Below are 72,089 nucleotides of genomic sequence, written 5' to 3'. Positions count from 1 at the left end.
GAACAGTCTGTCCTTGCAAGTCATTTCAATACCTATCCTCACTGCACTTGGGACATGTGACCAACAATTCAAACTCTCCCTGGAAGAGAACACAATCATTGGGGCAAGCATGAATGCAATTATAATCCATGCCTAGCTTTTGCAGCACTTGTCTTGCATCATCACGAGACTGAGGCATTGTGTTTTGGGTAGGCAAAATGTAAGATATCAACGTTCTACAAATTGCAATGAAGCACGTTATTAGAGTACTACATAGCACATTTTAATGGCTTTCAATAAAGAATCATACATATAATAATATACCTGAATAGCTCTGTCACACTCGCATCGCTCCATCCATACTTTGTTTGTATGCTCAATAATTCAAGAAGTGTCTTCAAACGGGATACCCGACTCCCATCATACAATGGAATGGCAGTCTCCGCATCTAAAGGATCTTGGGATTCCGAGTCCGTCAGAAGCAATGATTCGATCATGTCCTCTAACTCAGGCTCCAAAAAAGTAGGAGGATCGTCCATGTCTCCAACATTCTCACCCATAGAAGGGGGTTGAGAGTTATCACCTTCTATGAGACAGTTAGTTATCTCGGACGGCATTTGTATAGAGCGCGGACAAACCAGTTTTACTGGATGCAAGAGATCTGCTGACTTCAATGTATCGACATGGCCCTGACCCTGTAAAGGATGTTAAGGAGCTAACTTCTAAGATAACCCCAAACTGTTATACTTAAATCAATTACATGTCATATAGTAATGAGAGAGAACTTACCGCAATCTCATAATTCAAGACTGCTTGGTGGATTATCTAAACTCAAAACTCTCCATACCGTTGTACATGCTCTACGGACAAATGACGTTTTCGACGAATGGCCAATTTTCATTGCATGCATGGACAGGGGACACGTTGATTGAGCCAAGCCTCACGATCCCCACCATGTTGGTCGTGAGTGCTAGAAATCTTGACTGCGATGTAATGGAATGATCATTTAATAACGATTCTATATTGCATATTGGGACCACTCCACTATATATATTTTAGGTCTTTTTTTAAAATTTTTGTACCTATCTCTTTGAGTTCGGCTCTAAACTTATCTATCTTTGAGGTCGGCTCTAAACTATGCTCACACACATACATTTTTATAACAGTTAATAGATCTTCCACTATGCCTTGAAAGGCACAACTCCTTTTGAAGCCTTTATTGGTCAAACGCTAGTATGAGTTGTTTGAAAGTTTTTGGAAGCATTACTTATGCTCATAGAAAGAAATTAGACTCTAAATCTCAAACGTATTCTCATGAGTAATAGTAACGTCACCAAAGCATTTTACTTTTATGATCCTAGAAAAAGAAGTATTTCTACATCTAGAAATATCATTGTGGATGAATATGTAGTTTAGAAAGATCTTGCAAAAGATACAATCCAAACAAAACAAGCATCTCATTTCTCTTTCTCTACATCTGTATCTCTCTCACTCTCTCTCTAAAATTACATTGCAAAGATTGAAGAGAACCAACACAAGAAAAAAAATAAAAACACTCTCTTCCATTTCTCTCTTTCAACACTTCCTAACCTACATTGCAAATTAAAGCAACACAAAGATTGAAGAAAAACCAACACTTTCTAACCTACATTGCAAAGAATAAAAACCAACACAAGAAAAAATGTGAAAACACTCACTTCCATTTCTCTCTCTTTCAACACTTCCTAACCTATATTGCAAAGCAACACAAAGCAACACAAAGCAACACAAAGATTGAAGAGAAACCAATACTTTCTAACCTACATTGCAAAGCAAAACAAAGATTGTAAAGAAACCAAAACAGGATATACCGTCATGCTCTCTTCTTCTTCCACGACCTCTTCGTGCGGGTGACGCTCCTCTCCTTGCGTGCGGCTCGCAGCTTGATTCCTTGCTCACCTCCCTCTCTTGCTCACCTCCCTTTCTCTTTCTCTCTGCCTTCGCCTTACTTCTCCAGTTCGCGCGCGTGTTTGAAAGAAACATTCGGGTTTCCATGAAATGTTACCAGAGTAAGTCGTCGCTTTTAGCGTCGCTATTTACGTCGCTATTTGCATCGCTAAATAGTGACGCTAATAGCGACGTTTTTAGCAACACAGATAGCGACGCTAATACTGACACATTTTTTTACTTAAAATATTTCTAGGATTAGCAACGTAAATAGCGACGCCGAAAAAAAACGTCACTACTTAGCGTCGCTATATGTGTGTACCCTTGTAGTGAATGTATAACTATTGGAAACATGATTGTCAAGACAAGCGATATTGCAAAAAAGTAAGGGATAAGAACAAAAGAAAAACTTACAAAGTCCTCTAGATAAGTCCTGTGGCCGCTAGTCCCAAGATGATGGACCACCCTTGCCTTTAGTTGTGCCCTCACGGCCTCATGTTGGTGTCTCCAACGTCTTGGAGAATCTGTAGCCTCCTCCCTGAGTCTGCTCCAATCATCTACGTCTAGCCACTTGGGCTTTGATGCGCCACTCTTAAGTGCCTTGCGTGCATTTGATCATCTGTGTGACATGTACATATGCATGCACTCCATCATCTAGCCTATGGAAAACCTATCTATCGTGGATACCAGAAACTCCTCATGCAAGGATGCTACTATGTAGTCCTTCCTCCCCTCAATGGTCTAAGACATTGTGCTAAAAAACTTGTTGACACAACTCTCTCATACAAGCCATCACCCTCCTCCCCTAATCATTCATGATCATGGCTCATGTCATGTCATCTACAAGGTATCCATACCCCTATGGGGTATGTCTAAGATGTGTTCTCTCTTCCATCTACAACTGCATTCCTGGGCATAACCAAAAGACCCCTATACATTTTTTGTACCCACGGAGGTGGTATCTCTCAAAGTACCACCCATAGGGATGCCACCTGTGGACAAATGAGTAAAATCTGGAGTCACTAGAGTAGATGTCACCACATGGGTGAAAAATCCTACGAGTAACGTAACTCCACCAAAATGATGAGATAGAGACATTGCATGGGTGCCTCTACAATAACCACTTGAGAAACCCTCTCTTGAACTTGCACAAGAGTGAGGAGTAGCACTTGTATCTCGAGCCGACCATGGGCTCACCGCATCCACGTCTCTGTAGTATCCTCCAGAACTAGTCTCTCCGTCCGGCTCAAGTCTGGATCGTCGATATTGTCTATTGAAAATCAAATTATCGGAGTGTGTCGATATAGATCTAACAACGAAAAGGCCTGATGGTGTCTCAGACAGCTCTTGGTCCACCATATCTCTTAATCAATCCATCTAATCTAGATACATACATGTAAATATAACATGCAACTCCTCGTTAGTCATTCCTAAACTCATCATTCTCTCCAAAATATCATCAAAGGTCACCTGCACAAACAAAAAATAATGTTAGCATAGTCGATATAAAGATTTAAGCAAAGCAAGGTAATATAACTCTGAAATAAATGATATTACTTAAAATACATATTCTAGAGTACCCTTATAAGTGATTCATAAACTAATTGTATAGGTGGATGTTGCAAGTATGATATAGCCTATGGTTTCATATCAATATCCTGGCAGAACTTTGTATAGACTGGAAGGTCGGTAGATAGGTCACCACAAAAGGATGAGTCCACCTCATTCTCAAAGAATTCTTGGCCTCCTATATTTGCGTCATCGTTACCGGATTCTGCCTCCTCTACACGCTCCCAAGCCATCTTTGACATTCACCCTTTGCAATATTGACCCCTCCATCTACATACTATCCTCATTTATGCTGAGAACATTGCTTTCATCATATACTCTCGCACTTCAAGGAACTGAAGGTACAACATACTACCATGGAGGTTGTTGAGGATTTGGATAGAAAATTACATGTTCCAAATTACATATAAGAGAGATTCAATATTTGTGACATAAACCATGTTGTAATAAATTTTAAAAGAATAGCTCATATGCATATTTACAATGGACTGGCAAGACAAACGTGTCGCGGAGATCCGTCCAACGTTTTTTGAAATCTATTTTGAGAAATCTAGATGGACCTTGTATGGTTGCCTAGGCTCCTTCCAGTACCACTTTGAACCACTGCACATCGAATATGATCATGAAGAAGCTGTTGAGATATCGAGCTCCACTTGTGATATGCCAGGGTGACCGTTGTGTATTTATGTCACCGACTTGTCAGTTGACGTGGTTGGTACACCGCCCATGAATAATAGCTACATGATAGCTATCCTTATCTACTCTAGTTCGTGGCTTAGTTAGTATGCCACCTTAGTTAGTTGAGTTTGGTTTGAGACCCATATATAGGGTTCTTCTATTTCTTTGTACTTGAGTTCTTTTGGCTTACACAACTAAGAAGAAGAAAACTGTTTTCAGCCTCAACCCTTGTGTGTATTCCCCCATTGTACAAGCAAGAAAGCTTCAAGTGAGACTCCTTTCTTCTCTCCCATAATCTTGACATGGTATCAGAGCCTTGTTCGTGGTAAGGAGCTCAAGAAAGCAAGCCAAGCTCGCGATGTTCTGGTAAGAGGAGCAGTGTTGCTTTCATTTTCTGTTTTGGGAGCAGATCTCTGCAGGTAGCACAGCTGGAAAGTGCAGGAGTGCATTGTCTCAGGTTGAGATGCCCTTCGCGGTGAAGCAATACGCCCTTCGCGATGAAGCAAGACGACCTTGTTTTTTTGATTTGAGGCCATTTCGAGGCCTGTTTTGGAGGCGGAAGTTTTCTGCACACACTCAGGAAAAGGCCCAGTTTTATGCTGTGCAGCCACTGTTCTACAAGTCGGTGAAAAGTTATTGTAGAAATTGCATCGTATGCTTGTGCACAGAGACATTGGGAGTTACAGAATCATCCCTGTTGCGTGTTGATGCAAAATCGTCACTAGGAAGTGACTGTGTGGTCAAATACCACTTTCGCCAGTTTTGCAGATTTTCCCTTGTGAGGGTGAAGCTGTGTTTTTCGCAGTGACAGAATTTTTTGCAGTGTTCTGTAATGGCATCTGATTCTCTTTCACATATTGTCACTGAAAAGCTTGAGAAGAACAACTTCCAAGCATGGAAGTTTAGAATGACGAATTTCCTTATGGGAAAATGATATTGGAAATTTGTTGCAGGAAATGAAGAAGAACCAGTTCTTCCTGATGTTCCCAATCAACAGCAAATGCAGGCATTTAAAGCATGGTATGAGAGAGCCAGGAAAGTTATGTACTGGCTGTCTATCAGCATTTCAGACTCTATGATTGTGCATATTCAGGATGCAAGTACGCCAAAGGAGGCATGGGATACTTTGTCAAAAATGTATAGCACAAATACGCAAGCCAGGAAAATGCAGCTTAAGCAAGAGTTGCATAATGTGCAAAGAGAAAGTATGAGCATCAATGACTACCACATGAAGGTGAAGAAGATTGCAGATGCACTTGCTTCCATTGGGTCGCCAGTGGAAGATGATGATTTAGTTTCTGTGACCTTGAATGGTCTAGGAAAGGATTATGCACAGTTCCGAACATCCATTTCCGTCCGTGAAAGATTTCCTGATTTTGAGGAGTTGATTGCTCTTCTAATTTCTGAGGAGCAGAGAAATGGTGGTGCATCTTCTTCAGGAGGAACTTCAAAAGAAGCTGTCTTCTACTCAAATGCTGGAAGAGGTAGAGGCAGAGGTAGAGGAGGCCGATATGGAGGCCGTGGTAGAAATCAGAATATGCAGCAAACTCAAGAAAACTAGTCCTATGGAGGAGGACGTGGTAACTCTAGAGGCAGGGGGAGCCAAAGAGGTCGTGGTGGATGGCAAAGAGACCAAAATGCAAACAGTAATGTTGAATGCTACTACTGTGGTAAAATGGGTCATATGGCTAAAGACTGCTATAAAAAGCAGAATGACATCATGAATGGAAAACTGCAATAAGGAAATTATGCATCTTCTAGTAGACAGGGTGATGACAGAAATGAGCACTTGTTTATGGTGCAGCACATGAATAATTCTGTGACAAGTGCAAAAGAAAGCAATGATGTATGGTATGTTGACTCAGGTGCATCAAACCACATGACAGGTCATGAAGAATGGATGGAGGATGCAAGAAAAATGGAAAAACCAGGATTTGTGGAGACTGATGATGATATTGCACATCCTATTATGCAGATTGGAAAAATTCCTTTGTCTATGCAGGATGGGAAAAAGAAATACCTGTCCGATGTATTTCATGCCCCGAATATCACCAAGAATCTGGTTTCTGTTGGTCAAATGGTTGAGCAGGGCTTGCAGGTCAGATTTAATCCTCATGGATGCTTTGTTGAGGATATGAAAAATAAAGGTTGCTTGATAGCAAAAGGAAAGAAGAAGGGCAGAATGTTTACATTGGATGCAGACATGTCTGAATTGAGTGCAGCAATATTTGCACATGGGATCGGTGTAGTTGCAGATATTGATATCTGGCATAAACGCATTGGTCATGTTAATGTATAGCGACTTAAATCAATGCAGGCCCAAAATATTGTTGCAGGTTTGCCTAAATTCAAAGTTGCAGAAATGCATAAGGTATGTGGAGCTTGTTAGTTTGGAAAACAGGCAAGGAAACCATTTCCTAGACATGTTCAAGAGAGTGAGAAGCCATTGGTATGTGTGGACTACTAAAGCTGCATCTCTTGGAGGCTGTCATTATTTTGTCACTTTTATTGATGACTATAGCAGAAAAGTTTGGGTGTATTTTATGAAAAAGAAAAGTGAAGTTTTTGGGCATTTCAAAACCCTTAAAGCTATGGTTGAAAAAGAAACAGGCAAGTAGATAAAATGCCTAAGGTCAGATGGAGGGGGAGAGTACCTCTCAAATGAGTTTGCAAGGTTCCTGCAGGAGCATGGCATAAAGTAGCAATATTCATGCAGTCATACCCCACAACAAAATGGAATTGTAGAAAGGAAAAACATGCATATTGGAGAGGTATCTCGTGCCATGCTCAATGAAAAAGACATGCCATGGGCTGAAGCAGTTGCTACAGCAGTCTACATAATGAACAGGACTCCCACTGCAGCAATACATGGAATGACTCCAAAGGAGAGGTATACTGGTAGGAAACCAGATATTTCTCATTTGAAAATTTTTGCTTGCATTGCCTATGTACATGTGCCAGATGAGTTGAGATCCAAGTTGGATCCAAAAGCTGAGAAGTGCATCTTTATTGGTTACTCTCTGCAGCAAAAAGGGTATAGATGCTATAACCCTTCTACTCGTAAGTTTACAGTGAGCAGAGATTTTGTTTTTGATGAGATGAGTAGCTGGTATAAACCAATAAATGTGATTGATGATGTAGATGCACAAAATGGTAATGCTGCACAGAATTCACAGCAGCAGTTACAAAATATTAGTGGACCTGGAGCGTCCTCTAGCAGTGGTTCACATTCTTTGCCATGGACAGGCAGATTGAGATCAGGAGAATCTTCTCAAAGTAATGCAGATAGTGGTATGCAGGTATCACGAAAAGAAAAAGAGAAGGTTGATCAGCCCATGTTTGATGTGAATGCAGGTCACTCTTATGTGGATAGTGAATCCAGTGGCTCAGAATAGAGCATTGATGATGAGTTGGGTATTCCTTCTATTGTTACACCTAAAGTAAGGAAGACCAGGGATGTTTTGAGAGCACCTGGGAGTGAACCTACTTTGCGCAGGTCTACGAGAGCTAGGTATCCTGTGGATAGGCTGAAATATGATGGATTTACAGCCATTCACTATGCATATATGGTCAAAGTGATACAGGAACCAGAACCCACTTCTTTTGAGCAAGCCATGAGAAAAGAAAAATGGGAGAAAGCCATGGATGAAGAAATGGATGCCTTGGAAGCAAATTCTACATGGGAATTGGTACCTTTGCCTAAAGGTAAAAATGCAATTGGCTGTAAGTGGGTTTATAAGGTGAAGCACAATGCAGATGGTTTTGTGAACAGATACAAGGCAAGATTAGTAGTCAAGGGGTATGCACAAACATATGGCATTGACTATGAAGAAACATTCAGTCCGGTTGCAAGGATAAGAGCAGTTATTGCTATGGCTGCATCAAAGGGATGGTCTTTGCATCAGATGGATGTAAAGAATGCATTCTTGCATGGTGATTTGCAAGAAGAGGTCTATATGGAGCAGCCACCAGGTTATGTGCATGCTGTTCATCCTGAGTTTGTTTGCAGGTTGAAGAAAGCCTTGTATGACTTGAAGCAAGCACCTAGAGCATGGTCTGACAAGATAGGATAGTATCTTGTCACTATTGGCTTTCAGATTTCCAAGGCAGATTTCTCACTTTATGTGAGAAAAAGAGAGAAAGGTATTATGCTACTTGTCATTTATGTTGATGATTTGATCATGACAGGTGACAGTGATGAAGATATCCTTCATGTGAAAATGCTATTGAAGTAGAAGTTTGAGATGAAGGATTTGGGAGAGCTATGTTATTTCTTGGGCATTGAGGTGATTAGATCACCAAGTGGGATACAGCTCTTGCAGAGGCAGTATGGATTGGACATGCTGTCCAAATATGGGATGACAGCCTGTAAGCTTATTTCAGTTCCTTTGGAGCAGAATGTGAAGCTGAGTACAGATGCAAGTGAGCTTCTAGAAGACCCTACTATGTACAGACGCATAGTAGGAAGTTTGATTTATATGACTATTACCAGGCCAGATTTGAGCTATGCTGTTGGATTGGTAAGTTAGTTTATGCAGGCTCCAAGAAAACCACATTTGGATGCGGCTAGACGCATACTCAGGTATGTGAAGTCCACATTGCAGTATGGACTATTTTATGAGACTGGGATTCAGAGACAGTTGCATGGATACACTGATACTGATTGGGCTGGTAGTATTTCTGATAGACGATCTACCAGTGGATACATGTTCTCTTTTGGGAGTGCTGCAGACACTTGGAGCAGCAAGAAACAGCCTACAGTTGCCTTGTCGAGCACAGAGGCTGAGTACAGGGCTGCAACAATGGCTGCATGTGAGGTAGCTCGGTTGCATAAGCTACTTTATGATATGCATTAGTCTACAGATGGGCCAGTTGTCATTTATTGTGACAACATGAGTAGTATACACTTGGCAAATAACCCAGTCTATGATGCTAGAACAAAGCACATTGAGGTGCATTATCACTATGTGCGAGAGAGGGTTTTACTAGGTCTTATTGATCTAGTTTATGTCAGCACAGAGGATTAGGTAGCTGACATATTCACGAAGGCATTGGGCGTAGAGAAGCTGCGCAAGTTCAGAGACCTGCTTGGTGTGCAGGAATTGGGATTGAGCTCGAGGGGGAGTGTTGAGATATCGAGCTCCACTCGTGATACGCCAGGGTGACTGTTGTGTATTTATGTCACCAACTTATCAGTTGCAGACGCGGTTGGTACACCGCCCATGAATAATAGCTACATGATAGCTATCCTTATCTACTCTAGTTCGTGGCTCACTTAGTATGCCACCTTAGTTAGTTGAGTTTGGTTTGAGACCCATATATAGGGTTCTTCTATTTCTTTGTACTTGAGTTCTTTTGGCTTACACAACTAAGAAGAAGAAAACTATTTTTAGCCTCCACTCTTGTATGTATTCCCCCATTGTGCAAGGAAGAAAGCTTCAAGTGAGACTCATTTCTTCTCTCCCACAATCTTGACAGAAGCTATGATAATCCACCGTGATAACACTTTGCAAGTTCCCAAAATATTACATCTAATCTATAATGGTGTTTGGATCTGTGGCTCGCTGTTGACTCTCTTGCTCGAACTTTGCCATGTCACCACAATCCGTTGTGAAGCGCATTTAGTCGATGCGCTCGACGCAGAAATGTTGCTTATGCGATCCCACTGTATATTTTGTATTGTACATTGAAACAATTAGATTAGTTGTCATATATAAAATCTAGATACGACAACTTATAAAACATGTGGTCACCTTTGGACTACATCCCCTCGAGAATCCCCACTCCTCAGTAGAGACCTCCATCCCTTCGCAAAATGCCGTGATCAAAGATCCATGTAACCATCGCATAGACATAAACCACAGCATCTCCTCCATGCCCTTAGGATATCAAATCAATCGATAGTGTGTACTGCATCGAAATTCCGATCACGCTTCTTCCTGATCTTTCCTAGCTTGCTTGTACCTAGTGAGCCATGTCTCCATGGATACATAATGCAATATACAAAAATGATTCACTTTCTGCTCCATTATAGCATCCATCTTTTTTTCTACCCCATTTTCAACCGCCACATCTCTGGTCATTCTATCATCGTCCTTGAGCAACCATATCATATTGTTATCTAAATTCACCATTGGTAGCCATTGTGAAATATGCACTAATGCCTTAGACACCAATCAACCTTCATCCATGCTACCTTTTGGTTGAACTTGTTACACAAAGCCTTTTAGGGTTTCCATGAAGTGCTCTAAGAAGAATATCCATCATGTATGGATGGGTCTCGTAATCTCCACTTCATCTATAAGATGGACCATGAGATGGGTTTGTATCATGAGCATGCTGGTGGACATGTACTTCTCAAAGAGGCAGACCATCTCAACTGCTCCCCGCCTTGTCGATTTAAGAGAGGATGACTTGATCTCCTTCTGTGAGATCCATTGCACTAAATTCAACAACCTGTAAATTGCTCCATGTATTTCTGGAGTGAGGCATTCTATAATCATGATTAGTATAGTACAAACTGCCACAAATGAAGAAGCATTGCAAACACCGACTAGACACTAAATAACAAAATTCGCAGGCCACTTACAATCCATTCGTAGTATAAACCTAACATATCTTATATCAATTATGGGATTTTAGCCCTATTAGTTGGTCGTCTTTAGAAAAAGCAGATCTAAGAGAATGCATCATACCCGTTGAAGTGCGGATAGACTTGATTATTTGCTTCACAATGCATTCTTTTTTAGTGGACAAAACCCAAGGAGCACGAGGTAGTTATAAGCAACCATCAACACTCGACTATGGCCAAAGTGCCTCCATCTTGCCTACCTCCTTCAAATCCATTCGTGTTTATGCAATGTCTCTCTTTCTTGTGATGTGGTCCCATAGTAAGCTACCCACATTCTTGAAAATATGCATGGGATCCAACAAGTGATTGATCTGTAAGTGGGTCCAATATAGAAACTTGTAGAAAATCGAGAACCAACGCATTCTGTTTGAATGTGACTCTATGTGGACCGTTTCAACTCATACTAGCTTTAGGCATTCATTCATGCTAGAGGTCATCCAAGAAAATATTTCCTCAATTCATGACCCTCCGAAAAAAAAAAAGGTGTGTCCTTGATATACCATCTTCTTCATGGTTCATGACCTTTGGGAGTCTAACTATGGCCCACACAATGGACATGCATGATAACCTAAGGTAACGAAACCTATCCCAACACCTCTATTTAGTGAACACAATCTTGAATGAGCTATGAGAGATTTGACCAACGAGAATGGAAGCCTACTTACTTGAGCATTCCTCGAATCCTAAAAATTCATGCATTGTCCACATGAGAACGGCTTGTATATTGGCGGACGCTTGCTCATATCTTCCATAGTGACCCCCTCCTCCCACAAAATGTTAAGCTCATTGATAATGGATGGGGATAGATGTCCATATTCTTGACTTTATAGTGGCTAGGAATGAGCAAGCTAAAGATGAGGTTGTTGGCTATATATAGTCTGTCTATATATAGCACCCCAGGTCCCCTCTATATATTCCTATCATGTGTGCTCAGTTGACACACTTTTGGGGTTCCACTTCCGGTGTCTCATATCTCTCTTCTCTCCTCTCTTCCTTTCATCTCTTGTCTTCCTCATAGTTTCCAAAATGGTATCAGAGCCGGGTTCTACAACATCACAAAGGCTGAGGTAATAGTTTTGCGGAGTCCAGTGATGCACGCGTGCTGGATGAGGAGGTAGCCTCGAGCTGCACTGGAGAGGCCTGTGTTGATGATGATGTTTGCATCGAGGTCAATGTTGACGTTGGTGTTGCTGCTGATGCTGATATTGTAGGCGTCCAGTAACACCACTGTTGCTCTAGCCATGTCGCTAGGAAGGCCTGTGCTCCAGCCATGGCGCTGGGAAGGTCTGTGCAGAGTGCGGGCGGATACGAGACACATGATCAGAATCTTCATCTGGCAACTCATTAAGATCAAACATGAATCGTCCCTTGGTTGCCATCTCAGGTGTCGGAGACTGCTGGATCAACCAAGAGTGGTACGAAAGGTATACATGGCGGATGATGGCATCGGCAGAGAAGAAGCATGCATATTGCTCTCTGTTTAGTGGCTGTTCTTGATCTAGCTTCAAATTTTCCACAGGAACCGAGGATTGCCAGAGGCATTTGTGCCTATCAGGAAGGCCAGTAGTCAGATCTTTCCCTAGGGGTGCGCTCACAGGGTGGATCTCCCGGCAATAAAAGAAGAAAATATGTTTTCTGTGTTGAGGGGGATTTCTCTGTTGTCGAGGAAGCCTTTGCCAAGCAGTATTATAATGTGCTTAAGCTCCATCCTCAGCACGTGCACCGGTTTTACATGGATTCAAGCTGCCTCACCTGTTTTGGTGGCTCTGTTTTTGTTCTGGTCACTGGTATAATGTATAGGGACAACAACATTCAGAACTTCATGCAGAGCTTTTTCCTGGCTCCTCAGGAGAGAGGCTATTATGTTCTCAATGACATATTCACATTCTTGGATGCTGATCCTCAATCTGTGCCATCAGAGCACAATGCGGGTAATGGCGTGCACACCATGTTGGAAAGACTGCACATATCGCAAGATGCAGATAATGAAGCCCTAAGTCATGGAGCTACTATCCATGATGAAGCAGTGGTGAGCAATTATATGCATGGTTATTTTGATCATGATATATACAGTGATCTCAAGGAGGCTACTATAGATGACATGGGCCTTCATCAACAAGAAGAGACATTTGCACCTGAGAGACTTTGCCTAGGGAGCAGCATTTTCCCAATGAGGATCTTCAGGTTGGAAGTTTGGAAGATGCCTCAGCTGAAAAAGGATCATATGCCTCTATTTTAAGGTCTGCAAAGGAATCAAACATGAGAATTTCACAAGCTCCAGCCTCAAATCTTGTTCATCAGCAGTAGGTAGAGCAACAAGTTCTATCATACCAGTTGAGTAACTACTCTGCTCAGGTTTCTGGGCGACATTAGCAGGTAGAGCAACAAGTTCTATCATACCAACTGAGTAACTACTCTGCTTAGGTTTCTGGGCGATCCTCAGAGGAACCTGTACTGGCTAACAATGAAGGTGAGATCAAGTCTGTTTACATTAGGAATTTGCCTACAAGCATCACAAAGTCTGAACTTGAAGGTGAGCTGAGAAAATTTAGTTCCATAAGATCAAACGGCATCATATTAAGGCCTCACAAGGAAGGTGGTTCCTATGCTTTTGTAGAATTTGAGAATGTGGACTCAGCACTAAGTGCTATAAAGGTATCACCTAGCATGATAGATATAAATAACGCTCCATATAAAGCTAAGCTTTAGAAATAAAGCAACTAATAAAAGCACTGTTGTGCTCTGCAAGAAGCTTCCTCTCTCTCTTCTCTCCTCTACATCTCAACATCAACATTACTTTTGGATGTTGATATTGCCATGCTTCATGATGATCGTCCTTGTTTGTTATTCCATTGATGAGTGTCTATATTCTAGCTGATGATAAATTGTTTCGTTTATATTCTTTCCAGCTGATGAGGGTCTATATTCCAGCTGATGACACATTATTTGGTTTATATTCTTTCAAGCTAGCATCTATATTTATATTGATGACAAATTGTTTTATTTATATTCTGTTCATGGGGCCCCACATGTTTTATGTTGTCTATAGAGCGGCGTCGCAAACCGTATCTATAGACCTTGTGTTGTTCTAATATCACTGTAAAGTTTTTCTTTAAGTTTTGATGTGACAGATGTACTGCTTACATCCCAAGTTCAGTTGAAGGAATTTCTTGGAGATTTTATCTTTTGCAGTGATGTCGCTTATCCTTATTTTACATGTTGTATATTTAGGAGTGATAAAGCTCTTTTGATGCCTCTGAATAGGCTGTTGTAATTCAGGAGTGATGTAGCTCCTGAGTGATGGAGCTCCTTCTCTGTTGATGTTGTAATTCACGAGTGATGTAGCTCCTTTGATGCCTATGAATGGGCTCTTGTAAGTTCAACTTCTTTGATGCCTATGAATACGCTCTTGTAAGTTCAACTTTGTAATTTTATATTTTGAATATTAATATAACAGTAGGTCTATATAGAGCTGTGGGTTTTTCCCTTGAGCCCCCCAAGGGTTTTTTCATCCATAGTAAGGGACCTTTATTTGAGCGGGGGATGTTAGCTGTATATAGTCTATCCATATATAGCACCCCAGGTCCCCTCTATATATTCCTATCATGTCTGTTCAGTTGACACACTTCTGGGGTTCCACTTCTAGTGTCTCATATCTCTTTTCTCTCCTCTCTTCCTTTCGTCTCTTGTCTTCCTCATAGTTTCCAACAAAGGTGTCCTTTCTTCGTAGAAAGCCATGGCGAGATGTTGTAGTTAACAGGAACTACATGCCACACACTGTAAGAAGCTGAGAAGAGACCGAATGGGTTCACGCCATCCATAGCAAGATCGAGCCAAAGATTCATTGGCTCTCATGCAAAGCCTAGAAAGGTAGAGTCAATGTGGCTCCATGCGCATAAATCCGCTAATATTTTTTGGACTCCATTTGTGGATCTATTTTGCACATGCCACGTTGTCAAGCTTGCCATGCCCAACATATGAAACATGTGACGTATATGGGGGATAAGTGGAAAGTGTGTAAGAACTTTCTAAGGGATGGTTTGCACTTGCAAGTTCTCTCGATACCTGTGAGCACCACACTTTGGACATGTCTCCATAGTCTCAAACTCTTCTCGAAATAGCACGTAATCGTTGATACATGTATGGATGCTATTGTGGTCCATGCCAAGCTTTCGTAAAACATGTCACGCATAATTATGAGACTCAGGCATGGTACTTCCAAGTAGCAATATATGATACTTTAGCAACCTGAAAGAAATCATAAAACACCTTGAAAAATCACAATTGTTTTTTATAATGGTATTGAAAAGAAATCAATGAAGCGTACGTAGAAGGTACTTGAACAACTCGTCACACTTGGATCGCTCCACCCGTATTTTGGTTGCACACTTAACGAGTGCAAGCAGCATCTTCAGGTGAGATACTTGACACCTATCCTATAATGGTATAGATACTTTCTCTCTTAGTGGATCAGATGTCTCGGCATCCGTGGGTATCAATTGCATCGATCATTGTCTCCATCTCAAGCTCCAAGTTTGTAGGAAAGTCTAAAAGGCTACCTATTTCCTTTGGATTGACAGTATAGACTAGATCGTGCCCTCCAAGTGGTGGATTGGCTCAGGCCCTCTCTCTATTGCACGCCCACAAACTCTTCTAATTGGCCGCAATAGATGCATTCCTCCTTGGTATGAGACGTCACCTCCCTGTATAAATATTACAACCACATCTAATGTTCTTGTCTATGATATTCAATTAGTTTGCGAAAATAATATAAGGCATGATTGATACACATTTTTCTTAAGATTTTCTCAAAGTTTGAGATTCCCTGATCAATGATCTCTACTTGAAACTCGTCGAAGTGGCGTATGTGATCTATAAACAAGTGATACTTTTGTCTGATTGCCAGCTTGCATTGAGAGCAAGGACACGGGACACGCTGATTAAGAGATACACCTTGTGATCTTGAACATCACGACCATCATCGTTTTCCATTTTGTCTACGTTATGACAAAGAACTGGTTTTTTTTCTCATTCTCTTTTTATTTCTTGATTTGTTTGAGAAGGGATTTCTTCTCTTGTAACTCAAAAAAATTAATGTCAACTAAAGTCTTGGTAATTTTCTCCCCCTTTCTTTGCACATTCTGTTTTATGTTCTCTCCTCCTTCTCTTTCTTTCTCTCTCTCTCTCTCTCTCTCTCTCTTTTGCCATTCTCTTGGTTTCTCTCCCACCCCTCATGTTTTCTCACTCATTCTCATCTCTCCCTCCCTCTCTCTCTCTCTCTTTTCCAATTTCTTTGTTATCTTTCATCTTTATTCTCATTCTCATTCTCTCTTCCTTTTCCTTTTTGGAGCCCCAAGAGAGACACCAAGGAAAATGGGGATTCTACTACAAGAAAATCTATATTGTAACATCAACAAGCTTTTATTTCATTCTTTCAATAACCAAAACAAAGAAAAACAACAAATCTTCACGCAACATCATAGTAGATATCTGCCATATATTTGATAGAATCAACCATAATCTTCAAATCTTCACAAAATCCATCAATAGAACAAAGAACATAAAATAATACACCATTTTTGAATGAAAATCAATCATATAATATTCATCTTCATTGTCTTCATAGTTTTCGCTCTCAATCTCTAATATACAGATACACTATTTTAATAAAATTGGCTATCTCTGTCTCACTCACACTCTCTCTCAATAATATGTCATCTCTTCATTACAATACTCAATAATGACACTTAATAATCCCTCTTAGGTCATGGATGCACCTCCCAAGAGGTATGGGAGGTATGAAAGGGCACCAAAGCCACTACAGTGTCTCTTCATAACTCACTACTGTCATTATCACTTTAGTCTTCACCAACTTCTTATTCCATTTGTTTTAGCTCTTTTGAACTTAGATTCATCCTTTCCAAAAGTTAGAAAACTTTCCCAAAGTCACACATACATTCTACAGAACACGTATAGAAGATCTACAGAATAGAACAGAACATGAACAAAGTAGAGACAGAGCAGAGACAAAGACTCTATAGAGGGTTACAGAAGGTCATTAGAATCTCATAACTCATACTAAAACCATTCCAAACTATCAAAAAATATTCAATAAACTTTCAAAAGACCTCATCCTTCTTCAATCATCAATCCATACTTCATACTGAAAACAATCAGAACAAAATAGAAGCTATACATAAGATATCAGAACCTCAACAGAACCTATCAGAATATCACAGAGCCTCATATTTATACTAAGAATCATCATGAACTTCCAAAACATAATCAATATCATCCAAAATACTCTCAAACACTTCCATTAGCAACTAAACATCACTCAAACTCCATCAAAAATCAACCATTCAGACCTCAAAAATAACAAAAATTAGTCAAAAATGCAATCTTTTTCCACTCTCAACACTTTTTTCTTATCCCTCTATCATTTCCTCTCTTTCTCCCTCAATGCACCTTATTCTCAAGAAAAAAAAAGAATAAATAACAAGAACAAACCAAGAGTAGGATGGATTGTTCATCTCCTCTTCGCGATAAACCCTCTCTTTGTTTCTCTCCCACCCCTCGTGTTTTCTCACTCATTCTCCTCTCTTCCTCTCTTTGGCTCTCTCTTTAAATCAGTTAGAGATCACTGCTAGATGTTACTAAATTGATTTCTTATTACGCATTCTCTATTTAATAAATTTATGCCAATAAATTAATGGCTCACTTTTCTTTAAGTATTGATGATGATCTGGCATGGCCATGAGACCATTTAGAGACCAGTATTCCTAGTGCATCACTTAATGGGATGATCAGAGCACTATGATGGGGATATCTAGTACATGTAGTACAAGTTATGAAGGGGTAAAGAAAGAAGTGTCTGCCAAGTGTAAGAGTTTACACAAGAACCAAGGAGTTACATATAAATGAAGATGGATTAAGTTCTAAGAAGAGGAAGTTCATTAGCATTGTGTATATATATTTATGTGTGCATCCGAGGATTCTTGGGAACATTTACTTGTGGGTAATGAGCATTGCATTCATTTGGGATCATCCTCTCCCTTACAAGTCAAGGTTTAAGGTATTTTCTTTTATTAAGAAAGAGGAGAGAGGTAATTCTCTCACTAAGAAAGATGAGAGACATGATCATCTGGAAGTGAGGAGAGAAGTTATTTTCTCTTTTTAAGGTCTAAAATGACACAAGCTTTTTTGTGGAATTCAATCTTAAGGTTGAGGCCCAAGGCAATTTTATGAACTCTCCTTAAGGTGGTTGCATGGACCACAAGTTAAGAGTACAAGTTTGAGAATATTTTTTTTAAAAAAAAGACATGGTGAATCCATTTTTTAAATATCTTGTGATAGACATACGATCTCTAAAAACTACACGAGAGGGTTATTGGAAACAACGAGATCTACAAGTTTTGTGTTGGACATTTTTTCATCCAAGCAATACATATGGAGATATCTCGAAATTGATGTTGCAAAATAGGCCCTAGAACATTGACATCTTGCATGAAGATCAACTCAGGTCTCTCTTTAAGAAGAGAAGCTCTTGAAAGCCTATAAAAGAGGAGGCTCTCCTTGGGTGTGGAAGAGGGGAAGGAAGCATCACTTTGCATGCATCCAAGAGCAGAAGAGAAGATGTAAGTGCTACGAAAGATCTGCTGAAATCAAGTGTTGTGGAAGCTCTGTTGAAATGAAGTTCCAAGAGGAGAAGAGAAGGTGCTGAAGATCAACTCAGGTCTCTCTTTAAGAAGAGAAGCTCTTGAAAGCCTATAAAAGAGGAGGCTCTCCTTGGGTGTGGAAGAGGGGAAGGAAGCATCACTTTGCATGCATCCAAGAGCAGAAGAGAAGATGTAAGTGCTACGAAAGATCTGCTGAAATCAAGTGTTGTGGAAGCTCTGTTGAAATGAAGTTCCAAGAGGAGAAGAGAAGGTGCAAGTATTATAGAAGCTCTACTGAAATCAAGCGCTAAGAGGAGAGCCCTACACATATTGTGTAGGAGAGAAGGAGACTCAAGAAGGATCAAAAGGTGCCAACTTCCAAGTTGTGCAAGTGTTAGCCGGTTGTTCAAATTGTACAAGGAACTGTGATCTTGTTTCCAAGAACTACAAGTAAGAACTGGTTTATGTGTAATGGAGGAGCTTGCTCCTTTGTCAATAATATAACTTCACAAGGGGGGGGGACTAGCCCATATTCCAATCCCTAGTGTGTTGTCAATTTCTCTATCTCTCTCTCTCTCTCTCTACATCTTTTTTTTCTCATCTGTCCTCTCTTTGTGCCAACATAATATTCACCATATGTATTTTAAGTATATAAGAAAGTTGAGCGTGTATCTAGAATATTATAACACTAGAAATCTATAAATCTAAACTTACTAATTGTAAACAAACCTACTAACTTAATAATCAATTATTTATATAGATAACCATTTAAACAATAAAAACCTCTCTCTCTCTCTCTCTCTCTCTCTCTTAGTCATCGATTAGTAATCTAAACAATTTAAAGCAAAGTATCTAACTAAACTAACTAACTAATAGATAAATCTATAAATCTATCAACCCCTCGTGTTTTCTCACTCTTTCTCCTCTCTTTCTCCCTCTCTCTCTCTCTCTCTTTAAATTAGCTAGAAATCATGGCTAGAAATCTATAAATCTAAACTTACTAATTGTAAACAAACCTACTAAAACTTACTAATCAATTATTTAAATAAATAACAATTAAAAAATACAAATCTTTCTCTCTCTCTCTCTCTCTCTCTCTCTCTCTTTTAATCATTGATCAATAATCTAAACAATTTAAAACAAAGTATCTAATTAAACTAACGAACTAATAGATAAATCTATAAATCTATATCCCTAAACTATAAAAACCTCTCTCTCTCTCTCTCTCTCTCTCTCTCTCTCTCTCTCTCTCTCTCTCTCTCTCTCTCTCTCTCTCGTTCTCTCTTTCTTTTTCTTTCTTCTTCTCCCTCTCTCATTTCCTCTCTTTCTCCCTCAATGCACCTCATTCTAAAAAAAACAAACAAAAAAAAGAAGAACGAACAAGAACAAACCAAGAGGAGGATGGATTATTCATCTCCTCTTCGCGACAAACCTTCTCTTTGTTTCTCTCCACCCTCGTGTTTTCTCACTCATTCTCCTCTCCCTCCCTCCCTCTCTCTCTTTCTTACATTCTTTGTTATCTTTCATGTTTATTCTCTCTCTCTCTCTCTCTCTCTCTCTCTCTCTCTCGTATTGTTTTCGTTTTCCTTTCTTCTTCTCTCTCTCTCTCTCTCTCTCTCTCTCTCTCATTTCCTCTCTTTCACCCTCAATGCACCTCATTCTTGAAAAAAAAAACGAAAGAAAAGAAGAAATAACAATTAGAACAAACCAAGAAGGGGCAATGTACTCATTGCAAAGGCCTGATGATGGATTCTTTGTCTCCCCTTCACGACAGCCCCTCTTCTTCCTTTGTGTACTTCCTCCTCTTATTCGTGAATGGCAACGGTGATGGTGACGGTGGTGAGAAGCTCTCATTCTCTCTTTTTCTCTCTCCCTTCTAAATGCATGATCTCTTTTGCTCTCTCTTTCACTCTTTGCGGCCAAATGCCGCACTCAAGTTTTGCCCACTTTTTTCTCTCTCTGAGTACCGTTGCTATTTGCGACGCTATTTAGCAACGCCACTAATATGCATCACAACTACCTATTGAGAAATGTGCAATCATATCCACCATAGCATCTATGTAAGGAACAAACAAGACAAAGAAACACATTGCAAATAAAGCCTTAGACTAGGTCAAGTATGCATGGTTTATTAAAACCACAATTGGTGAATACCATGGTCACTTTCCACCTTTCTCCACCTATCAATATCGCCTATTGTAAGCCTATAAAAGGCACTCATCCCCACACTCATTTCATTAGTCATTCTCATCAGTTGTACTTGCATTATGCTTGGATAATATCCATTGTTCTTCTTTGTCAATGCTTATGTCTCATTATGATTGTCTATTTGCTCATTAGTGATCCTCCTTACCATTCATCCTCAATATTTTAACATGGTATCAAAGCGTGTTTCAAGGTATTGAGCCATTAGGCCATTGTTTGGGTCACTTCAATTTGAAATTTTGGCTCCCTCTACTTTTCCATTAATCTCTCACCTACCTCCATTGCTACCCACCTTCAATGGAGGGATGGAATCTTTTAAACCAGGGAATTTCAGCTTATGATTTCTTTTGGGATTTTCTTCCTCAGCTTGATGCAATTGCCTATCACTTTGCATGATGACATTAATCTCTCATCACTCCAGCATTGCCCTTTATTCAGTCCGCTACTGTTTGTGCCTATGTATTAGTTTTACGTTGCACGTAGTGTATACACTCTACAATGTTGGTGTGAATCATAGGGCTTTAGAAGCTTACTATGTAAGCTATCTCCCCATCAAACCTCTAGTCATACAATCACCTGTACATGTTGTAATAGCTAAAAAACAAGTTGGGTCTGTTAACCCTAATCACACGTAGCCATAGCTAACTTCCTAAAGCTTCATCTTTCACTTTATTCTCTCACTCATTGGAGTTCTTACCACTTGGATTCACTGGACTACTTATTCTTCAACAAGATCTTATCAGCAAAGAGAGGAAGTTAGTGAAGCTTTTTGAAGTCTTGAGGATCTCAAGCATCAACACCATAGCCATTAACATTCAAGCTTTATTTCCTGTGGCTCAATCTTGGTAAACTCAAGTCTTTGTTATTGAGAATCACTCATTCTTCAGGAAACACAACCTCATTTTAGCAAGCATTCAAGTGATTTACCAACAAGGAGGGGAGATCTTGACAGATTTGCAAGCATTTCAAGAGGATACAAACACAATGTCCATTAACACTCATCTAGTGCTTTTAGAACTTATGTTATCTAACACAATTAGCTTTGCCTTTGATCAAATCTAAGTTTTTTTGTGCTACTCAAGCATCAAATCAAGGAGGAAAAGACTCAAACTTGCAAGACCTTTAAGATCCCAAGTTCAAAGGGCATACTAGTCACCTAATCACCTAGTATCTCTTGATACTAATCAGATAGTGCTTCTTGGCACTTATGCTCAAATGAAATTTGAAATTTTTGGAGCTGATTTGCTGCTGATCTTGCAACCTCAATGGGCAAGGACTCACCAACACTTCGATTCAACAGTGTCAGATTCCATAAATGGTGAAAATTGATCTTGATGAAGAAAGGCTTGTGGTCAATCACAAGTGGTCAAGAGAAGAAATAATGTGTCTACCACATTAATCAACATGCCAAAGTGGAAGCTTGTGGATATCAAAGCTTCTCTCTTGGAAGAGGAAAAGAAGATTAAGAGCAAGGGAGAAACATGAATCCCAAGAGGAGACCAACAACTCCTTTATGTGAAAGAAGAGCATAGTTTGTGACTTTTGTAAGAAATCTGGGCATATTGAGAATTTTTTCCATGCTAAGCAAATGTCTCAAAGAGCATATCTTAATGCTACACTAAAAGAAGATGAAGACAATAATGAAGAAGAAGACGCCCAAGAAAAAAAGAATAGGACTCACCAGTCCCTTTTTTTAAGCTCATTTTTTGATATATTTTTTAAATTTTAAAATGTGGACTTGCCTAATGTTCCCACCATAAGCTTCTATACTCATGTAACCTCTGCACACTACAGCCCCTACACACTTAGTGAGGCCTTGTAACAGCCTCTAGCTTTTATGGTTGGTTCTTTCCATGTCTACACTTAGCAAGGTTCTACTCACTATAGCCTCTGTATACTCAGTGTCTTTCTTAGTTATGATTGAGGAGGGGCGTTGAGAAATGTGCAATCACATCCACCATAGCCTCTGTGTAGGAACAAACAAGGCAAAGAAACACATTGCAACTAAAGCCTTAGACTAGGTCATGTTGTCAAGAATGTGGGAGAGAAGGAAGGAGTCTCGCTTGAAGCTTTCTTGCTTGCACAATGGGGGAAGACACACAAGGGTGGAGGCTGAAAACAGTTTTCCTCTTCTTAGTTGTGTAAGCCAAAAGAACTCAAGTACAAAGAAATAGAAGAACCCTATATATGGGTCTCAAACCAAACTCAACTAACTAAGGTGGCATACTAACTGAGCCACGAACTAGAGTAGATAAGGATAGCTATCATGTAGCTATTATTCATGGGCGGTGTACCAACCGCGTCTGCAACTGACAAGTCGGTGACATAAATATACAACGGTCACCCTGGCGTATCACGAGTGGAGCTCGATATCTCAACACTCCCCCTCGAGCTCAATCCCAATTCCTGCACACCAAGCAGGTCTCTGAACTTGCGCAGCTTCTCTGCGCCCAATGCCTTCGTGAATATGTCAGCTACCTGATCCTCTGTGCTGACATAAACTAGATCAATAAGACCTAGTAAAACCCTCTCTCGCACATAGTGATAATGCACCTCAATGTGCTTTGTTCTAGCATGATAGACTGGGTTATTTGCCAAGTGTATACTACTCATGTTGTCACAATAAATGACAACTGGCCCATCTGTAGACTGATGCATATCATAAAGTAGCTTATGCAACCAAGCTACCTCACATGCAGCCATTGCTGCACCCCTGTACTCAGCCTCTGTGCTCGACAAGGCAACTGTAGGCTGTTTCTTGCTGCTCCAAGTGACTGCAGCACTCCCAAAAGAGAATACATATCCACTGGTAGATCGTCTATCAGAAATACTACCAGCCCAATCAGCATCAGTGTATCCATGCAACTGTATCTGAATCCCAGTGTCATAAAATAGTCCATACTGCAATGTGGACTTCACATACCTAAGTATGCGTCTAGCCGCATCCAAATGTGGTTTCCTTGGAGCCTGCATAAACTGACTTACCAATCCAACAGCATAGCTCAAATCTGGCCTGGTAATAGTCATATAAATCAAACTTCCTACTATGCGTCTGTACATAGTAGGGTCTTCTAGAAGCTCACCTGCATCTGTGCTCAGCTTCACATTTTGCTCCAAAGGAACTGAAATAGGCTTACAGCCTGTCATCCCATATTTGGACAGCATGTCCAATCCATACTGCCTCTGCAAGAGCTGTATCCCACTTGGTGATCTAATCACCTCAATGCCCAAGAAATAACGCAGCTCTCCCAAATCCTTCATCTCAAACTTCTGCTTCAATAGCATTTTCACATGAAGGATATCTTCATCACTGTCACCTGTCATAATCAAATCATCAACATAAATGACGAGCAGCATAATACCTTTCTCTGTTTTTCTCACATAAAGTGAGAAATCTGCCTTGGAAATCTGAAAGCCAATAGTGACAAGATACTGTCCTATCTTGTCAGACCATGCTCTAGGTGCTTGCTTCAAGCCATACAAGGCTTTCTTCAACCTGCAAACAAACTCAGGATGAACATCATGCACATAACCTGGTGGCTGCTCCATATAGACCTCTTCTTGCAAATCACCATGCAAGAAGGCATTCTTTACATCCATCTGATGTAAAGACCATCCCTTTGATGCAGCCATAGCAATGACTGCTCTTACGGTTGCCATCCTTGCAACCGGACTAAATGTTTCTTCATAGTCAATGCCATATGTTTGTGCATACCCCTTGACTACTAATCTTGCCTTGTATCTGTTCACAGAACCATCAGCATTGTGCTTCACCTTATAAACCCACTTACAGCCAATTGCATTCTTACCTTTAGGCAAAGGTACTAACTCCCATGTAGCATTTGCTTCCAAGGCATCCATTTCTTCACCCATGGCTTTCTCCCATTTTTCTTTTCCCATGGCTTGCTCAAAAGATGTGGGTTCTGGTTCCTGTATCACTTTGACCATATATGCATAGTGAATGGCTGTAAATCCATCATATTTCAGCCTATCCACAGGATACCTAGCTCTTGTAGACCTGCGCAAAGTAGGTTCACTCCCAGGTGCTCTCAAAACATCCCTGGTCTTCCTTACTCCAGGTGTAACAATAGAAGGAATACCCAACTCATCATCAATGCTCTGTTCTGAGCCACTGGATTCACCATCCACATAAGAGTGACCTGCATTCACATCAAACATGGGCTGATCAACCTTCTCTTTTCCTTTTCGTGATACCTACATACCACTATCTGCATTGCTTTGAGAAGATTCTCCTGATCTCAATCTGCCTGTCCATGGCGAAGAATGTGAACCACTGCTAGAGGACGCTCCAGGTCCACTAATATTTTGTGACTGCTGCTGTGAATTCTGTGTAGCATTACCATTTTGTGCATCTTCATCATCAATCACATTTACTGGTTTATACCAGCTACTCATCTCATCAAAAACAACATCTCTGCTCACTGTAAACTTACGAGTAGAAGGGTTATAGCATCTATACCCTTTTTGCTGCAGAGAGTAACCAATAAATACGCACTTCTCAGCTTTTGGATCCAACTTGGATCTCAGCTCATCTGGCACATGTACATAGGCAATGCAACCAAAAATTTTCAAATGAGAAATATCTGGTTTCCTACCAGTATACCTCTCCTCTGGAGTCATTCCATGTATTGCTGCAGTGGGAGTCCTGTTCATTATGTAGACTGCTGTAGCAACTGCTTCAACCCAATAAAAATCTGGCAAGTCTTTTTCATTGAGCATGGCACGAGATACCTCTCCAATATGCCTGTTTTTCCTTTCTGCAATTCCATTTTGTTGTGGGGTATAACTGCATGAATATTGCTGCTTTATGCCATGCTCCTGCAAGAACTTTGCAAACTCATTTGAGAGGTACTCTCCCCCTCCATCTGACCTCAGGCATTTTATTTGCAGACCTGTTTCTTTTTCAGCCATAGCTTTAAGGGTTTTGAAATGCCCAAAAACTTCACTTTTCTTTTTCATAAAATACACCCAAACTTTCCTGCTATAGTCATCAATAAAAGTGACAAAATAATGACAGCCTCCAAGAGATGCAGCTTTAGTAGTCCACACATCAGAGTGGATTAATTCCAATGGCTTCTCACTCTCTTGAACATGTCTAGGAAATGGTTTCCTTGCCTGTTTTCCAAACTGACAGGCTTCACATACCTTATGCATTTCTGCAACCTTGAATTTGGGCAATCCTGCAACAATATTTTGGGCCTGCATTGATTTAAGTCGCTGTACATTAACATGACCAATGCGTTTATGCCAGATATCAATATCTGCAACTACACCGGTCCCATGTGCAAACATTGCTGCACTCAATTCAGACATGTCTGCATCCAATGTAAACATTCTGCCCTTCTTCTTTCCTTTTGCTATCAAGCGACCTTTATTTTTCATATCCTCAACAAAGCATCCATGAGGATTAAATCTGACCTGCAAGCCCTGTTCAACCATTTGACCAACTGAAACCAGATTCTTGGTGATATTCGGGACATGAAATACATCGGACAGGTATTTCTTTTTCCCATCCTGCATAGACAAAGGAATTTTTCCAATCTGCACAATAGGATGTGCAGTATCATCACCAGTCTCCACAAATCCTGGTTTTTCCATTTTCCTTGCATCCTCCATCCATTCTGCATGACCTGTCATGTGGTTTGATGCACCTGAGTCAACATACCATACATCATTGCTTTCTTCTGCACTTGTCACAGAATTGTTCATGTGCTGCACCATGAACAAATGCTCATTTTTGTCATCACCCTGTCTGTTAGAAGATGCATAATTCCCTTGTTGCAGTTTTCCATTCATGATGTCATTCTGCTTTTTATAGCAGTCTTTAGCCATATGACCCATTTTACCACAATAGTAGCATTCAACATTACTGTTTGCATTTTGACCTCTTTGCCATCCACCACGACCTCTTTGGCTCCCCCTGCCTCTAGAGTTACCACGTCCTCCTCCATAGGACTGGTTTTCTTGAGTTTGCTGCATATTCTGATTTCTACCACGGCCTCCAAATCGGCCTCCTCTACCTCTGCCTCTACCTCTTCCAGCATTTGAGTAGAAGACAGCTTCTTTTGAAGTTCCTCCTGAAGAAGATGCACCACCATTTCTCTGCTCCTCAGAAATTAGAAGAGCAATCAACTCCTCAAAATCAGGAAATCTTTCACGAACTGAAATGGATGTCCGAAACTGTGCATAATCCTTTCCTAGACCATTCAAGGTCACGGAAACTAAATCATCATCTTCCACTGGCGACCCAATGGAAGCAAGTGCATCTGCAATCTTCTTCACCTTCATGTGGTAGTCGTTGATGCTCATATTTTCTCTTTGCACATTGTGCAACTCTTGCTTGAGCTGCATTTTCCTGGCTTGCGTATTTGTGCTATACATTTTTGACAAAGTATCCCATGCCTCCTTTGGCGTACTTGCATCCTGAATATGCACAATCATAGAGTCTGAAATGCTGATAGACAGCCAATACATAACTTTCCTGGCTCTCTCATGCCATGTTTTAAATGCCTGCATTTGTTGTTGATTGGGAACATCAGGAAGAACTGGTTCTTCTTCATTTCCTGCAACAAATTCCCAATATCCTTTTCCCATAAGGAAATTCGTCATTCTAAACTTCCATGCCTGGAAGTTGTTCTTGTCAAGCTTTTCAGTGACAATCTGTGAAAGAGAATCAGACGCCATTACAGAATACTGCAAGAAATTCTGTCACTGCAAAAAACACAGCTTCACCCTCACAAGGGCAAATCTGCAAAACTGGCGAAAGTGGTATTTGACCACACAGTCACTTCCTAGTGACGATTTTGCATAAACAGGAACCAAGGATGATTCTAAAACTCCCAATGTCTCTGCGCACAAGCATACGATGCAATTTCTACAGTAACTTTTCACCGACCTGTAGAACAGTGGTCGCACAGCATAGAACTGAGCCTTTTCTTGAGTGCGTGCAGAAAACTTCCGTCTGCAAAACAGGCCCCGAAATGGCCTCAAATAAAAAAAACAAGGTCTCCAAGGGCTAAAGCCCTATCCCGCAACATATACTGCCCTCTTGCTTCACCGCGAAGGGCGTCTCAACCTGAGACAATGCACTCCTGCAATTTCCGGCTGTGCTACCTGCAGAGATCTGCTCCCAAAACAGGAAATGAAAGCAACACTACTCCTCTTACCAGACCACCGCGAGCTTGGCTTGCTTTCTTGACCTCCTTACCACGAACAAGGCTCTGATACCATGTCAAGAATGTGGGAGAGAAGGAAGGAGTCTCGCTTGAAGCTTTCTTGCTTGCACAATGGGGGAAGACACACAAGGGTGGAGGCTGAAAACAGTTTTCCTCTTCTTAGTTGTGTAAGCCAAAAGAACTCAAGTACAAAGAAATAGAAGAACCCTATATATGGGTCTCAAACCAAACTCAACTAACTAAGGTGGCATACTAACTGAGCCACGAACTAGAGTAGATAAGGATAGCTATCATGTAGCTATTATTCATGGGCGGTGTACCAACCGCGTCTGCAACTGACAAGTCGGTGACATAAATATACAACGGTCACCCTGGCGTATCACGAGTGGAGCTCGATATCTCAACACATGTATGCATGGTTTATTAAAACTATAGTTGATGAATACCATGGTCACTTCCCACCTTCTGTAAGCCTATAAATGGCACTCATCCCCACACTCATTTCATCAGTCATTCTCATCAGTTGTACTTGCATTATACTTGGATAATATCAGTTATTCTTCTTTGTCAATGCTTATGTCTCATTATGATTGTCTATTTGCTCATCAGTGATCCTCAGCATGCATCCTCAATATTTTAACATATTCGTCGCTATGCCCCTATATCCTTGTAGTGAATAAAAGACATGGATACATTTATAAAGCTCTAACATGAATTCTATGTGATGATTTCCATTCAATAATGAGCATTCATTTGTGTTCATTTTCTTATTGATTCATGGATATCAAGGTTATGTGATATTCTATTGAGGATAAATTTGTGGGAGGTATTGTGCATGATGCTGAGTTAAGACATTGTTGTTGTTTATGTTGTTTTCTTTTTGTGATACTATAAAAAAAAGGATAACATGCTTGTTGGTGAGATAAGATAGATTTTATTGTAGTTGTTTCCCTGTATACTTGTTTGTCAAGATTGTGGGAGAGAAGGAAGGAGTCTCACTTGTAGCTTTCTTGCTTGCACAATGGGGGAATACACACAAGGGTGGAGGCTGAAAACAATTTTCCTCTTTTTCGTTGTGGAAGCCAAAAGAACTCAAGCACAAAGAAATAGAAGAACCCTAGATATGGGTCTCAAACCAAACTCAACTAACTAAGGTGGCATACTAACTGAACCACGAACTAGAGTAGATAAGGATAGCTATCATGTAGCTATTATTCAGGGGCGGTGTACCAACCGCATCTGCAACTGACAAGTCGGTGACATAAATACACAACGGTCACCCTGGCGTATCACGAGTGGAGCTCGATATCTCAACACTCCCCCTCGAGCTCAATCCCAATTCCTGCACACCAAGCAGGTCTCCGAACTTGCGCAGCTTCTCTGCGCCCAATGCCTTCGTGAATATGTTAGCTACCTGATCCTCTGTGCTGACATAAACTAGATCAATAAGACCTAGTAAAACCCTCTCTCGCACATAGTGATAATGCACCTCAATGTGCTTTGTTCTAGCATGATGGACTGGGTTATTTGCCAAGTGTATACTACTCATGTTGTCACAATAAATGACAACTGGCCCATCTGTAGACTGATGCATATCATAAAGTAGCTTATGCAACCAAGCTATCTCACATGCAGCCATTGCTGCACCCCTGTACTCAGCCTCTGTGCTCGACAAGGCAACTGTAGGATGTTTCTTGCTGCTCCAAGTGACTGTAGCACTCCCAAAAGAGAACACATATCCACTGGTAAATCGTCTATCAGAAATACTACCAGCCCAATCAGCATCAGTGTATCCATGCAACTGTATCTGAACCCCAGTGTCATAAAATAGTCCATACTGCAATGTGGACTTCACATACCTGAGTATGCGTCTAGCTGCATCCAAATGTGGTTTCCTTGGAGCCTGCATAAACTGACTTACCAATCCAACAGCATAGCTCAAATCTGGCCTGGTAATAGTCATATAAATCAAACTTCCTACTATGCGTCTGTACATAGTAGGGTCTTCTAGAAGCTCACCTGCATCTGTGCTCAGCTTCACATTCTGCTCCAAAGGAACTGAAATAAGCTTACAGCCTGTCATCCCATATTTGGACAGCATGTCCAATCCATACTGCCTCTGCAAGAGCTGTATCCCACTTGGTGATCTAATCACCTCAATGCCCAAGAAATAACGCAGCTCTCCCAAATCCTTCATCTCAAACTTCTGCTTCAATAGCATTTTCACATGAAGGATATCTTCATCACTGTCACCTGTCATAATCAAATCATCAACATAAATGACAAGTAGTATAATACCTTTCTCTGTTTTTCTCACATAAAGTGAGAAATCTGCCTTGGAAATCTGAAAGCCAATAGTGACAAGATACTGTCTTATCTTGTCAAACCATGCTCTAGGTGCTTGCTTCAAGCCATACAAGGCTTTCTTCAACTTGCAAACAAACTCAGGATGAACAGCATGCACATAACCTGGTGGCTGCTCCATATAGACCTCTTCTTGCAAATCGCCATGCAAGAAGGCATTCTTTACATCCATCTGATGTAAAGACCATCCCTTTGATGCAGCCATAGCAATGACTACTCTTACAGTTGCCATCCTTGCAACTGGACTGAATGTTTCTTCATAGTCAATGCCATATGTTTGTGCATACCCCTTGACTACTAATCTTGCCTTGTATCTGTTCACAGAACCATCTGCATTGTGCTTCACCTTATAAACCCACTTACAGCCAATTGCATTCTTACCTTTAGGCAAAGGTACTAACTCCCATGTAGCATTTGCTTCCAAGGTATCCATTTCTTCATCCATGGCTTTCTCCCATTTTTCTTTTCCCATGGCTTGCTCAAAAGATGTGGGTTCTGGTTCCTGTATCACTTTGACCATATATGCATAGTGAATGGCTGTAAATCCATCATATTTCAGCCTATCCATAGGATACCTAGCTCTCATAGACCTGCGCAAAGTAGGTTCACTCCCAGGTGCTCTCAAAACATCCCTGGTCTTCCTTACTTTAGGTGTAACAATAGAAGGAATACCCAACTCATCATCAATGCTCTGTTCTGAGCCACTGGATTCACCATCCACATAAGAGTGACCTGCATTCACATCAAACATGGGCTGATCAACCTTCTCTTTTCCTTTTCGTGATACCTACATACCACTATCTGCATTGCTTTGAGAAGATTCTCCTGATCTCAATCTGCCTGTCCATGGCGAAGAATGTGAACCATTGCTAGAGGACGCTCCAGGTCCACTAATATTTTGTGACTGCTGCTGTGAATTCTGTGCAGCATTACCATTTTGTGCATCTACATCATCAATCACATTTACTGGTTTATACCAGCTACTCACCTAATCAAAAATAACATCTCTACTCACTGTAAACTTACGAGTAGAAGGGTTATAGCATCTATACCCTTTTTGCTGCAGAGAGTAACCAATAAAGATGCACTTCTCAGCTTTTGGATCCAACTTGGATCTCAACTCATCTGGCACATGTACACAGGCAATGCAACAAAAAATTTTCAAATGAGAAATATCTGGTTTCCTACCAGTATACCTCTCCTCTGGAGTCATCCCATGTATTGCTGTAGTGGGAGTCCTGTTCATTATATAGACTGCTGTAGCAACTGCTTCAACCCAATAAAAATCTGGCAAGTCTTTTTCATTGAGCATGGCACGAGATACCTCTCCAATATGCCTGTTTTTCCTTTCTGCAATTCCATTTTGTTGTGGGGTATAACTGCATGAATATTGCTGCTTTATGCCATGCTCCTGCAAGAACTTTGCAAACTCATTTGAGAGGTACTCTCCCCCTCCATCTGACCTTAGGCATTTTATTTGCAGACCTGTTTCTTTTTCAGCCATAGCTTTATGGGTTTTGAAATGCCCAAAAACTTCACTTTTCTTTTTCATAAAATACACCCAAACTTTTCTGCTATAGTCATCAATAAAAGTGACAAAATAATGACAGCCTCCAAGAGATGCAGCTTTAGTAGTCCACACATCAGAGTGGATTAATTCCACTGGCTTCTCACTCTCTTGAACATGTCTAGGAAATGGTTTCCTTGCCTGTTTTCCAAACTGACAGGCTTCACATATCTTATGCATTTCTGCAACCTTGAATTTTGGCAATCCTGCAACAATATTTTGGGCCTGCATTGATTTAAGTCGTTGTACATTAACATGACCAATGCGTTTATGCCAGATATCAATATCTGCAACTACACCGGTCCCATGTGCAAACATTGCTGCACTCAATTCAGACATGTCTACATCCAACGTAAACATTCTGCCCTTCTTCTTTCCTTTTGCTATCAAGCGACCTTTATTTTTCATATCCTCAACAAAGCATCCATGAGGATTAAATTTGACCTGCAAGCCCTGCTCAACCATTTGACCGACAGAAACCAGATTCTAGGTGATATTCGGGACATGAAATACATCGGACAGGTATTTCTTTTTCCCATCCTGCATAGACAAGGGAATTTTTCCAATCTGCACAATAGGATGTGCAGTATCATCACCAGTCTCCACAAATCCTGGTTTTTCCATTTTCCTTGCATCCTCCATACATTCTACATGACCTATCATGTGGTTTGATGCACCTGAGTCAACATACCATACATCATTGCTTTCTTCTACACTTGTCACAGAATTGTTCATGTGCTGCACCATGAACAAATGCTCATTTCTGTCATCACCCTGTCTGCTAGAAGATGCATAATTTCCTTGTTGCAGTTTTTCATTCATAATGTCATTCTGCTTTTTATAGCAGTCTTTAGCCATATGACCCATTTTACCACAGTAGTAGCATTCAACATTACTGTTTGCATTTTGACCTCTTTGCCATCCACCACGACCTCTTTGGCTCCCCCTGCCTCTAGAGTTACCACGTCCTCCTCCAAAGGACTGGTTTTCTTGAGTTTGCTGCATATTTTGATTTCTACCACGACCTCCAAATCGGCCTCCTCTACCTCTGCCTCTACCTCTTCCAGCATTTGAGTAGAAGACAGCTTCTTTTGAAGTTCCTCCTGAAGAAGATGCACCACCATTTCTTTGCTCCTTAGAAATTAGAAGAGCAATCAGCTCCTCAAAATCAGGAAATCTTTCACGAACTGAAATGGATGTCCGAAACTGTGCATAATCCTTTCCTAGACCATTCAAGGTCACAGAAACTAAATCATCATCTTCCACTGGCGACCTGATGGAAGCAAGTGCATCTGCAATCTTCTTCACCTTCATGTGGTAGTCATTGATGCTCATATTTTCTCTTTGCACATTATGCAACTCTTGCTTGAGCTGCATTTTTCTGGCTTGTGTATTTGTGCTATACATTTTTGACAAAGTATCCCATGCCTCCTTTGGCATACTTGCATCCTGAATATGCACAATCATAGGGTCTGAAATGCTGATAGACAGCCAGTACATAACTTTCCTGGCTCTCTCATGCCATGTTTTAAATGCCTGCATTTGCTATTGATTGGGAACATCAGGAAGAACTGGTTCTTCTTCATTTCCTGCAACAAATTTCCAATATCCTTTTCCCATAAGGAAATTCGTCATTCTAAACTTCCATGCTTGGAAGTTGTTCTTGTCAAGCTTTTCAGTGACAATCTGTGAAAGAGAATCAGATGCCATTACAGAACACTGCAAAAAATTCTGTCACTGTAAAAAACACAGCTTCACCCTCACAAGGGAAAATCTGCAAAACTGACGAAAGTGGTATTTGACCACACAGTCACTTCCTAGTGACGATTTTGCATCAACAGGCAATAGGGATGATTCTGTAACTCCCAATGTCTCTGCGCATAAGCATATGATGCAATTTCTAGAGTAACTTTTCACCGACCTGTAGAACAGTGGCTGCACAGCATAAAAGTGACACTTTTTCTGAGTGCATGCAGAAAACTTCCACCTCCAAAACAGGCCCCGAAATGGCCTCAAATACTGCTCACTTGCTTCACCGCGAAGGGCGTCTCAACCTGAGACAATGCACTCCTGCACTTTCCGGCTGTACTACCTGCAGAGATCTGCTCCCAAAACAGAAAATGAAAGTAACACTGCTCCTCTTACTAGAACACCGCGAGCTTGGCTTGCTTTCTTGAGCTCCTTACCACGAACAAGGCTCTGATACCATGTCAAGATTGTGGGAGAGAAGGAAGAAGTCTCACTTGTAGCTTTCTTGCTTGCACAATGGGGGAATACACGCAAGGGTGGAGGCTGAAAACAATTTTCCTCTTCTTCGTTGTGGAAGCCAAAAGAACTCAAGTACAAAGAAATAGAAGAACCCTAGATATGGGTCTCAAACCAAACTCAACTAACTAAGGTGGCATACTAACTGAGCCACGAACTAGAGTAGATAAGGATAGCTATCATGTAGCTATTATTCAGGGGCGGTGTACCAACCGCATCTGCAACTGACAAGTCGGTGACATAAATACACAACGGTCACCCTGGCGTATCACGAGTGGAGCTCGATATCTCAACATTGTTGTCCTCTCTCTTGAGCTCCATTGATTTTTAATGTAATGTAACAAGATATCGTTCTTCACACATGGCTGCAAGGGTGGCATGATTGCTTATCACCCCAAAAGTTTTTTTTTTTTTTTTGCTTGAAACAATCATTATTAGTATCCCAATTCTTATTATAACCATCACTATTAGCATTGTTATTTACTACAACCATCACTATTAGTGTCACTATTTTCCTCACGATTAGTGTCACTATAGGCCTTAGATGTTATAATGTGGAAACATTCATTTTTGCAACCTAAATGTTGATTCCTACAATGCAAGAACTTCACACCTATATGTAGTTATACATGTATTTGCCCCATGTTGTGTACAACGAGGGACCAAAACATTCAAGAAATAGAGCAAAAGAGATTACCTCTTGTGTCAAAAATGGGTTTCTTTAGCTTAGCTGAGCTTTTCTTTGTGTGTGTGTGTGTGTGTGTGTGTGTGTGAGTGAAAACATGACATGAGAGGGAGGAGAAAAGAGAGTGAGTGAGAGATCAAGGTTGGAGAGTAGAGAGAGAGGGGGAAAGAGCTATCTATGAATATATATACTTATGATACCACAATTTAGTGATAGGTATGTAAACTTATTATTATACATGTTGGATTTTTTCTTAGTTGTGTTTAAAATCTAAGCTATTTTTAAAAAATAAAGTTGGATTTTTTAGTGATCACTATTTTATAATATTTTAAAAGCCTAAATTACCCGCTTTTTGAACCTTAAGAACTTTTTACCTTTTAGCACCAAAAGCAAGCCACATGTATATTCTTTCACCCATATATATCGGACATTTACCAATGAATATTAATGCTGAGAATCTACTAGTTTACACATTCTATATGTGTTGCTATGCTACTAGGAAATCTCATAAAGATGTATGTAGTGATGGTCATTATAACATATCTATATTGGCCATCAAAGTGATACTCATTTTGATGGAAATTATTGAAATGATTTTTATTGTTGTTGTGATTACCATTAATATCTCCTCCATGTGTAGTTGTGAACTTTTTAGCAATCGGGTTCATAAATCTCTCAAGATGCTACATTGTGTTTTCAACATCGTTAATGCATTTAAAGTAAGGCATTTCCTCAAAGGAGTTTTGAAATGCTAAAATTGAAACCTAGAGGGCTTAAAATGTCCCAAAAGGCCCAAAAGGCTAGGTATGTCATTCAATATGCTTCAACTATCTTGTTGTGCTCAATGGCACACATAGCCTTTTCAGTCATTTTTTGCCCCTTTAATGTCTCATTTTAGTGTTTCAAAGTTATATTTCAGGTGTTTAATTGACTCATTTTAAATTCACTAGTGTTATAAAAAACATAAGAGCTTGATATCAAAATGAGAGGAAAACATCAAAAGAATATTTTTTAAAAAAATGTAAGGTAAATAACCATATCATAACTCTCAAGAGGCTGATCACAAATATGTAAATGTATCATGTGGGTCAACTAGAAGAAAATTTTAAAATAAAAAATTTAGATAATTTTTACAAATAAAAGAGTGTTATTTAGCATGGGTATTTAGAAGTTGAATTCAAAAGTGATACGTTGTATTCATGGAAAAATCTTGAATAAAGGGTTTTCAAATTAGGCCTTAAACACATGTGATAGACCGAAACCCCTAACTCTTTGGCTGAAGGTAGCATTAATAACATTGAAACATGAGACATTCAAAAACTTAGCATGTCCGATATATTTAGAGAGAGAAAGTCTATTTTCTAAAATAAAAAAACATTTCAACATAACATTAGTCTATCCCTTGTTAGAGGATGTTACTTTCTCTCCAACCTAAACAACCCAAAAAAGACTTTTGAATTATCCTAATGCTTTGTAGTACCATATATCATATACATGTGAAATGGGCTAATGTGTGAGAAAGTCAAGGCCCACCACCCATGTATGTTTATGACTACCCAATGTAGTACTATATATACAAGAAATGCTACTCTTTATTAGATATGCTAAATGCCCCACCCTCATGAGGTGCCACCAATGAATCATGGTGCTCTAAGTTGTAAGGCCCCCATTATGAGGAGAAGCCATGTGTGAGGACATTGGTAGGTCTTGACTTGTACGTCATATAAGGTCTATGTGACTGGATAGCAAAAAGGTGACCTTTGTGAATCTAGTATTTCGGTTAGATATAGAGTACTTCTGCTCTGGTAGCAACTCAAGGCACAATGCATTAAATTGCAGGGTGTGGGAGTTATGAGGGCCCCTAATGTGGGGATTAGGGGCTATGTAAGTGGCCCCTAGGTGGGGGGTCTCAAGGGGGCCAGTGGCCTCCTTGATGGAGATGGTAAAGGGAATATTCCCTAGAGTAATCCTTGGCTAACTAGGAAACATTCATAATATGGTCGGGCTTGCCGACTAGACTACCTTCCCGGGCTATAAATCGAAGACCCCTCTATAGCTATTGTTAATCTATCTTTCACTTAATCAGAGTTCCTTTAGCTACCCTAAGATCTTTACCTATCATCTATCTAAATCGCAATCTAAGCTTCATAGTGGAAGCGCACAAGTAGACAGAGCCATCTTTGTATCAGTTTGTTTGAAATCAAAGCAATATCTATTCTTCTCATATTTGCTATGTGTTCTCTACTCCTTGCTCAGATTCTATCTGTTGTGCTGTATAATTTCTACACTCTGAACTATATCATAGCTATTGGGAAATTGAGCTCCCATACGGTATACATTGTACATTCAATATAGTCTTGTGTCCAACACCTTTCTAGATTGTCATCCAAACTTCTTAGGGAGAACGAGTGGATGGAGAATTGAGCACTCATACTGTATACATTGTACGTTCAATATAGTATTTTTTCCACCAACACCTTTCTAGATTGCCATCTAAGATTCTTGGGGAGAACGAGTGGATGGAGCCTTCAATTATCAAATGGTATGATAAATAACTTGTACATTCAATGTTGTCCTCTATCCAACATCTTTTTAAATTGCCATTGAAACTCTATGGAGAGCACATACCTTCAATCATCGAACGATATGATAAAAATTTTGATTTTCCCCTCGTCACTCTCTCATTATACTTGTGTGTGCTAATATCTTTTATTATGACATGTTTTCTTTCAAATTTCGATTACATCTTAAACCAGCATGAAAGGCTCCAATTAATCTAAACGAGAGGTGAGATCCCCCACTTACTTTATTAAGGCAACCTAAGCAAGGTTCTTAAAGCTGAAACTTTCGTCCATTGACTTTACGGTAAGAAGCACATGGTGGGGAGAAAAGAAGCGTCAAGTTGGATGAAAAGTCATGGACGTGCATCGGAGGAAGTCCGAGCAACCCCCATGATCTCTCAGCGTGAATAGGAAAAGAATTCGGGCGACCTGGAGTATCTGATCAATCTTCGGTTACGCTATCATTAACCTATGCAGCTCTGCACGGAAATACTTGCCCCGCTTGCATAAGAGAAAACCGAAACACGCTCCAATGGCCATGTAACGTTACTAACGTATCCGCCACCTTAATATCTTGCACAAAAGTACCAATACTGCAGCCCAAATCACGAGAAAAGGAGGCCCAAAATACCGCACAACACACCAATCCCGATAGGCCTCTTCGGAAAATGTTGCACAACAGAAGACTTTATTGCGCGCCTTTGGAGGTTTGGAGCCTCGGAGGGCCAGGGCAAGGTTTCTGACCCCTGGACCCTGAGTCACTCATGAATATGAGCATTTTTTTATTAGTCTGCTTGAGGTTCGTATTCAAAGCTCAGATATGAGTAAGTGTCAATGCTGCTGCTAGCACGTTTGATATACCCTTAGTCAAACCATATCGCCAAAGTTGTCTTGACTAGCTTTGATTACAAATCTTTCGAGGCATTTTATTATACCCAATCTAACTTGAGGTTTGCAAGATTCACGAATACTGGCTCTTGTATTCTAACTGTTGGGATTGCCTTTCACCGTTAGCTGCAATCTTTCACCGTTCCATTCTGCATTCTACAGGGACGCTCTGTGATTAGACGCTCTCTCTGCAATGACCATCCTGTTACATACGCCTAGGCGCTGGCTGCTGTACTCTCAACTTTTCTGGTTTGCGAAATGCTGAAGTGCTCTTTTTAGCTCAAAGGTGTTATGGGCTCATGCATGCTTCCTTAAAGACTATCTAGACTAGATTCATATCAAAACTGAACCATGGCCGTTAAGATGTCAGGTGGTAGCCAAAATGATATTCGGGACAAACCCAAATTCTGGCTCTGCTATTCTATACTCTATGGTATCAACTGCGTGATGGTGATTATGGTCATCTTGATTGCATCCATAGACAAGCAAACATTGAGCTGGGAGAGTCTTTATGCCAAGAGCTGGAGTAAGTTCAGTAAGGCCTCCACCAATTCTACAGAGTCCCAGAAATTTTGTACTAGTACTACGATCCCTGTTTATAACACCACTTCTGCTACTGCTACCAAAAGTTCTACTCCAATATATAGTACTGCTTCTTCTGCTATTGCCTCTGCTGGTACTGCTAATGGTACTTTTGTGCATGATATTGGAGAAGGGGATCTGCAACAAGATGATCCTATGTGTTTGAGCAGAACACAGCAGCTGAGATTGCGGGATCCCTCACGGCTGCTGCAAGTGCCTCCTGAGCTGCAAAAGGAATGGAAGAGATATGTGGACTTGCACAAGAGATGTTCAGAGGGAAAGAATTGGACCCAATTGTTCACGGAAGATGCACTTCTGCATACCAGTATGCCAGGAAATGGCAAAGATGGATGCAAGTACGTGCTATATTTAGATGGAACTGAAGGCTTAGGAAACAGGTTGCTGTCTTTGGCATCAGCTTGGGCATATGCATTGACAACTGACAGGGTCCTTCTCATTGATACAAGGAGGAGATTGGACCTTCTCTTATGTGAGCCATTCCCAGGGTCAAGCTGGTTGCTTCCTAATGATTTCCCATACAAAGAACTGGAAGACAAGAGTCCTAAGCTGGGCCCTCTGGTGCAGAACAACTACACGTCCCGTGTTGTGAATCTCTACCTTGGATACTTGCAAAGTCCAGAGGATTCCCAGTTCTTCTGTGAAGACATATACCAGTCACTGAAGCAAGTGACATGGGTTGCTTGGAGGTGCAACCTCTACTCAGTACCCAACCACTTCCTGATCCCCTCATTCTGGCAGAAGATGAGGTTTGTGTTCCCCTCGCCGGACCATAGCTTCGCCTTGATAAGCAGGCTGTTACTGAATCCATCGAACGAGATATGGGGGATGGTGTTGCAGGAGTACAGGAGTTATTTGGCGAGCGCGAGGAGGAAGGTGGGGGTACAGGTGAGGCTACTGAGGTACAGGTGGGATCCGGCGGTGTATAATCCGATGGCGAACGAGATGATAATGGAGTGTCTTGTGAGGTACGACTATCTGCCGAGGGTCGAGAATGCGTCGTCAGCATCGTCGTCGGCATCATTATCATCAGCCGGTCTAATAGGCCTATCAGCGGCTGGAACAAGGATCGATACTGCAACAGTGAATACTACAACATCAGCTGGCGACGTAGTGCATGCAGCTGGAAGAACTGCATCAGCACGCCGCCGTGATGATAGTGACAGTAGTAGTGTTAGTACTGTTGACAGTAGTAGTGCTGGTGATAGTGAGTTGACGTGGGGACAGGCCGCCATTCAGAGCTTCGAGAGGCTGCGGCAGGGCGACACCTTAGCCGACGTGGCAGTCCTCGTGGCGTCCCTGCAGGGGGAGTACTACCGGCAAATGAAGCGCCTGTACGCGGGACACGTGACGGGCGGTGCCCAGGCGGTGAGGATCCATAACGTGTGCGAGCTGAGCCGCGAGGACAAGAGCCTGGTGCAGGCGCAGCTGGCCCTCCTGGAGATGATCCTGCTCAGCCTCTGCGACCAGCTGGCCACCAGCGGCTCCTCAACTTTCGGCTACATGGCCCAATCGTGGGGTAACACGTGGCCCCTCATCCTAGACTTCGGCCAGATCAACAAGGAGGTCCCGGGGGACATCTGCACACGCGTCGGCCACTCCATCGACCCCTGCCTCCACACCCCCCGCAAGCCCCGCTGCCTGGAGAGCCCCGCCATCCACACCCTTATCTCCTCCGATCACAAGAAGTGGCTGGATGACCACCTCCACTACTGCCAAGACCGGCCCTTCGCCTGGCAGCTCGTCCAACATAACCCCCGCCCGGAGCCCGTCTTCCGCTTCAATACTTGACCCAATATCTCCCTCGTATCATGTATGCATCGTGCAAGCCTTGTGCCACGCCCCTTCACTCTCTATGTTTCTAGAAAGGTAGAGGGAACAATGCCTATGGTACCTTCTTTTGCAGCCTTAGTCAATTGGTGGCTATGCTAGTCTTGCTAGTGGGCTAGCTTTACTTTGTAGCAAGGCTAGTGGGGTAGTTTTGCTTTGGATGCCCTTGTCAAATCTACGTGTGGCCCAACCCTTATAACAACCTTGCGGACTCCCCAAAACTCGCCCATCTTTTTGTTCAACACACTAATGTTTTAGAGGCTAAACTCCACATCCACTTCAGCAGGGACCAGCCTAAGTTTTCTCACGTTTAAGGAGCACTACACTGGACTACTTTAGGGGATCAACTACTAGTCTTCCAATATATATTATTGTCTCTCGTATATTAGCCAATCAATTTCTTAATCTCCATATTGCCCACCTAATCCTACACACAACTCTATTCAATAATTGTATCTCATCTTGACAACATCTCCTAACTCATTCAATCCCTTGATTTTGAATTCCCTTCCCACAACATAAGAACCACCTATACTTCATCCATCCATCTACTTGAGTCTCTTGCATGACACATGATAAACTTATTTAAAAAGACCTCTCTTCTCTGACCATCATGAAAACAATGTTTCCAATCGCAAAAACTAGCATGAGTTTCCAATGTTTCCAACAATGTTTCCAATCTTTGCTCAATGTTTCCAATCGCAAAAACTAGCATGAGTTGCATGATCTTTGTTTGTATTTAGAGAAATTCACAGAGTACACAAGAAGGTTTTATAGCCATCATTTCCCCAATTTTACAATTACCAATATCTAGATTGCCAAATTTTAAAAAGTGTAGTTGATGGTTATAATCTAATGGTATTGTAACTTTATATATCCATCCAAAGACCTATCTCCCATTCCAAATATCTAAGTTGTGATGCAAATGAAGACCAGATTTTCATCCAACTTATCTAGTAAAACTCTACAAAGTTGAGAGCAAGATCATTGGAATAGAGCACTCAGATTTGTGCAATATAATGGGGCACTGGATGTACAGAACTAGGGCCACCATTTTGAGTCAACAAATCCTTATGGTTTTATAGGATTATTTAAGTTAGATTGAGTAAGTATTATTAATATGGATAGTCCTATGTCTTATATACTATACTTGCACAAGTGGTAGGAGGTATGTTACTCTATCTTGATAAGTCTATGCCCAATGATTCAATATTGCCAAGCCATATTACGACAAATCATATACAAAATTATAATTGATAAAGGGTGCAAAGATTATTGTGGCTTGAAAGCTTACTACCAATAGTATGCAAACAAACTTTACCTTTCAATAGACACTTAGGATCGAAGAAAAAAGTATACGATGATCGATAAGGATTTCATTGGCATCTTCTTGTTTAGCCAACATAGTGACAATGTAGAAAAACACTTGTATACTTTCCTAGCAAAAGAGATGCTAGTGTTGAAAAATCAAAGAATCATCCCATAATTAGACTTTCTACTTCCATTGTGTAAGCCAAATGTACTTCATTGTGTTCATGTTGAAACTCGATTGTCGAAAGCACCCCATTTCATGGTTGCATAATATCATGCAAGAGATGCTTCTCAAACTCCATTAAACACCCTTAAGGCATGGTCTAGGACCATGATGAAGGAGAAAACATGCTTAGATATGACTATCACCTTCATCACTATGTGAGACTATTTGTGTGTATAGTGCTCTTATAAGCTATTGTGCTATCATTATGCTTGGTTGAGAGATGTGATGATGAAAGCTAACAAGAGAAAAGGAGATGCTATTTTAAGGTATCCCTAAATCAAGAATGTGATTGAAGGTTATTTAGCCTATCAACACTACAAGGATTTGAGCTAGTAGCGACGCCGATTAGCGATGGCGGATAGCGGCGTCACTATTGGCGTCGCTACAGGGAAAAAAAGTGGTCGAAATCGAGCGCGGTTTTCATTTCGCATTTGCTCCATTCTAAGTTTTGAGAGCGAGAGCGAGGGAGAGAGCGACCGTTGTGAGAGAAGGAGAGGAAGATGACTTGCCGCCGCCATCGCCGCCGCCGTTGTTCGTGAAGGAGAGGAGGAGCCGCCCCACGTTCGCCATATCTCATCGGTGAGTCTCCCTCTCTCTTTCTTTTGCTTATTTAAGGTTTAAATCACTCTCTTTTGCTTGTTTAGGAGAGGAAATGAGAGAGAAAGAGAGGGAGAGGGAGAGAGAGGGAGAGAAAGAGAGAGAGGGAGAGGGAGAGGGAGAGGGAGAGGGAGGAAATGAAAGAGGGAGAGAAAGAGAAAGAGAGGGAGAGGGAGGGAGAGGGAGAGTGCATTCTCTCTCTCCCTCTCCCTTTTCCTTGTTTAATGTTTAAATCACTTTCTTTTTTTCTTGTTTAGGAGAGGAAATGAGAGAGTAAGAGAGAAAGAGAGGGAGAGGGAGAGAGAGAGGGAGAGGGAGAGAGAGAGGGAGAGAAAGAGAAAGAGAAAGAGAAAGAGAGGGAGAGGGAGGGAGAGTGCATTCTCTCTCCCTCTTCCTTTTGCTTGTTTAATGTTTAAATCACTTTATTTTTTGCTTGTTTAGGAGAGGAAATGAGAGAGAAAGAGAGGGAGAGGGAGAGGGAGGGGAAGGAAATGAGAGAGGGAGAGAAAGAGAAAGAGAGGGAGAGTGCATTGTCTCTCTCCCTCTCGCTTTTGCTTGTTTAATGTTTAAATCACTTTATCTTTTGCTTGTTTAGGAAATGATAGAGAAAGAGAGGGAGAGAAAGAGAGGGAGAGGGAGAGGGAGGGGAAGGAAATGAGAGAGGGAGAGAAAGAGAAAGAGAGGGAGAGGGAGAGGGAGGGAGAGTGCATTCTCTCTCTCACTCTCCCTCTTGCTTGTTTAATGTTTGAATCACTTTCCTTTTTGCTTGTTTAGGAGAGGAAATGAGAGAGAAAGAGAGAAAGAGAGGGAGAGAGAGAGAGAGGGAGAGAAAGAGAGGGAGAGGGAGGGGAAGGAAATTTAAGATAATAGACTTATCGATAATGGTATGCAATGTGCTTTGCCATGGGCCACGTACATTGGTGACTCTTTAAGATGGCTTAAAATTGGTAATGTCCTTCATAATGTCCAAGTAGGGGATCTAATTGTGATATGCATAATTCATTGTTTTTGTATTAACTTTATAGGCATAACAAATTATAAATTATGCCAACTAGTCAACGGAAGGACTAAAAGAAAATGATACCCTAGCTAATGGTGATTACGGTACTTCATCAAAATGAACCCAAAAGTATTTTTATAGAAGAAGAATCCCTTAAATTGAGTATATGATATTATCTCTCAGGTCTTATGACTATGAGTAGAATTGATTGAAATAAATTTTATTACTATAGTCGATAAATTTCATAGATGGCATTAATTTTAATACGCGATCCTAGGACAAAAAAACCACATTTCTAAGATGCTTTTTGTTGAGACTGATTTATTATTAGACTAAGAGATCCTCAATGATGCTCATAAATGGATTACTTATACTCAAAGCCCTCTAGTGCAGTTTTTTACAATAACGAATAATTATCTACCGAGACAAACAAATCCTTGAGCATGATACAAGGCCGAGATATAACATCAAAAAATCTCTCAACTACTATGTACAATGCAAGATTTATGGTCAACTTGCAACTTGACGTATATCTCCATAAAGCTATCCATTTAAGCCTCATTTGCTGTAATGTAGATAAGATGGAAAACGAAGAAGGTCTTATTGTTCAAGACCGCGAGACGTATCTTAATCAGCGTGTCCCATGTCCTTGCTCTCAATGTAAGTTGGCAATTAGACGAAAACGCCGATTATCTATAGAACACGTACGGCGATTTGGCGAGTTTCAATCTGAGATCATTGATCAAGCGATTGCGGATTTTCAGAAAATGGTAATTTGAAGTTAATATTAATCATGCATTGTACTCGCAAGCTAATTGGAAACCATACACAATAAGATTGGGTCTTGTTGGCAAATTTTCTATCCAGGGGGATGATGTCTCGACCCAAGGGGGAGTGCACCCTTTGCAGCCAATTAGAAGAGTTCGTGGACGTGCGATGGATGGATTGCAGGAGCCAATCCACCACTCGCAAGGCCCATCTATACCGTCAATGCCAGAGGAGACAGACAACCTTCCCGACCTACCTACAATCTTGGAGCCTGAGATGGAGGCAATGATCGATGCATTGATTCCCATGGATGTTGAGACATCTGACCCGCTTAGAGAGGAAGCATCCATACCATTATATGATGGGTGCCGAGTATCTCGGTTGAAGACATTGCTTGCACTCTTAAGTGTGCAAGCAAAATACGGTTGGAGCGATACGAGTGTGACTGAGTTATTCAGGTACCTTGCACATAGGCTTCATTGATTTTTTTTAAAACAGTATTATTGCAAACATTTGTGCTTTTTCAAGGTGTTTTATGATTTTTTTCAGGTTATTGAAATATCATATATTACCACCTGCAGATACCATGCCTGAGCTGCAGGCATCATTTTTTACAAAGATTTTCACCGATGGATTCCGAGGGACCCCACGCACCCTACCATAAAGTTTCATCACTTTTTTATAACTCTAGGTTAGTCGCTAAATATATTGTTTTATTTGACTTTGTCATTCAGGGCATATTGTATATAGATGACTTTGCATCAAGGCAAGGAGGGGCTCGACATGTGGGCCGACGCAAGGATTCAACTCTTAACGAGTATATCGATAACCTTGTTACAGATTTGGTGGTTTTCCATAAGAAGTGCTCACCAGGAGGGCAAGAAATAATTATGAAAAATTTGAGCTTTGACCAAGTTTGGACCTTTTCAAGCGATACCTGTGACATCTAGCTTAGAGAAGGTGGTGCTAATCAAGCGGTCAAAGCTTCTTTATTTGTTTGATCAAATGCGGGGTGGAGCTATGTGTGTGCTTGCGACATTAGGCGACCTCGCTAAAGTTTTGGAATTGCTTCTCCTGGAGAAAGAGCTGAAGGGGGAGCGTATCATTTTTGAAGTAAAGAAGGAACTTATATTTTCATCAGAAGCTGGCCCCTCCTCTCCACCAAAGAAAAATCCAAGGAACAATTGAGAGTTCTTGTTGGCTATCGACTTTTTGTATCTACCATCACTAACAACCATCACATGTATTTTTCTTGATGAATATAAGATAATTTACTTTGTTCCTACAAATAAATATTTATTAAATAAATATGTGGTTCGTATAAGTGTAACGATAATGTGTGGTACATGAATGACGCATTCGCATATGTTAACATAATTCAACGCGTTGTCAAAGAGTTTTTAGTTCATGATATAAATCATAGAGTTCTTAGATTTGTAGAAGAACTTCATTAGGATTCACATGAGAAACTTTCATACATAATTCAGTCATTATTTCACATCTAACTTAGATATAACTTAATCTCATAAGTTATTTTGTAACTATCATGCAATTTTCAATTATACCATGTAAATTGACAAAAATTAAGTCTATGGGAACCCACAACTTGATCAACATGAGGTAATTGACAGTTTGCAGGTTAAGTCACATTGATTCAAGAGGAATAATTGACAATCTGCATGTTAAGTCACATTGGTTCAAGAGGAATATTTACCTGAAAATCAAGAAAAGTGCCGAAAGTCCACTAGGTTTGTATGAGACATGGAATAATGAACTTATGTGACTTATAGTGACCTAAATGGTCAAACTTTTGTGTGGGAGCTGAAGGAAGAGCAGCCCACATTTTTCGGCACAATTTTCGAGCCTGCATATCTATGGCAAATGGAGGGTGAGGTGAAGGTTATGGTGCATGCTCCAAATCGTGCAAACTCAGAGCAACTGAAGCTAAAGAGGAGATACAAACAAAGAAGGTAAGAGTCCTTCTTGCCCATCCATTTGGTATGACAAAAATGAGTGGTATGACAGTCCATAAAAGGGGAAAACTGAGAGAAAGTATTGAGCTGCTCTTTTGTACATCTTCTTCCATTCTCTTACCATATTCATGGTCCAATGAAGCCCGTCTTATGCCCAAGTACTTGAGTGACTTTGGGGCAAGCAAAGGGGAGTATTTTGGAGGTGTATGGGCTGTTTTGGACTGATAAAACCAGTCATACATAGGGTAGCCCATTGTTCTTGTCCATTTTGAAGAGAAATCAAGTGATCTATGTGGTTGTAAGTGAAGGAATTGACCTCTTAACATCAGGAATTCATTTAAGAATGATTAGAGAGGCTTATTCTTTAGATTATGTGCATTTTTTGGAGCTTGTTTATGGGCTGGAAATTACTGTTTTAAAACAAGGCTGAAGTAAATTTTTTGCTTTGACAATGCATTTCATGAGGTTTTGATCTATGTCTTGGATGTGGTAGAGTCTACCACCAAAATACTTGTATCTTGGAGTTCTTGTCTGTTAGAATTCATGAAATAGAAACCGTTTGAGCTTGCATTTGAAGTATGCATTTGGATTAAAACTGAGACAATCTCTAAATGTATTGGTTTATTATCCGCATATGCATTTGATGTAATCAAGTCAAAGTCTTTAATTCCATTCATGTATGCTAAGTAAAAGAAAAAGCTTGAGGTCTTCTTCTTCAACTGAATCATCTCTAAAACCCAAGTCTTATCAAACCCCAATCTTTTCTCCCTCTCCTAACCTTGAATCCCTCACTCCTTTTCTGCTCTAAACCCCGATGGAAGACCTTTAACCCCCAACATGACGACAGTGGTGAACCCGACGTGTAGGTCAGCCGTGGAAGAGAAAGTACAATGGGAGAATCATCAAGTTTGGAAGGAGATGCCTTGCAGCAGTTGGTTCGTCATATGCAAGAGAGCCAACAACAACAATTGCAATTTTAGCAACAGATGCAACTGCAGCAACAGCGGAGACAAGATGAAGAGTAGAATGATGCCATTGTCATTAAAGCTTTGGAAGCAGTTGGGCAAAGCAATTTAATGGGCAAAATGTGTCCTCTTTTATCCGCCTCTATACTAACAAGATGGTCTTCTTTGGAGTTCCTCATCATGCTTGGAGCCGATACTTTGCCCATTTGGCTATGCATGGCCTCTAGGACAGAATTCATGGTCTTTTTCAAAAAGATGTAGGATGGTCTGCATTCAAGAAGGCTCTTCGAGAAGAATTCTTTCTTGAAGATTCTAGCCCCATGACAAAGAAATTTGCTCAACTAGATCTTGATGATCAGCAGGGAATGGAAAGCCAAAAGATTGAATTGTTTTTGAAGGTTGCAAGTCCTTTTCTTCAAGAGAAGCTAGCTGATCGGCTTGAAGATCCTGACTCTAAGACGGGATTGAAGATTACTTGGGGTGATGTCACTGAAGCAGTTAATATGATTGCTCGAAGAGAGCAGATGCACCTAAGGTGGGGGTCTACCTCTGCACCAACTAAATCCATAAAGGAGCCTATTCTTGTATCTCGACCTCCTGTCTCTATGGCCTAGCAACCAAGAAATCCTGTTGTTCCACCTCCAAAGAAGGATGTTATGGATGAGCTGATCAAGAGTATGCGGGATCTTCATCTTAATCTAACGGAGATCAATTCCAAGGTGAAAAGGCTTGATGTGAAAGTGAAAGAAAGAGGACAGACAACTGCCCAAAGACCCGTACGAGAAGGCTTCAAAAGGCGATGTATCTAGTGTGATAGCCTACAGCATGATAAGAGGGAGTGCAGTGCACCTGTGAAGCTGAGGCGCAAAAATTAGTCTTTTGGAAGGATGGTAAAATTCATGCAACCAAAATCGGGCTTCCTCTTGAGTGAAATTTCGGTTGCGGTGGCATGAAGAAAAGATTGGAGGATTTGGCAACAAGAATAGCCTATGCAGCTATTGATGCAGCTACCTATGGGCTGCAAATTGATCCAACTAATGAAATTGTTAAAGCATGTAAAGCTGATGCAAAATCTAAAGTGTGGATGTAGGCCTTAGATCGCATGGAGCAAGGCAAGGCATCCAAAGATGATTTAACTACTGCCAGTCAATGCATTCGAGGAAGAACCGGATGGACCGAGCCAGTTGATTCATTTTCAGCTTTCACTCGGTTGGTTGAAATTAATAATCAAGAAGCTATGGTAGAAGAAAAGAGAAGAAGATATGAAGGTGTTGCCGGTCCGTCCTCTTCGGGGCCAACCAAATGTGTGACAAGAAATAAACCAGATCAGCAGAAGGCTGCTGAAAATCCACTACCACCGCCAGAGCATGATATGGAAAATGCTCCACAAGCAAAGAAGACGGAAGGAAAGAGAAAAGGTAAACATCCCAGCTACAAGCTGCATTCTGACATAAAGACTGCGACGGATCCTAGAAGAAAGGATTCTTGGAAGCAGAATTGAGTTTACATTGGGTGAAATTCTCAGAATTGCAAAGTGAGGATTTCATGATGTAATAATTGATGTAATTAAATGGAAAATACAATATGTTAGTGAGGAAAATAAAGAATCTGTGCATGCTTTTTTGCAAGCACTTCATGTGTATTTGCAGGATGAAGAGAAGTTGAATACTCAAGGGATTCGATTGGAGGCAATCAAAGAATTGATTGCAGCCATAGAAGCCAAAGATGAAGACATCTATGAAGCAAAAATTGAAGAAGCTATTGCAGAGAATGTTATGGTGGGGTCTTCTCACTCCAAAGAGCAACCCATGCATAAGAAAGAAGCTCATCTTCACAACATGCAAGAAGAGATTGATGTTCATTTTATTCCTAGTAGTCACTACTCCCGTACCCATTGGGCAAGGGCGACCACCAAAACTGTTGTCAAGATTGGAGAAAAAGAGACTCCATGCATTGCCCTTATAGACCATGGCTCGGAGATCAACGTCATGTCAAGAAGTCTCTATGAGAATGGCAGATGGCCCATGGATGTGGACCCAGGATGGTGCATGAAAGTAGCCAATAATTCTTCTGGCGAACTCTATGCAGCATGTCCTTATGTACGGGTTACTATTGGTAATGTAAAAGATGAATTTTATTTCTTTGTTCAAGATTCCTGTAGCTATCCTATCATTCTTGGTCAATCTTTTATTTCTAAGTCTCGTTTGGAGACAAAAGCCCTTGATGATGGTTCATCATATGCTCGGATAAGAAGTAAGGATAATGACAATGCTGTCCAATTTCTGATTGTATGTGTAAATCATCATCGGAATAGAGATCGATTGAGAGATCATCCTATATCTCCTAATGCCCGAGAATTTAAGGGTTTTCGAATAGCACTGCTGTAAGTGGAGGCTATGGCGGTGCTTCATGTCATAAAAATTTTCCTCCACATGTAAAGGAGGCTATGCCAAAAGCTGACTTGCAGGTATTTACGGCCAACAGTGTGGGCTGCTATAAAAAGTTTTCAGCCATGAATAGGGCTAAAAGAAAGCATTTATGTCATGTGGAACAAGAGCTGAAGCAAGTTGATGTTTTGGCTGAAAATGAAAAAATTTCAAGGCTATTTTATGGGTTGATTTATAATGATACCTTGGCTGAAATACATGTAATTGTTCATGCAAAAAATCAGGCTGGAAATCAGTCCATACAGGTATGCACATTGGATATTTATGACATAATTCAAGAATTTGCTGATCATGAAGCTTTTGGACAGCTAAACAGGGTTGAGATAAGAGGAGAGATGAAGTATAAGACAGTGGCAACTCCACTACCTCCCGAAAGTGAAGGACTGGTAGAAAGGGCATCCAAACAGCCAAGTCTTCATGACCCCAAAGATATTGGTCACCAATTTACAACTGAAAGTTTACAGGAGCTAAAAATTGGTGAGGACTCTTTTCTCTTGCCAGCTGAAAAGAAAGCCTTTATGCAAATATTAAAGAAACATGGAAAAGCTTTTTCATTTCAGCCTCATGAAATTGGCTATGTGGATCCAAGTGTTGTGGCACCAATCGTGATTTTCACGGTCCCACACGTTCCTTAGAATCTTAAACCAATTCCGGTACCAAGGGCTCATTTGCCTAAGTTACTAGAGCTTTTAAATGAAAAGATAAAGATGCGAATATTGGAGCCATCTTCATCTCCGTATTCCAACTGATGGTTTTTTGTGCCTAAGAAGAATGGATCTTTGCGATTCATTCAAGATTTACAGCCTATCAATAAATTCACTATTAGAAATGTTGGTTCGGGGCCAATTGTTGATGAATTTGCTGAGGCTTTTGCATGTAGATCAATTTATTCCATGGGTGATTTATATTCGGGTTATGACCAATTTCAGCTTGCTTTGGAGAGCCGAGACATTACCACAATGAAGACGCCTCTTGGTTTAGTCCGCATGTGTACTCTACCTCAAGGAGCTACAAATTCAGTAGCTCACATGATGAATGCCATGCATAAAAATATTGAGAGATTATATTCCCCAACTAACTCTTCCTTTCCTTGATGATGTACTGATCAAAGGATGTGAAATTCATGAGAAGAATGAACTCAATGAGCTTGGATGTCGTAATTTTGTTTCCGATCATATTAATGATTGTGCTCAAATCTTGTCTAAATTGGAAGAAGTCCATCTTACTCTTTCAGGTTGTGCTAAATCTGTTTTTGGAGTCGAAGAAGTTCTTGTGGTTGGGCATATGTGTGGTCTATATGGCCAAAAGCCTTCTCCAATCAAGATTGATGCTATCAGCAAAATGCGAGAAATATGCACAAATGTTTCGAAGATGAGAAGATTTCTTGGAGCATGTGTTTTTAATCTTATTTGGATCCCACACTTTGCCCATGTTGCTGAAAATCTTTATCAACTGTTAAGAAAAGGCCAAAGGTTTATATGGGAAAAAGAGCATTCACAAGCTATTCAAAAATTGAAGAAATTGCTGATTTCTGCCCCCATCTTGAAGAGGGCTAATTACTCTAATGGACAGCCTATCATACTCAGGGTAGACACAAGTCCTATTGGGATAGGATGGGCAGTCGGTCAAGATGATCTTGAGGGCAACAAATATGCAATCCACTTTGGAGTAAAGGTTCTTAATGAACTTCAAAGAAGGTATGCTCAAATTAAAAGAGAACTTTGGGGAGCTGTAACTGCATTGAAGTGTGACCGGGAGTACTTCATGGGCGCACATGTAATAGTTGAAACAGATTGTCTTCCACTCTTGGGCATGATTGCCAACTGCTCCACTCTCGACATAGCTATGCTAAGATGGATAGCCTATATTAAATCCTTAAATCCTGATTTGAAACATATTGCAGGAAGAGATAATCCAATTGCTAACATGCTTTCACGTGTGCCAGATATAAGGATGAAGAAGAGATGATGGATGAGGAAGAAACAAAGTCTATATTTGCTAAAAATGATGTTGTAATTGCAGGTTCAGATCTGAAAACAGCAAGTACAACTATTCATAATGATGGTAGAGCTGTCAAAAATGCACGTACGTCATTAATTACGGCAAGTACAATAGGTTCAGCTGTTGTAACAAAATTTATAGCAGCAAAGATAGAAGAAACAACAATGGAAGGATGGTGGGCAGCTAAAAGACAGCATACTTAATGTTTTGTTTTGGTTTGTTCCCATTTTAAAGAAGAATATTATGCAGAGGATTGGCTAAAAATTGGCCAATTCCTGAGCACTATGACAAAGAAGGAAGATTGGACTAATGAAGAGTTCAAGAGAATCAGGAGAAAGGATTATGGCTTCTTTCTCAAAGATGGCTACCTTTGGAGGCATGCGAAGAAGAAAGGAAGAGCACTTGTTCGTGTCTTAGGAGATAAGAAGACTCAAAGACAGGTCATGCAAGAATTTCATGAAAGCCTATTGGCTGGCCATAGAGGCATATGGGGCACATTTGCCAAAATAAAAGAGACATTTTGGTGGCAAAACATGTATAAAGACATTGAGCATTTTGTTGAGACTTGTCATGTTTGTCAAATGTACTCTATGGTTAAGCATAGAGATGGGCTTCAGCCTACTTTTCCTTTATCTATTCATTACAAATGGGTTGCTGATTTAGTAACCATGCCTATAGGAATTTGGAACATGAGATATCTAGTGCTTGCTAGAGAAGATCTCACAAATCAGGTGGAAGGAAAAGCCTTGACAAAAAAGTCCATTCAAGTTGTTTGTAGATTTTTACTTGAAGAAGTATTTTGCAGATATGGCTGTGTTGCCAAAGTAACTACTGATAGAGGAGAATTGGATGCCGATGAGGCTCACCATTTCTTTGCTCAATTGGGAATTAAGCTAACTCTTACATCAGCCTACAATCCTGAAGGCAATGGTAAGAGTGAAAGAGGTCATCAACCAATTCTCAAAGCATTGGCAAAATCTTGCAGAGGAAAGATGAGAGAATGGCCTAAAATGCTTCCATTCGCATTATGGATTGATAGCACTACCCATAGTGCAGTAACATGTTATATGCCAGCTAAACTAATATATGGGCAGCCACCTATTATGCCTATTGAGGAGTCTATTGTCACATGGAGTATCTTGCCTTGGGATGAAGGCATAAATAGAGAAGAGCTATTGATTTTTTGCATAAGGCAACTTGAAAGAAGGCCAGAAGATGTCAAGGCAGCCATTGAAAGGCTGAAGGCATCAAGATTGAAGAACAAGAAGAGGTTTGACAAGCATCATCGACCCCATCCAAGAGCTATTCAAGAGAATGATTGGGTACTTGTCTATGACAATAGCAGCCTAGACAATCAATATAGTGCTCATAGGAAGCTAGCCAAGCAATGGTTTGGACCATATGTGGTGAAGGTGGTACATGATAATGCTACTTACACTTTGCCTGAATGGATGGAGCCATGGTCAAGATACCAATAGGTGGCAAACGTATCAAGCTCTTCAAACAAACAGAGTCTTCTACTCATGAGCTTGATGACTTGGATGTGAGCCATCTACTTGAATACAAGGAGGATGAAGAATACTTAAAGGATGAAGAGGAAGATATGTCAGAAGAAGAGCCTCCTTAACGTGCAATTTCATGAAATGGCACATGCTGGAGGATGTGTAGGTTAGGAAGGGATGAATGTCTAAGAGTTTTCTATTCATGATATAAATCATAGAGTTCTTATGTTTGTAGAAGAACTTCATTAGGATTCACATGAGAAACTTTCATACATAATTCAATCATTAATTCCCAACATCTGACTTAGATATCACTTAATCTCATAAGTTCTTTTGGAACTGTCATGCAATTTTTAGTTGTACCATGTAAATTGACAAAAATTAAGTCTATGGGAACCCACAACTTGATCAATAGGAGGTAATTGACAGTCTGCAGGTTAAGTCACATTGGTTCAAGAGGAATATTTTCCTGGAAATCAAGAAAAGTGCCAAAAGTCCACTAGGTTTGTATGGGACCTAGAATAATGAACTTATGTGACTTATAAGTGACCTAAATGGTCAAACTTTTGTGTGGAAGCTGAAGAAGAGCAACCCGCATGTTTCGGGGCAATTTTTGGGCCTGCATACCTGTGGCAGATGGAGGGTGAGCTAAAGGCTATGGTGCATGCTCCAAAGCATGCAAACTCAGAGCAAATTGAAGCTAAAGAGGAGATACAAACAAAGAAGATAAGGTTCCTTCTTGCCCATCCATTTGGTATGATGAAAATGAGTGGTCTGACAGTCCATAAAAGGGGAAAACTGAGAGAAAGTATTGAGCCTGCTCTTTTGTACGTCTTCTTCCATTCTCTTACCATATTCATGGTCCAATAAAGCCTGTCTTGTGCCCAAGTACTTGAGTGACTTTGGGGCAAGCAAAGGGGAGTATTTTGGAGGTGTATGGGCTGTTTTGGACTGATAAAACCAATCATAAACAGGGTAGCCCATTGTTCTTGTCCATTTTGAAGAGAAATCAAGTGATCTATGTGGTTGTAAGTGAAGGAATTGACCTCTTAACATCAGGAATTCATTTAAGAATGATTAGAGAGGCTTATTCTTTAGATTATGTGCATTTTTTGGAGCTTGTTTATGGGCTGGAAATTATTGTTTTAAAACAAGGCTGAAGTAAATTTTATGCTTTGACAATGCATTTCATGAGGTTTTGATCTATGTCTTGGATGTAGTAGAGTCTACCGCCAAAATACTTGTATCTTGGAGTTCTTGTCCATTAGAATTCATGAAATAGAAACCGTTTGAGCTTGCACTTGAAGTATGCATTTGGATTAAAACTGAGATAATCTCTAAATGTATTGGTTTATTATCCACATATACATTTGATGTAATCATGTCAAAGTCTTTAATTCCATTCATGTATGCTAAGTAAAAGAAAAAGCTTGAGGTCTTCTTCTTCAACTGAATCATCTCTAAAACCCAAGTCTTATCAAATCCCGATCTTTTCTCCCTCTCCTAACCTTGAATCCCTCACTCCTCTTCTGCTCTAAACCCTGGTGGAAGACCTTCAACCCCCAACACGATGACAGCGTAGTACTGCACTTGCGATTGTGTAAGTGTGACGATAATGTGTGGTACGTGAATGACGCATCCGCATATATTAACATAATTCAACGCGTATTACTACTTTTTATGCATTCGTATTACTTATTTTGATGTGTTCGTACGTTAAACAAAAATTAAGAGTCATGTGTTTCAAGAAACAAAACAAAACAACTTTGCTCAATCATTTGAATTCAGTACACATCGCACGAGATATTATGTATATATAAATAAATATTCCAATGTGGCAGAGTACAAAAATTTTTGGGCTTCCAAGATGTTATGCCACTGTAACACCCATTACAAACCTTGCATCATTAATCTAGTAAACTATGACGGGGTCCTCTTACCGTGTCGAAGCCGAATGATAAAGTTCATATCTTTGTCTATGATTGTAGCACGCTTTGCATGGATGGCTGCAAGCTATGTATCATTGAACAAGTCAATGAGAAACCCCTCTGCAGCGGTTCGTAGGGCCTCCATGGCTGCAACAATCCACCTTCCTGCTAGTGGGGCATCCCGCACTCGTGCCCAAAATCTTCCTATCCCTTTTAGCTCCAAGTCTTGCATGACTTCTCGAACAACTTTATAAAAAGGACTTTTTGGGATAAGAAGCTTGTATTCGCATTGGATTCTCCTTATCTCTCGAAGAGCGACAATGCCTGGTTTCCATCTCCTCTTTTTTTGTGGTGGTCCCTGTGCTCTACGGGGAGCACCTCTTACTACACTTGAGGAGCCTCCACCTTGTGCTCCAGGTGGCAGGCCTTGGCGTGATGTCTTCTCGGGGCCAAAATGGCAACATGCTTGCTTGGTCCGTACCATGCAAGAAGGGTAAGACGGAGAAGAGACAGATGTTGGGGCTATGAAAATGGAGAAAGCAAAGAAATCAAGATGTGAAAATGAGAAGAAGAATAAACTTTTAACCCATTTAAATCCCAAAATCGGGTTAACAGAGCTTCATACGCACTGTCCATCGTGTGATCGTAAATCCATAACCTTGTATCGGAATGCGATGAAACTTCACACACGCACTCGTTGGGTGGCCAAGAGCCCAAAAAAAAGGAAAAAAAAGTGCATGCAAATCCCTGGTCCGTCTGGAGCCACTTTCCTGCCAACGAGTGCATATGTGAAGTTTCGTCGCATTCTGATACAATTTAGTATTTTAAAAATTATCCCACACCAAAATTATGGATGGATTGATAATTGAGAAATCAACATCACGACTATTGGCCCTTAGAAACTTCACACCACATAAACTATACAGAGGCATTAGGAGTAAAGTCTACAACAAGAAATGGCAAATTTTTGCATGTTATTCCTATTGAAATTGACACTGCTAACAAAAACTGTAAGTAAGAATTGAAAATATAGCAAAGATGCACAGTCAAAGTTGAGAGTGAAGGACAAGCGTAAAATTTTAATTCATATTTTAAGGGCACATACAATAGTTTTACGCTAGGACATAGTCATATGTCCAATGCACGAGGATAACACTATTCCAAAAAAGATAACATTACAAACTACGTTCATTCCATTGGATCAAATGCATCCTTCACTGCTTGAAGATTTCTTACAAGTTGGAAGTCCTTGGGAGTTATAGTGATGCGCTTCACATGTATTGCACAACGTTGAGCATCAGTCATCAAGTAAACTAAAAAGGCCTCTACAGCACAGTGTAGAGCATGAAAACATTCTTTTTTGAAGCGGTCAGGTCTATCCTGACCTTGTATCAAAAACCACCTCGAGAAGCTCGCCTTCAAAATGATGAGACCAAAAGAGCGTTGATACCTTCTAATTTCTCTCAAGGCCATTGTACTTGGCTTCCACTTGTGTTTCTTGTGGGGATGCTAAGGAGGACCCTTGTTATGGCGACTTGAGGAAGGTGGATTAGGTTGAGAAGGGGGTGCATCTGAGCTAGTAGATGCTCCAAGGGGCTGAACACGATATGGGGCTCTGAGCGAAAGCTTATTTGCAACTGCCTTAGACCTAGCCATCTTTCCTGCACAAGAGATGTGAGAACTCAATGAATAAGATAGAAAGTGAAACCCTCTTTTATATAACCCTAAACTGTGAGACTCATTCACATAGATACACACTCTCTCTTTCTCTCTTAAACTAGGAATTGCATTCACACTGACTCACATTATTCATCTTACTATCTTAGCTCTTTTCGAATCCATTTGCTGCCTTGTCGAAGCCTTGTTTCTAGCCACTTGGCATGGTTTTCTTTGGCACTTGAGGCTTCATAATGCACTCTTTTAGTGACACGACGTGATTCCATCATGTGTGCAGCCGATTCATCGGGACTTTCATTTGCTCTCTTTTGCAAGAGTTTAGCTTCATGCGCTACTATAATCCTATACTACCAAGATAGCAATTGGATCATTGGATTGCTACCATTCACCCCTCCACCATGATCAGTTTTTCTTTGATATGCAACACGCACTATCCAATGTGAATTTTCCATCCCTTGTGTGGACCAAATTCCAATGCTTCTCTTTTCTACAAAGTATGGCCCATGTGCCTCAAGGATATGCTACAAAGACACATATCACACATGAGTAAAACTATGCTCAATAGTTTATACAATTCATACAATTTTAAAATATTAACTTAGTACGCACCATGTAATGTGTGATAGAGCTTTTGCCCCATACTTCCACCGTGTTTTCGTAGAAGCTATGCACAACATTGATAAATTCTTGCTTATCTTCATTGTTAAACACCATCTTGCGAAGTAAGGGAGCCAATTTGTTAAGACTTATCCAAACCTTAGCTTTGGCCAATCTTGTTTTTCCTCCATTACTTTGATCAAGAACTGCAAAATGTAACTTTTTCCACCCATTGTAGTCCTGCGGCCTATGAACCATGACATTCCCTTCCTCATTGATGGGTACTGAGAGAAATTTCCTAGCCTTTGCTCCTCCAAAGCAAGGCTTTTTTACCAGATTTTCTTGATCTCTTCTCATAATTTTCAATCGTCACTTGATGCTTGTCTAGCCCAGTTTCTAATAGCACTCGCTCCACATTCCTACACGTTGCAATGGCTTCTTTTTCTGGTTGCATCCTATAAGAAAAGTAAATGTATTCATATACAAGTTTCTCCATGATTCTGACAAAAGCATCCAATGAACAAATGTGAATATGATCCAAGGGAATGTTGAAGATGGTCTTCCAAGTGGGATCTTCTCTATTGCGCGTCAGTGCAACACTTGTCACCTTTCACCAGTTCTTCTTTTTGTCCTTTCCTTCCACCCTCTCTGTCAAGCAATATGGGCATGGATTCTTTGTATTTGCACCATTGGAGATTCCACACATGCATTTTAAAGTTTTCAAGTCTCCTACAAGATGCCATTCAACCAAAGTATTGACCATACCCTTCAACCAAGAGCATCTCACCATGTTCCTGACGATCGATGATGCTTAGAATGCTTGTGTGAATAAAGAATAGCTACAACACCTCAAATGTTTCCTTAGGAACTTCAAATGCAGCTAGCCACCACACATGGCGCTCAGATTGAACACTAAAGTTCCCTGGGTTGTTCTTATCGAATTGTAAAGCTCTATTCATCAGAGTTACACTAACTCTTTCAAGCTTTATTCCTTTGACGACCTTACTTTCATCTAATTTTATAACAAATTGCAATTCACCATTACATTCCTCAACAAACATATTGTAGTACATTACCATTGCCGATTGCACCTTATTCAAATCTAAATAGTAATTATTGAGTTCGGTGAACTTCACCTCATATGCATTTTTGGTCCCAACCTTTAGTGTTTCCACATATTGAACATGCATGGGATCTCCTATCAACTCCAAAACCTTTGTATTAAGTTGCCATTGGGCCTCTATTAACTTTGAAGGTTGAGGAAAAGGCACGATTCTATTTCTCTTCAGCACACGACCAAACCCAGCCTTCACACCTTTGAATATCTTTGAGTAAGTCGTCGTGCTAATGTCGGCCCTGTCACAAATAGATTGTGCATCCACAGCTGAGAACTCATTTGACACATCTTTTAATGTACACTCAATCACCTTTTCCTTCATAGCCTTAAACTTATGATTGCTCAAAGCGTTTTCCAGTGTACTTGCCTTCAGCAATCTACTAATACATGATCCAACCTCACCCTCACCTAGGTTCTCTTTCTGAGCTACCTTACATGCTTTGATACGTTACTTCCACTGGCCACTATTCACAATTAACTCATTGATTGGCTTCTTCTTTCATTTGCGCTCCTTTGTTAGCTTGCTGTTGATATTTCCCAAGTCTTACAATTGTGCCTTTGCCTCCTCATATGAGATACCAATGTCATGGATAGTATCCTGGATTGAAATAATTTGATTGTTTTGTTGAATTAGAGTATCATTCAGTTGTACCACTTGTCCTATGAGTTGTTGTATATGAATTTGATGTGTAGCGATCACATCATGGCAATTTTTTATGGTTGCCTGGCAAGTTGAAAATACTTTGAATGCTTGATCATTTAGCTACCTAATATAACCAAGTAACCCATTTTCACCCTCGCACACATACTTCAGCATATTTGTGATTCTTGAGAAAGTTGGAGGTCTATTGTTTAAGGGGTCAATTGGGTAGATTCCCCCATCAACCCACAAATCCACATGTTTCAATCCCATTTGCCTGTAACTCTACAAAACGTGAGGGTTGACACTGGTACGTTGGGCTCTTTTGAATAATGGGGCATATTCAATCTTTACCTCAATATGCAGCTCCTTCTTTCCTGTATTCATTTTACTTTCAATAGAAACGGGGAGCCTACTTGGTTGTCACAAGAGGTAGAGTGGAGATGCACAGAGAGGCACACAAAGGTGCCAAGGGAAAGGAGGGTGTAAGTAATTCACTCTGTTAATGAAGGTTGCATAAACACAGAGAAGAGGTCACAATAGAGCCATGAGAGAGTATAGATATGGAGGGAAATAGCTCAGAGGGTAGGGATGTCCAAGACGTTTCGTATTTTAGATATTTCTATTTTGCCTCAAAAAACATCTCCAAAAAACACGAAATTTGACCAGTTGGTTTGTTTTTTGACCAAAAGCTAGGATATAAAAAATCCCCAAAATATCTTAAAAGAAACTTTCGAAATTTCATTTTCCTTGTTCTCGATTAAAAAATCAATTACCACGTATCTACTAATCATTTTGTATTGAAAACAAAGCACGACACTCCCATAACTAACTCCTTTTTGAATATAAAATTTGGTTGAAAAAGACTTATTCAATGAGGAGAGAGAATGAATCTGAGTATATCTTTGTAGATAATATAAAAAAGGCAAAACGAGATTGCAAAAGTTGAGAGAGAGGAGGATTATTTTACTATTGTTCTCTCCTCTTTTCCTTGTTTTACGGAGGAGAGAGGGGGAGCTAAAAGGCCCATTTGTGAGTTCTTTTTTTTCCTAATGTATGTTTGAAAGGCAATCATACATCTCTCTAATATAAGCTATTTTTTGGTTTTTCATATAGGTAAGCTCCTTGGTAGGAAACACTCAATGGGTGTGTTTGGGACTCAAGTCCCCTTGAGTTTAGGTCTATAATGGTAGTATGAAGTGAATTTATAAGGGAATGCTTTATGTCCATTTAAAATATTCAATTTTATTTATATGATAGTCGTATTACAAGACATCCACATTAGGGGAGATTTGGACTCAAGTTTGGACCTTTTAGTTTTGGAGAGAGAAAGCCTCTCAACCAATAGGAAGAAAGCTACTGTATAGTAAAATATGGTTTTTTCAATTTTGAATTTTTTATCTTATTTTTGAATATTTTTTTAAAAGGGTAGTTGTAAGTACTTTTGGAGTGTAAATTTGCGGAGGCATAAGAAACAAGAGGTAGTGGCACAATTAAAGATAATAGATTGAGACGTTTCTTGTCAGTCCCACACAACCTTGTAGTATCTTGGTCATTTTTTCTTGAAATTCTTAAATAATACACCCAAATCTTTTTCCTCTAGTATAACATCTCTCCATTTTTTTCAAAAAACTCAAACACTTAGCAAAGTGTGTATCATGCCTTAATTTTTGCACAAGTTTTGTTATTCTATTATCTCTTTTCACTCAATGTCTTCTTCTGCTTCATCTTCTATGTCAATGGAAGCCTCACGTTCTTGACATCCCTCCTTTTCTATGAGAGCAATCACAATCTACAACAATTCTGGTCTTGACAATAATATATGGATTTCTATTATCATTTCTATTAGTAGTTGGGTTATGTTGTAGATAAGGAAAAGAAGACATAGAAATGAACTCATTGACATCTACAAGGGGTGAGTCAAGGATTGCAAGTTCGAAGGATCAGGGAAAAAATTAAGGAGGTGCTTATACAACATGTGTACATGCACTCAAAAGTGCATTTGTAGAATTGGTCTATTGACATGCTACACCATAGACCAAACTGTAAGTTCAAAAAATTTCAATAGGTTTGAAACCAAGTTTTTATGTTTCAAGATTTTATTGAAGTTTGTTTAGGGTTGTAGATATATATCCATCAAACCTTGAAGATTGGCATCCTATCAAAAGTATACTTTGAATCTTTGATACCATTCATGCCTCTATTGGCGAGCAGTTGTACAAAGTGACATATAATAGGTCATTGGTCAAGGATGGGATTTTTTTAATGATAACTTTTACAATGCACCATTAAGCATAACAAGATTTGGATCTCTCAGTCCTCTTCCACTTTTAGCTTTAGATAGTACAAAGTGGCCAATTCTAGAAGTGAAAACATGTAAACCTTATAGATTAAATATTTACGCTGATATTCAAAGATATCTATGACCTAATGTAGCTAGCAGATAGGTGAAGATCATAATCTTCATATCATTACATGTTTTTATGGATTTATTTAACGATGAGAAAGTTCAAAAAACAACATCAATGTTCATATGAAAATTGGAGAAATGTATAGACTTCTTAGGTCAAAGCTTGGATATAAAAGAAGTGTGTGAGATTATAGCCAAAGTAGAACACAAATCTATTGTGTGTAAATATATACTTACATCACACAATTTTATTTTGAATTTATATTACATGAGATGATATTATGTGAATGAAAAAATCATGGTAATTTATCAAGACTTACAATATGATGATGATAATACTGTGATGATGTTAGAGGCTTGGTTGGAGGATGAGCTCTTAATAACAATACGTAGCATAAGGGAAAACTTCTCTTTACATCAAGTGTGAATGGACCTAATGAATGAAGATCTAAATATCCTTGTTACTTATTTGTTCAAGTGCAATGGTTACAAGGTAAATAGAATATGTAATCTAAAAGTGTGGTGCATTATCTAAGATACATTTTTTTCTATTTACAAATAACATAAATCAGTGTGAATCTTATGTGCAACTGTCTTAGAGAAAAGAGAGAAATACTTTATGTAAGGACATTCACACTATACAAGTTTTCCTCTTGCCTCAACCTTTCCAATAGTACAAATGAAAATAGATATGCAAAATCGTAAAGAAGGACGAAAAGTGATACAAAATCTATTTAAATTGTATTTTTAATTATAATAATTTGATTACAAAAGCTCTAGATTATTTACAAGAGGGTAATTTCTATTTTAAATATTAAAATCTTGACATATTTATAATCTGCCTACCCTCTCTATATCTTAAGTGTCCAAATAGTCGATGCCATAAGTAGACTCTTAGTCGAGTGCAAATAATCTAAGTCAATGGCATTAGAATGGGGATATGGCATTTCGACTCAGAGTTCTAGGTGTGAAGCTATGTCAAGAAGTGAACTGGAGAGAGAGAAAGAGGAGAGAGATGAATATAGAAGAGAGCGAAGTGCAAAAGTGAGAGAAAGAGAGTGGCGAGGAGAGAGAATGACTAGAAATGGAAAGAGAAAGACTGGAAATAAGAAGAGAGATGGTTGGAAGCCTAGGTAGTTCACTATGTCTATACCCTCTATATCACATGCATTCAAGGTTTATTTATAAATATCCTTATTTGTGAATTTTTTAAAATAAAACATAATATTTTTCTATTCAATTTGTAAGTAACCCCTTTACATGGGACCCTTTTGTATGTAAAAAATTTGTATTATGTTGAACCCACGTGATACATACATATATATATGGCTAACCTCCTCAGGGCTGGAAGCCATGAAAGGACAGGAGGAGCTAGAGAGAGAAGAAGGAAAAAATTATATTATTGTGTAAATTAAACTAATTGCTATACAAATGTCCTTTGCCATTTTATATGCCCCTAATTTAGCTCTTTACATTCCATCCCCACTCGGATTTCTTTGTCCTAAAAAATAAAAATGGAACTTATTACAAAGTGCCAAGTGGTGAAAAGGGGAAAAATACTCTGCATGGACTAAAAATAATTTAACCTCATCTTCAAGGATTTACGAAATAAGTACCACTAGAGGGCGGAGAATTAAGTACATGGTAGTGACAACCATGGAAAAATATGAAATGAAATCTTGGACCAAAATATTGCCATTAAGAGTTTCTCCCAGATGGAGCATCTATGTTGTCCACTACTGTAGACCTTGTTGTACTAAATTTGATCCAAATTAGACATGCTATAGCTCCAGACAAAGCTCTCTTTAAGTACTTTCAGCCCATATGATGCACATATCTCTGTAATTCATTCAGCATGGAATTTGGTTCAAAATAGAGATCTCTTCTACAATGAAACAAAGCGAACTAGTTAGCATGATAGTCATCTCACAATTCTTTGAGGTAAGTATATCATTTCCAAAGTGATGTTCGTCCATGCAGATAGTTAAGTTCAATCCTCCTTAGCCTCCTAGGTCAAAAGGAAAAGTAACATCCTATCCATGCATCATGACCACCAAATCAAATATATCATCACTCATGAAATAATATGCATGTATGAATGAATCCACAAAAGCATAAGCAACTGAATCAAATAGAAGCCCATAGTCATGGTCTTCCTCATTAGAAACTTCATAGGTTGCAACTGTAAACCTTTTATCTTCCTCTGGATCATCATCAAAATTGTCTTTAGCATGATTTTCTTTATCTTCTTCATCTGAATATTCAAGCACCACAAATATCCTTACATTCTTTGCTCTGCACATATCTTTGTGATTAAAATACATTGGTTTAGCACATGTATAGCATAACCCTTGAGCATGCAACTCTTTTATCTAATCAATGGTTAATTGTTTAGCTTTATGGATTGTAGACCCAATGTTTCCCATATCATCACTATATAGATTAGCAATAGAATAATCATATTGTTGTCCATTGTACTCATGAGAAGCACATGGCTAAGAAGTACATGAATGCTACTCATAGTCATATTGATGTCTATATAGGTATTGGTATCCATGAGAGAGTGATTGGCTATACTCATTACTATGCACATTTAGCAATGATTGCAATAAGTCTTGTTGAACTACTACATCAACTATGGTAATCAATACAACCAACATATACTTGTCATATACATGCGCTAAACCCTCTTGCAAAACAATATTACCATAAATATTGATAAGAGATTCCAAGATGCATGGTTATACCAATTGATCCATATGATATGTCAAATGTTTAACAAGTGCTATTTCTATCCGGATGGCATCTATCACTTTAGCTACCATCATGATTGCATCAAAATGCATAAATGCATATGCCAATATATCAATGATGTCAAGCATGTGAGCAACTGACTTGCTGAGTTCCAATGCTCTTATGATGCTCATAATATTGCTACTGGATGCCACTTTCCTCCCATAAGACACTTCAAAATCAATATTGCCTTCTGGTACATGATAAGGATCAAAACCATGTGAGTAATACTCTTGTTGAAGCATCTCATACATCATAAATCATGGTTGTTGGTAAAGTTTCTCTACCATTGTTACTTGCAATTTTACTTGGTAGATATCTTAAGTGGTGTACCTCAGACAATTTGTACCGTCAACCATTTGTACCTTAGTCAATCCACAACTCTATCACTTTGATAGTGTTCCAATTCTTGGTGCTCGTGTTGACTTTTGTCTACATCACCTTGTGTGTTGAACAAGCATCACAAAATTTTTGGAGTTTTAGGGCTTGGGGCCTTGGACATATGGTAGTCAAATTAGCCAAGGCTTTTGGTGTTGTGGTTACTATTCTCAGCAACTACTAAACTAGTGTTCTATTGTCTTTATCCTAAAATCCATCCCATGGATGAATAATATTAGCCATTTGATTAGCAACACAAAGACATTCTGTGGCATTGGTTAAGATTCTATAATCCTAAGTTAGTAAAGTCATAATCAAGTGGATTGGTTAAGAAGATTGGGTACTCAATACATAGAACTTGCTAAATCAAGACAGTTTGCAAATAATAAAGATTTGCAATAGAAGAACTCTGGATGGAATCTTCATCTCCATCAGGATCAAGTTGATGGGGTAAGTTTGGTAACAACACCCTCTTTTTGACAAGAGGAAAAAAATGTTGTCTATCTGTTTTATGAATGTAGGAGGTGCAAAAGTAGAGATAACTGGGGGTCTTATTTAGTGCATTATAGTACTCAGTCCAAATGAAATAGAACTTACACGTTTAACAAGAGCAATAGTCAAAACTCTTGATGATACTATCCATATTGTATATTTGGATCAGATTGACCTTGATGCTACATGTGTTGGTGACACGTTTACTGCTGCATACAGTGTGGATCTACTTACTAATTTTGCTACTCTTGATTCCTGAGTTACTCTCATTCATCTACTCTACATTTTCATAAAAATGATGTTCTTCCTCAGTTCTGATTACTCATAGAAGTTGCAGAATAACAATGGATAACCAAGGATGATCAAGTGGATTGATAGTTTTTTTTTTCTATCTACTTCTACTGGTGGCACCACTTCCTATTTTCCTGTGATCTCAAGTTTTTGTTTAGATGAACCTTCTGTTTCAAATTTCTGAGAGGAAGCAGTGGCAGTTGTTTCAACCTTGTCTTCTATAGTAGATTCAATAGGTGCGTCTAGACTATTCTTTCTTAGAGGTAGTGATGCTGTTGAAGAAAAAATGTATGCTTATGATGATCCAACTCCAATGTGATATTGCCATTGTTTTTATCATATATAGTTCATTATTCATTATAGCTTGGGTGCACCCTGGATGGCAACAAAAGCAACCCCAACCACGATACATTGACACAATTTTCTTGTATGCTGTTGTGGCATTTTCATGTATGAGGTGCCTTCTAACGATTACAATAATGTCTGGACATTGCATGTACATATGCCTATACCATCAAATTTGGAGAATCCGAGGAACTTCATGACAAAGATCACAAGATATCAAAAAGTTATCAATATACCATACAATATGATTGTTTCATATGAAGAGGATGAGCATGCTATTTTCACTATGACAAATAAATAGCATTTCCAGTAGCTGACTATAACAAGTGCATGTTCTCTATTCGTAGCTTGAGGAAATTGCCTTTGAACATGCACTACTGTCTCAGATTCATAAAGAGAATACTCATTGGTGAAACTGATGCTTCCATAATGTTGAAAATGAAGCCTCTTAGAAGACCTCACGATCTTATGCAATGTCATCTTAGACTTCAAGGTCTGATTTATCAAGACATTAATCCCTTGGAAGCTACAATTCGAGGTACTGCCAAGGCAATGTGGTTGTAGAGCTAACTTGCCTATTGATACAATTGAGAGGGATCTTTCCAAACACATCATCATACTCTAAGGGGTCCTTGACCACTATTTCTATTAGGAGAAAGGGCCATTTTATCATAGTATTCATAGTGGATACTCCATTTAGGTAGGTATTCTTTGAAAGGCCTTGATACAATAATGTAATAGACCTGTAAAATCTCACACCACTTAGAAGAAACTACTAGCAAGGGCTAGAGCACTAATTGTAGTAGCATGCCATTACTTTGGTTAGCCATCTATCATGATAGACAAATGTAAGGAGTTCTGCATCTAGAAAGATAGTATTGTGATATAACACAGAAATCGTCCCCTCCATTTTCCTCTAAATGTGGCCAAAAAATGTTTTTGCTCTTGGATACAGTCCACATAATGGATTTGCCAATCTTGAAGAATGTTTATTTCCCCCAACAACCACCAAGCAAGGAGGAAGATTTAATTCAATCAATTGTGGTGCCAAGGGAGAGAAAGGATTACAAGCAGGGTGCTCTCTCTTTTCCTTGACAGGAAGAAAAGCTTGCCAATACCAATCTGTATCCCTTATTGTAATGAAGTACCTACCATTCCCAACCAAACTCTTTGCAATTCACTTGTCCATCACCATCAACATCTGCCTCACGTATCATTTCATTGACTTCTTCATCAATCAACTTCTCCCCATGATTTGTCATCACATGCTAAAACTCAATAGTTGAAATAAAACCATTTTGATCCTTGTCAAAAACTTTAAAATCCTAGCTTGGCTAACTATGACGCCGAGTTATCTGATGCCTCAAATAAAGGAGAGAGGGACCTTCTCCATCGTGTTGTCCGAAGGCTCTTTGATAGGCACAATGGAGAAATTGTGTGAGCCCCCATTTTTTATGTGACTGTTGACTAGTCTAAGTGGAATGTCTTATGGGTTGATGAATGTGTGGTTCCTCGAAATGATTCTTGAGAGTAACTACAAGCTAGCAAAGGATGGGCTTCTCTCCAAGGTTCCAATCATCTCTGGTGAAGTGTATTCCATTAATGATGCTTTAAGAGTAGAAGCTGCTATAGAGGATTATGAATTTGGTTTGCGACAACTTGTCAAGACAAGAGTGGTTGATGTCTCTTCAAGTTTTGATTGTCCTTGATTTGATCTTATTTTTCTTGAAATGGGACTAGATGGACACGTTGCTTCCTTGTTTCCAGGTCATCCACTAACACACGAGAAGGAAAAGTGGATAGCTTTCATCATAGACTTGCCAAAACCCCCACCTAAAATAATTTCTTTTTCCCTATCATCAATTTTGCCGCCAATGTTACAATGGTACTGACTGGAGAGAACAAGGTAGACATTCTAGCAAAATCCTTTGGAATAATCAAGAGAGTGTGCCTAAGGAAAACTCAGCAAAGCATGCCAGTTTTTCTAAGGGCAAAGCTGAAGGGTGGGATCATCCTCTAATAGACTTTTGATGACTAATACAGAGGTCTCTTGTTGAAGCCATATCTGTACAACATAGTGCTCAACACCAAATCACTGCCCCTAATCTTCTTCGCTCCATTGAAGACATCAACACCAAATCTATCTATTGTTGGAGGAGCAACGGTTACTATAGGATTGTCCTCTAAAGCTGGTGTACATGTGTCTTCAACAACTTATCCACAAATGCCCTTTTGAAAGTGGAGGAAGAGCTATCAAATATATTCTTCCATTTTTTACTCCAACTTCAGAAGAAATATTCAATGCTGCATATCTTTAGGGTTTTAAGAAGAAAAAAATACTTGTGAGGAGAGGCTTCCCTTGATGAAGAGTGGTAGAAATGAAGAATAGAGCTTCAAGAAATGATATAGGAGCTTCCTTATGATGTCTTCAACAACATGTGGCTATTTTAGCATGCGCAAAATAACACAAATTGTAGTAGCTTTATTGAATGCATCTTCTTGTCAATGGACTCCATCCACCACTAAAATGGTATACAACTTGTAGCTCCTCATGCTTAGAGGCTATGTATGCCATTTATTCTTGAAGAGCAGATGGATTCATGGAGTAGAGTGGAGATAATTGGCTAAAGGTTCCATGGAGTCTTAGAAATGAAGAAGAAAAAGAAGCTCTTGTCTAAAAAGTAACCACAGTCTATTTCCCTTCTAAGCCCGATTAACTCCCATTTGACCTAATTACCTCAAAATTGCATGAAAATTTGATGATGACATGCTATGTTAGCCTTGCACCATCAAATCTAACCTTGAAAATCTCCAGATATAGTCTCGTGCTAACTGTAGATAATCTGCAAACCTCTGTTAGTCACTATCTATGTCAAGTACTTGTAGTACTTATCTAAATTTATGGTGAAAAATTGGACTCAAATAGAAGGAAAAATGGATCAAAGACCCATACTTTGATACTACTTGTGAAGAAGTGAACTGGAGAGAGATAAAGAGAAGAGAGAAGAATATAGAAGAGAGAGAAGAAGTGAGAGAAAGAGAGTGACATGGAGAGAGAAATAATGAAAATGGAGAGAGAAAGATTGGAAAGAAGAAGAGAGATGGCTAGAAGACATGAAAGGACAGGAGGACCTAGAGAGAGAAGAAGGACAAAGTTATATTATTGTATAGAAATTGATTCATGTACAAATGTCATTTTCCCTTTTATATACCCCTAATTCAGCTCTTTATAAGCTAGAGGGCCATACGCAAGTGGTATTGAGAGATTTCAATGTGAGAAGCATAGTTGATTAGATTTTCAACAATCTGTGCTCTAAATAGAAGAAGATCATCATTTGTATAAGTTGCTAGTACTTACCTTGCATAAAATCGTAGAAATGAGACTCAGTCTAAAATTGTTAAGGCTATGCAAGGTTAAATTAACAAGTAAACTTATATTGCCTGTTTGTTGCCCAACTAGATGTTTCAAGAGCATTTTTTCATTGTAACAAACTCTCCATCCGCAAGTATGGCCATCACTCTGCTCCAACACTCTACAGAGAATAGTTACTCGTGTTGTCTAACATTTTGTGGTCTTGAACCACTACCTCAAAGCCCTTTACTAGCTTTTCCAAAGAACTATTTTGGTAAAGGAAAACATTGTTAGTGCTTTTATTTCTCTCCCTCTCCCTCTCCCTCTTATGAAACTTATTGCTTCACATTGTCATGATATCCTTTAGTTGAGTTGGCTAGAAAGCATCTCCGTGTAAAAATATCATAAACAATTAGGCTCTAATGAGATCTACAAGAAGGTAAGGTGGACAATAAAGTTTGGCAATAAAAAAAGATTTGAGATAACTTAAAAGAAACATACTAAAAAGGTATTAGCTTTCATAGAATGCCATAACTAGATGTTTTATGAGATCCAAATTGCAATCTCGGTACCATAGGCACACGTCCAAATACAATGTTCTCTCTTGGGTCAAGACTATCGATAGAAGAGAATTTATGATGAAATTATTCTCTTGAAAATTAGAGGAAAGGTTTGCAAGAATTAAGCTGTAAAAATAAATAGATAGTAAGATTTAGGCCATATGCATATGAGGGAAGTATACAAAAATTTCAAAGTTTCACAATACATTAAAACTACGGTCATTACACGATTCTTGACCTCCTTTTGAAGGTTTGAGAGAACTCGAATAGCTTCCACGCTAAAGTGGATGGTATGAGCTGTTGGTTATTGATGTGGCCTTCTTAAATGTAGTACAACATCAAAAAATGGACCCAACATCTCCAAGTGTCTCACGATTGTCCTCATGTATACTAATATACCTCTCTCTTTTATGAGTAGTTTCTCTCTTAGCCTCTGTCTTGTTCGCCTCTATTTCACGAGCCTCCCTTTCTTCCTAAGCAACCTTCTGGGCATTTAGCCTTGCCTTGTCGGAATGTGAGGATGTGTCATCTGTCACTTTACCTCCTTGCACTTTTTAAGGAGAGGAATCTCTAAACTTCCCTTCAACTTCCTATCCATAATGCCTCATGGGAATGCGAGGTGAGGGTGTGATATCAACCACCTTCACCTCGCTCTTTTTTAGGGGAGGGATCTTTAAAATTCCTATCATCATCTCGTCTATAATGCCTTGCGGGACTAGCAATTTATCATATCTAAACCTGAGTAACTTAAGGGATGAGAAGTCCCTAGGCATCACTGTCACCTTATGGGCATGAGCTACCAAAATGTAGGAGTCTTGAAAAAATTCTGCCATAAAGTCCTTGACAGCTTCATATGGCCAAATCTAGTGTTGAGGTACGCTAGCAGAAGGCCATGTTGTTTTTTTCACATGTATATTTAACAATCCTAGTAAATGGCATCTTTGCAATTGTCTACTCATGGCAATTCATGATCATCCTTATTTCTTTAAGGACTAAGGCATGCTACTGGTACCACTTATGACAAGGTCTAGTCTGCAAAGGGGGTCATCCTCTTCTCAAAATCGGATCCCTGCTACGAGCTTGGGCCATAGGTCGATGCATCATCTTGCACATTCTATCCAAAGGGTGCTCCTTATTATGTAATGTGTGGGTCTTTAGATGATACTACTCTTGTAGTATGCTTTGTTCTAGCCATGTCTACAAAAGAGTGCAAACATAGTATTAGAACTTCCAATGAGAAAATAGCAAAAAAATAGAGGAATGGGAGAAAAGAAACCGTGAACCCACACAACGCAAGGGAGGGCAGTCCCAAAATTAGGAGCCCCTTCCTTGCATTCAGGGCAAGGGAAATCACATAACGCTTGGGGGGGGGGGGGGGGGGTTTCCCAAAATTAGGAGTCCCCCTTCTCTCATATTGTGTGGGACTGGAGGAAATCACACAATGTGAAGGTTACGGGTCACAACATTAGGAGGCCTCTATTGCATTGTGTAACCGTCGATTGGGTGGGGGAGGACCGCACAATGTGAGAATGGAGAGTCCCAAGATTGGGAGGGCCCAGAAAGAGCATGTCCAAGACCTAGAAAATACAGAATAATCTGATGAAGTGGAGATAGACTAAGTGCAAGAGGTTTCACAGCTAGTAGATGTGGCTAGTCCGAGGGAGAAAAGTGCTCAACTCGATGTTGAAGCTTTGAGAAGGGAGAACAGAGAGATGGTGAATTCTATTGCTGAGTAAGAGGTTGAGGAGGATGTTGGTGAAGTTTCCACAACTCTGCTCCCCCCTTATCTATTAGCAAAAGGTAGTATATTCTCTGATCCTGATATCCAAGCACTTTTTAACATTAGAGATGACTATTGCCTAGCCATTGTTGCATAGAATCTAGGAACATATTCTAGTCTTATTGTACCAGATTGGGATAAAAATTTGCTTGTAGATTCAAATATCAAGGAAACATAATATCTCTATGAAATAGAGACTTTGACTAGAATATACAAGGATGCACTTTGATATGAGTTGTCCATTCCTTCATAGGAAGAGTTCGAGGCAACACAAAAAAAAATAAATGTTTCTCACTCGAGCATATCAAATAAGGACGTGACTCCTAAGTTCTTGCAA

At 39.8% G+C, this 72,089-nt stretch overlaps 2 protein-coding genes and 1 pseudogene across 2 annotated transcripts; all 3 read left to right on the top strand.

The window, feature by feature from the left end:
- The first annotated feature begins 12,053 nt into the window (after nt 1–12,053).
- Nucleotides 12,054–13,492, top strand: LOC148022275 (nuclear transport factor 2-like). The gene is made up of 4 exons (XM_087696828.1): nt 12,054–12,067; nt 12,168–12,207; nt 12,381–12,974; nt 13,208–13,492. The coding sequence occupies exons 1-4, from the start codon at nt 12,054–12,056 to the stop codon at nt 13,490–13,492; spliced, it is 933 nt and encodes a 310-aa protein (XP_087552954.1).
- A 24,723-nt stretch (nt 13,493–38,215) lies between these two features.
- On the top strand, nt 38,216–41,242 carry LOC148022274 (putative fucosyltransferase 8). Its single transcript, XM_087696731.1, has one exon. The coding sequence runs from the start codon at nt 38,524–38,526 to the stop codon at nt 40,561–40,563; it is 2,040 nt and encodes a 679-aa protein (XP_087552857.1). The 5' UTR covers nt 38,216–38,523; the 3' UTR covers nt 40,564–41,242.
- A 14,398-nt stretch (nt 41,243–55,640) lies between these two features.
- Nucleotides 55,641–68,080, top strand: LOC148022273 (putative 6-phosphogluconolactonase 2 pseudogene; annotated as a pseudogene).
- Nucleotides 68,081–72,089: the final 4,009 nt, after the last annotated feature.

The sequence above is a fragment of the Lygodium microphyllum genome, chromosome 17, assembly GCF_053477565.2.
Source record: "Lygodium microphyllum isolate KBCC chromosome 17, Lygodium_microphyllum_v1.1.10, whole genome shotgun sequence".
Classification (NCBI taxonomy): Eukaryota; Viridiplantae; Streptophyta; class Polypodiopsida; order Schizaeales; family Lygodiaceae; genus Lygodium; species Lygodium microphyllum.
This window is presented reverse-complemented; position numbering and strand designations above follow the sequence as displayed.

Coding starts and splice junctions, on each gene's coding strand:
- LOC148022275 (XM_087696828.1), top strand. Junction 12,208..12,380: donor AACCAAGAGTGGTACGAAAG/GTATACATGGCG, acceptor GTGCGCTCACAG/GGTGGATCTCCCGGCAATAA. Junction 12,975..13,207: donor TGAGGATCTTCAGGTTGGAA/GTTTGGAAGATG, acceptor TACTCTGCTTAG/GTTTCTGGGCGATCCTCAGA.
- LOC148022274 (XM_087696731.1), top strand. CDS start 38,524: ATGGCCGTTAAGATGTCAGGTGGTAGCCAAAATGATATTCGGGACAAA.